At 39.3% G+C, this 71,691-nt stretch overlaps 4 protein-coding genes across 8 annotated transcripts in view; 3 read left to right on the forward strand and 1 right to left on the reverse strand.

Annotated features, from left to right (window-relative positions):
• The first annotated feature begins 34,079 nt into the window (after positions 1-34,079).
• zc3h15 (zinc finger CCCH-type containing 15) lies at positions 34,080-41,620 on the forward strand. The gene is made up of 11 exons (XM_004553518.6): positions 34,080-34,301; positions 35,994-36,095; positions 36,268-36,379; positions 36,479-36,631; positions 37,220-37,311; positions 37,653-37,835; positions 39,059-39,139; positions 39,310-39,375; positions 39,473-39,580; positions 40,390-40,525; positions 40,655-41,620. The coding sequence occupies exons 1-11, from the start codon at positions 34,227-34,229 to the stop codon at positions 40,840-40,842; spliced, it is 1,296 nt and encodes a 431-aa protein (XP_004553575.1). The 5' UTR covers positions 34,080-34,226; the 3' UTR covers positions 40,843-41,620.
• A 601-nt stretch (positions 41,621-42,221) lies between these two features.
• Positions 42,222-48,681, reverse strand: rbm45 (RNA binding motif protein 45). 4 transcript variants are annotated; one of them, XR_013101323.1, is made up of 12 exons: positions 48,193-48,680; positions 47,705-47,827; positions 47,206-47,332; positions 46,907-47,032; positions 46,626-46,796; positions 45,979-46,108; positions 44,969-45,059; positions 44,513-44,670; positions 44,166-44,241; positions 43,924-44,063; positions 43,342-43,478; positions 42,222-42,777 (listed from the first exon to the last, which is right to left on the reverse strand). XR_013101323.1 is itself a non-coding variant. In XM_076891454.1 (11 exons), exons 1-10 carry the CDS (start codon positions 48,466-48,468, stop codon positions 43,947-43,949), a joined length of 1,263 nt encoding a protein of 420 aa, XP_076747569.1. In that variant the 5' UTR covers positions 48,469-48,681; the 3' UTR covers positions 42,222-42,777; positions 43,924-43,946. The 4 variants fall into 4 exon arrangements, 3 of the variants coding, with proteins under 3 accessions (XP_076747569.1, XP_004553573.1, XP_004553574.1); XM_076891454.1 differs by lacking the exon at positions 43,342-43,478 and having other exon boundaries at positions 46,758-46,796; positions 48,193-48,681; XM_004553516.5 differs by having other exon boundaries at positions 42,222-43,478.
• Positions 48,682-51,677: 2,996 nt separating this feature from the next.
• LOC101481166 (cytochrome c) lies at positions 51,678-55,989 on the forward strand. 2 transcript variants are annotated; one of them, XM_004553515.5, is made up of 3 exons: positions 51,678-51,836; positions 53,146-53,320; positions 54,838-55,989. In XM_004553515.5, the coding sequence occupies exons 2-3, from the start codon at positions 53,152-53,154 to the stop codon at positions 54,981-54,983; spliced, it is 315 nt and encodes a 104-aa protein (XP_004553572.1). In that variant the 5' UTR covers positions 51,678-51,836; positions 53,146-53,151; the 3' UTR covers positions 54,984-55,989. The 2 variants fall into 2 exon arrangements, with proteins under 2 accessions (XP_004553572.1, XP_076747570.1); XM_076891455.1 differs by lacking the exon at positions 51,678-51,836 and adding an exon at positions 52,812-52,951.
• A 5,652-nt stretch (positions 55,990-61,641) lies between these two features.
• The window catches only part of LOC143421761 (uncharacterized), a 19,004-nt gene continuing 8,954 nt past the window's right edge, over positions 61,642-71,691 (forward strand). The window contains exon 1 of the mRNA XM_076891456.1: positions 61,642-63,172. Coding sequence (XP_076747571.1) covers positions 62,185-63,172 — 988 coding nt within the window. The 5' untranslated portion in view covers positions 61,642-62,184. The remainder of the gene's footprint in view (positions 63,173-71,691) is intronic.

Consider the following 71,691-nt stretch of genomic DNA (forward strand, 5'->3'; position numbering starts at 1 on the left):
AAGATTGGTGTCTTTTGAGAAGAAAACACATAAAGCTGCAGTGGAATAATTCTGAATGTTAGCTTCAGTATGCCATTTAAAGTTCAAAATGCATAATATCTGTATTTATTTAAAACATGAATTAAAGCATATTTAAATTAATTGTACTCGTTTCTTTTACGCATGTCTGTTTAAAATATTTCACTTTATGTGGTTCTAGCACAACTTTTGTTTCTTTGTCATTTGCTATTAGCTTCTTATGGTCAACTTTTACAGTGCTCAATCCACTTTTGTACTTGAAGTTCAAATTTTATGCTTTGTGACCATAATATCCACTTTTTTTTATAGTGCACCTCTGCAAATGTCACAGAAGATATAATAATGGGCTTACTAAGCCATAGAGGAAATGTACCGCATTGCTGCATTTGAGGGTGCAACTGTTTCAAATCAGTTAATCACTAGGGCTACGAAATTTTAGAAAGCAGTGAAAGGGGTCAATTACCTAATATTGTAAAGTGGAAGTTAAGTTTTTATACAGCTATCTTCTAAAGAGTTTAAAAACCAAATATTCAGTTTACTTTTACATAAGATAATGAAGAAGTATGGTCTGATCCTGTCACGGCGGTGGAACGGACTCAGGCGCAGACTGAGAAGGCACGGTTCAAACAGATCTTTATTAATCACACTGGTGCCCTATATATATACACATGTGAAGCAAAACAACAAACTGGCCAAACTAGGCTGGCCAGGGAGGCACAGGGACCATGATAGATCCTTTGTTGAGAAGTACTTACATGCTTCATCCATTACATTTTGATGGAACTGGTGGTAAAATTATATTAGAAATTGAAGTGGTTAAAGTGAAAGGTGGTCTTACAAAGTGCATTACTGCGAAACCAGAGCCTGAGAGGTGCACTGTAAAGTTACCCTGACACAGCAGGGTAACGTTAACCCAAGGTGTCACAATAGTGGTTCAATACTGGGCTGCCTGGTCAAGGTAACTTGATGGGCTGTGCACCTATCCCTCTCTATGCATGGCAAGAGACTGTGGAAAGAATCTGTTTAAAACCTTCTCAAAGAAAAATATTGACTAGAGCAGTGGGGGCTGCTTTTCTGTATTAAAGCACTTGTTGACCTTCTAAGATTTCTAAGGCCTCTGTCACACATGCCTAGAGAGTGGTTAGTGACAGCCTGGCAACTATGGGTTGCTAAGGAAAAATGTGTATTCCCTGGCAGCCACAAGACAGAATTGGTTGCAAAGAGGTATATTGTGCTTTGTGTTAGCAGAGCTTTGATTGCTAACAAACTGGTAGCAACAAGTTTGGATAGAAGACACCAACTTGTTGGCAAACAGTAGCCAATTACTACCTGAGCCAACATGGACTTTGCTTCATTTTGGTTGAAGTGACAAAGCTCAACTTTTCCTTTGAAGGTGAATGGGCTCCTTTTCCAGTTTCTGTTGCAATTTTTATTGTTTCTGTGGCGGGGCATGGTCTGCGGTGCTGTGCAGGGAAGGCGGACGCCCCTGTACGACACCCTCAATCATGCTCTGCCAACTTAAATATTGTACTGGGTTCTGTGTTGGGTTGTTGTTGGTGATGTGTGCAGCTGGCAGCAGGAGAGCTGCGGCCATTCGTGTGGGTTTAACAGCAATGGTGAAATAATAATAAAGTATGCTGAAAAGCATGTATGTGTCGCCAGTTCTGCCATGGTTATATGCCAGTTTCACTAAGGACTTGTGTGACTAAGACCTAAACCTCTTCAGTGGTTTCATTTTTATTTCATATTTGTTCTTTACTTGTTTCACGATCATTTAACCAAACCAGGGTCACAACTGAAACAAGAAAAGCTTGTTTGTCTCACTCAAGATGAGAAACTACCTAACATATCGATATGATATGCCTTAAAGTCATTTTGAAAAGAATCAGAATACTTTATTTATCCCCAAGGAAATTATGTGGTTACAGTTGCTCCAAGACAATAACAGTAACAAACTGAACTAAATTAAATAATTAAATATATCACAAAATTACAAAATATAAAAATTAGCTCTAATATATATAAATAGCTCAATTATTAACCCACAGTATTACAAAGATTAAATATATATGGTTGACATTTTAGTCTACACTGCAAAACTTTGTTATTTTTTCTGTAGAAGGTGTAACTATTGCATTGTGTACTGTGCATTAGTGCATTTGGGTGATGTCCTGTCTCTGGCCAGCATGTCATGGAGTGGGTGGGAGGTATTGTCCAGCATTGTCCTTATCTTGGACAACATCAGCCTCTCTGACACCACTTTAAGAGAATAGAGAAAATAGAGAGAATAGAGAGAAAAGAGAGAAAAGAGAGAATAGAGAGAATAGACACGACTGCAGCTCTTCCTGTAGAGTGCAGTGGTGTTTTTAGTGCTGTTGTTGAGCCGATATTAAAAAAGAGCAGTTTGGATCCAACTCAGCTTAGGAATTATAGGCCTATCTCTAAGCTTCCATTATTATCAAAAATTCTGGAAAAAGTAGTTGCAGATCAACTTACCACTTTTTAGAAAAACATGAAATTTATGACAAATTTCAGTCAGGTTTCCGTAAAAGTCACTCAACAGAAACCGCATTACTTAAAGTCTCTAGAGACTTTATGATGTCAGCTGACTCCGGAGCATCCTTGGTTATGGTTTTGTTGGACTTGACATCTGCCTTTGACACCATTGATCATACCATCCTGATTAAAAGGCTCCAGGACGTAGTTGGTGTGTCCGGTCTGGCTTTGAAGTGGTTTCAGTCATACCTCTCCAACAGATCTTTTAGTGTTTTTGCGAATCGGTTTATGTCACATTCTAAAGATCTGACATGTGGGGTACCGCAGGGTTCAGTCCTGGGTCCTATTCTTTTCCTTTTGTACATGTTACCTCTAGGACTTATAATTAGGCAGTTCCCTGAGGTGTCTTATCACTTCTATGCTGATGATATTCAGCTCTATTGCTCTTTTAAGCCGATGGAAGTCCATAAACTGTCCTCTTTAATTAAATGTTTAGCTTCCATTGAACAGTGGCTTGGTGACAACTACTTACGGTTGAACTCTGAGAAGTCAGGAACATTAATTATTGCCCCCGACAACCAGATATCTCTAATGAAACGGCATCTTGGTTCTCTTGGCTCATCTGTTCACCTGTGCCTCAGGTACCTTGGTGTGATGTTTGATTCTGCCATGTCCCTAGAGCAACACTCTCGCCAGTTAATTAGGAACTGCCTTTTTCAGCTAAGAAACATCTCCAAACTGCGAACTTTGCTGTCTAAGTCTGAGTTAGAAATGGTTATTCATGCTTTTATTTCTTCTCGCTTAGATTATTGTAACAGCCTTTTTCTTTGTTTGAGCAAAAGGAATCTTGACCATCTCCAGTTAGTCCAGAATGCTGCTGCAAGGCTTTTAACTAAGACACGAAAAAGAGAGCACATTACACCAGTGTTACGTTCATTACACTGGCTTCCAGTACATTTCAGAATTCATTTTAAAATTTTGGTACTGACTTTTAAAGCTTTGAATTGTGATGCCCCTGCTTACATTTCTGATCTTTTAGAACCCCACGCTCCCTCTCACAGCCTGAGATCTTCTAATCAAAGGCTGTTGGTAGTCCCTCGAACATATTTTAAAACCAGAGGTGATAGATCTTTTAGAGCGGTGGCCCCCAGGTTGTGGAATGCTCTCCCTCCATCATTACGTTGCCTTGATTGTATTTATTCTTTTAAAAAGCAACTTAAGACTCATTTATTTAGATTGGCTTTTAATTAGATTTGTGCTGTATGTTTTATTATTAATGTATTTTATGTATTTCTGTTTTATATTACTGTGAAGCACTTTATGGTTTTTATCCTGTGAAAAGTGCTATATAAATAAATTGATTTGATTTGATTTAATCCAGTACAGTTTATGTGTACTCTGAGGTAGTTACAGTCCTAAGCATGTTAAGTCTTCCACACAGTTTGCTTTTGTCAGTTTTCTCCCCTACCTGGGGCTACAGCAGCTGTGTTCCTTGTAGTCTATATTACATTTTGACTTCAAGGTACATCTTTAAGTATAGTTCATTCTTTGTGTGAAAAACATGCATATCTACACCTGTCCAATTTTGCAGCTGGTCATGTGGTGAAAACATTCCTATTTTAGGTCAGTGTAGCTGCATTCAAAATGCACAGACTTGGTCAAAAACCAAGTGAGTCAGAAGCTGTTTTCTCATAACTTCCATATGCAGTCACACAAGTCATCCCCTTCTGCTGGCTTTTAGAAGGAATGCAATAAGGCTTCACTTTTCAGACTTTTTTCATAGTCTATATACAGTCCATAGAAAACTTGGGTTGACTTAAAGAGTTCATAAACACCATCATGAGGCTGTTTAAAATAATTGTCAGGCTTAGTAAAGCCAGATATTCTGGGGATGTTAAACTTGTTTTGCAGTGTAGACTCCCTTGAGTTTCTAACCAGACTCCCATCTGTAGTTTGTTTACCTTTGAAGACAAATTCATGTGAACATTTATTTGGACAATCCTATAAAAAAGTTTTTCAATAAATTTTCAGTGACATGCATTTCTGGTGTGCTGACAGATGGTTCATCCCAATACCTGCTCGGTATCTTTCTGAAAATGACTCCCTATGAGTGTCATTTATCCACAATCTTTCTGCAACAGTCTTCCATTAATATGCTTCATGCATAGCTAAGTAACCCGAAAGCTTCTCAAACTACATCTTGTTTTTCCCCTTAGGCACTCTTGTCATTCATTGATCTGATTGGTGGAAGTCAGACCGCAGTAGACGGTGCTAGACATATGGATCATCCAATTGTGTTTTTTAATACTGCCAGCCCTTTTCTAAACAGTTTACAAGGACGCTTCCGATATGGATCTGAGTAATAAAGCTTCCAGGGCATCAGATTAGTTTAAGACAAGAAAAGCACTTTGGTTAAAGCCAGGAAAAGAACCTTATTTACATTAAATATTAATCTTGTTGCTTTTTCTTTATTAAATCAAACCATGATCTTTCTTTAACCCCAATGAGCTGCTGTCAGTGCCTCATTATAACCATGAAATCTTTAAAAACTGCAGATACTTTACTTGGAAATCACAAAATTTTTATTTCTATGATCCTCCAATGTGTTCAGCATCAATACTTGGTTTGCCAATTAACATTTTCTCTTACTGGTCCTGCTGCTTTTATATTAAAATATTTTCAAGAAAACACAACTGATTGATTGATGAGTCTAAATTGCCTCTGGTGTCAAAATGAGCCTTAACAGCTGTCTGTCAGCCATTAAGAAAATAAACTTTTCAGGTGCATCCTACCCAACAAATGCTACAAAGGAATTGGCATGGATGGACAGTTGTGGTTCTCATCTCCATAAATCCAACTAGTTCTCATCACATGCTCGACTGTTGAACACTCACTATCATAATCCTTCATGTGTAGCACAGTGTGGGGGGAAAAAATCAGAAAAGCAGGGCTGAGCAGTGCTGATAGTGTTATTAAAATGATGAAAAAAAACCAGAGGTTCAAAACATAACTCACAAACAAGAATTAAAATAACAAAGACTGCAAATGTAACTTGGCAGCATTAACAGCCCATTTATCGAGCGCTCATACACAGTGCCTGCTCTGCATCTTTGACTGATGGCTGTAGAAATGATGGTGAAAGGAATCAGAAAACTCCCAGCTCTTCTCTGCGAGGCCAAATAAATCATGCAGTCACAGTAAATGACACAAGCTTGTCATACAGTTGACTCCAGTTGGAGAGTTTGCCTCCTGTCATGTGCATTTAATCTGATTTTATTTTTATGTTGCTCTCTAATAGCAATGCAACATTGTAAGTGAGTCACCACCAAGGGAGACAATAACAATAATGCCTCCCTCTGGCTCTTGGTGTGACAGTATTGCCTCCCATCGAGCTGCACTGTTTTCACCCTGCTTAAAATTCAAACATTCTGTCTTGACATACCAGACGCTTTTATTGAAGTGTTAATAAAATTCAAATCAATTTTTTGTCTGGGTTTCTTGTGGCTGTTGTTGTTTTTATTAGAGGACTCTAAAAACTCTTTGCTAATAAAGTAAAAGAAAAAAGTGGATATATATATATATATATATATATATATATATATGAGTTGTTAAGAGTGTGAATTAAGTGAACTTGTGCCAACTGCAAGTTACTGCAGGGGTTTTTCCTTTTTGTTTTCCTTTAAATTTGGCTTTGCATGATTCACAGTTCACAATAATCCTTTTTATCTTCTGCTGGACCTTGGTGCAGCCTCTGTCTGAACCTTTTTTGATTTAAATTTCTACAGATTGGCTGCCCCTTGAGTTTGAACAGCAGGTGTGAAGCTTCTGCGCTCACAGCAAAAAACTATATGCCTGAGATCACCATACTGGGGATATCCACCCATTGACATTGCTGAGATCTAAGAGTAGAAAGAACTGAAATCTAAAATCTAAAGGGCTCACAGGGGTTCCTTGTACATTTGCTGACCTTCTTATTTGAAATTTTAAGTGAAAGCCCAACTCTTTCCAACTCAAGAATATTTTTATTTTTAAATGACAGAAGCACAAGTTCTTTCTTTTGTTATTTTTATTGCTACATCACATTGACATTGGCGCAACCGAGGTTTATGTCCTGCCCCGGGAGTACACCAGGTGTGCATCTCAGATACAGGTTTGTAACTTTTTTTTCCAAAGCTTGAAATCACGTCAGGGGTGTTTCAGAAACACAGGGCTTTTACTTCGAAAGCTGGACAGATTGTCTAACTGTTCTCGTTTCTAACTTCATGCCTACTTCTTCTACTCAGTTCAGCTTGACACTTCTACAAAACAGCCTGTGGCACATGTTGTAATTGGAGGCTCTGTCTTGAGTGGGTACAGAGATGACTTTCATATAGAGGTTATCCAAAATCCAACCTAAATGATGTGAGATCTCAGCTTCAGAAGGAACTAGGTGTCATGGCCGGGCAGCTGGTGTGTTTTCAAAGCAGACCCAAAAGCAGACACGTAGGAGAGGAAACTAAGTATAACAAAAAGCAAGCCATTTATTTAGGCTGATAAAAAAAAAATAGCAAACCAAGGCGAGACAAAACAAAGACGAAACTAAACTAAAACTAACTATGAAAATGAGGTCAAGAGACAAGAATATGAAACTGAGCAGGAACATGCAAAAACATAACTGAAAGAATCCGTGCATGAGCATCCTATGCCATCGAAAACAAGACTCTGTTAGCATGACTTGACATGAAGACAACAGACGACCTGACAAAGAACACAACGAGACAGAGGACTTAAACACACAGAAGAGTAATGAGCGAATTGGAAACACCTGGGGAGACACATCTTGGGCTAATCTGACATAATGATACAAAGGAAGCAATACAGAATACACTGACATAAGACACAGACTTTCAAAGTAAAACAGGAAACACACGAACACAGAGTCAAGGAAAAACATAGACACCTGAAACGTGAGCAGGAAAGCACAAAGTAGATCTAACATGGAGCACAGAGAAGGCACATAAACAAAACCTAAAGACTAGAAATCAAGAAATACTAGAGAACTCAAGGAGCTAGAAATACAAAATAGAAACCAAAACACTAGCAGTGATAAACCATAATGACATCAAAGATTAACAATAACACAAAACACAGGGTCTCAGACACAGCCCCTGACACCAGGCCTCAGGTACATGCGAAGGAGGGGCACTGTGCACCTTTACCCCATAACAGGTATTCACACATCGTGCAGTTGTTATATAGCCAGAAAATATTGACAGAGGCTTTTTTCTGCTGTAAAACTGGACATTTTGTCTCCGGGCATTAACTGGCTTTGAAAGCCGGCCTCAAGTGGCCACTCCAGTTATAATTATTTGTAATTTAAAATTTCACATCTCCATTTACTGTTTTAAGGACTTCTACATCCACCATGATAACACTCTTGAAACTTGATGAATCGAATTTCCCAGAGGAACCCACCCGAGGGATTAATAAAGTTCTATCTAATCTAAGTATTCCATTGTTTTAAGCCACACACGTTGTCCCCAGATGCATGTATCTTTTCCTCTCTGCGTGTTTGTGTGTGTCACGGTGAGCCTTTAGGCCCCGTCCCCTCTCCATATGAGCTGAATTTATGGTCCATATTTTATCATATTTATCACACTCATAACACTACAGCTAACCTCGGCTGACTTTGATAACTCTGCATGGTACTCGTGCCTAGGTGTGTGTTTCGCTGTGTGTGTTTGTAAGTCTGAGTTTGACTTTCAGAGCATCTGCTGGGTGCGGACATGGCAGGGGGCACAGGTGGTATATTGTTTGTACCCACACACATACACACACTCGTACACACTGATGAAGCTCACAGATGCTGACCTTGTACGAGGCCAGACTCCTGGACTGTCAGCACTTGTCACACAAATACACACACACATATATACACACACGCGCTAAGATGAGGTGCCCATTTACTCTGGGCTTGTCAGAGGCTGCCATCCTTCCCAGTGGGGGTATATGTGTGCTGCTGGTGAGGAAGAGGGGGCTCGAGGTGGGAGTATTGATGAATAATGCTGCAGGTAATGAGATGGGTGATGATGGGGACAGAAACGCAAGCAGCCAGCAACTTGTTTATATGTGCTTTGCTGTCTTATAACTTTTTGAATTATTTGTCACATTCTTGGGGAGATAAAACCTCACATTCGGGGCTTGGAGTCAAAGCAGAGACACATGAATGCATTCACACGCTATGATCCTTAAGGTGCTCTCAGATAAGCCTTACATAGCATTTCAAAGACAATCTCCATACAAACAGCAGAAAGGCAATGTCCAGGGAGAAGCTGGGGGAACGGAGAGTCTAGCATTTACCATTATTTCTCCCTCAGACTTGCACAAGTGTGCATGTACTTCTCTTCACTTCAGGAAGTGTACTAGTACATGCATCATATAATAGTGTGACTCAGAGTGCAGGTATTACATTACATATAAAAATTTGCACATGCAGCTGGATTTTCTGATTAACTCTCAGACTAAAATGTCACGATAGAGACTGAACAGAATAAGTAAAAAATTAATATTTAGGTGCTACAATTTCCAGAGTTTTAGGCGGTCAGTTGCTTCGATTTTGTGCTTTTGTACAATTATACAATGCTTTATTATTAGGAATAAATATTGGTATTATTAGCTTGCTAGTACTGGGTTAGAACCCTTTTGCTTTCAGAATTCTTTGTGGCGTAGATTAAATAAGGTGCTGGAAAGATTCCTCAGAGATTTTGTTCCATGTTGCCCTGAGAGCATAGAGGAGTTGCTGTAATTTTGCAGGATGCACATCCAAAATGCAAATCTGCCCTTCCACCACACTCCAAAGATGCTCTGTTGGACTGAAATATGATGACTGTTGAGGCCATTCAAGTACACTGAAATCCCTGTCATGCTCAAGAAAGAGCTTTATGGCAAGGCAGGTTATCCTGATAGATCCATCCTTCAGTAGATGGGTACAGTTGGTCTTCAAAGAATGGACGTGATCAGAAACAATACCGAGGTAGGCTGTGGCCAAAAGTGTGCCAAGAAAATATCCTACACACCATTGTGCCACTGCCACCAGCCTGAACTGTTGATACAAGGCAGAATGGATCCATTCTGATCTTTCCATCCAAATGTTACCAGTTTACAGTAACAATTACAGTTCTTAACTTACAGGAATGAGATTTGGTGTAGACCTCTGCTGATGTAGACCATCAACTGTTTGATGTGTTATTTTGGTTTTAAGAAGTTCTTGCTACAGTTAGTTTTCCCCTTCCTATTAGCTCAAAGTAGTCTGGCTGTTCTCCTCTGACCTCTGATATAAACAAAACATTTTTGTCCAGAGAACTGCTGCTCACTGGATTTTCAACCCTGGAGATGGCTGTGTGGGAAAATTCTTACAGATCAGCAATTTCTGAAATACTCAGACCAGCCCATCTGGCACACTCAAATTCTCTTAAATCACCTTTCATTACATTTCTGGTGCTCATTTTGAACTGAAGTAGACTAGTGACTACATGCCTAAATGCGTTGGCTTACTGCCATGTGATTGTGATTAGATATTTTAGTTAATGAACAGTTGAACAGGTGTACCTAATAAAGTGGCCCGAGTGTAGTAAGCATTTTAAGCACAAATAAAAACATTCTCTTGTTCCAGTTTCTCAGTTCATGGATTTGCTGCTTTGCATGTGTGTAATGGGATAATTGCCTTCACTGTATTCTTGTGGTGGTATTAGTTAAACACCAAATGATTTATTTTGGTTTAAAGGCATTTGGCGATTACTATTTTTTTTAGATTAGCAGTGAAAATAATTGTTAGTTGCAGCTCTATAACTGGGATAGAATTCATAATCAGCTCCAAATGAGAACCAGCTAACAGAATGTCTAATCCGCTGGAATCGTGCCACTACGGTTATCACTGCCAATGTTTTTCTGATAGTTGTATATTACAAAACAAGGACCTACAGTAAACCACCTGCATATCTTTTTTCTTCTCTTTCAGACAACGACAATAAATGTCTGGGATGAGTCTAAGAGGTTGTGTAGGTTCCTCATTTTTTCCATAGAGAAAAGTGAATTAGGAACCAATAAACAAATCAATACACAATCAGACTTTAAGCACAACTGATAATGCGATTGGTGTCAATAAAATCTTATCAGTAACAATCTGTGTCAATATCCAAGCAATCGTTTTGTCTGTGTTACAAATGAAGAAATATTGATTACGTAATCAAACAACAATTTCTGCATCCAGAAGGAAATGTAATGCTAAACAGATTACCGGTAAGTCTTCTATCAATTAACACAATGAGGAAAATTTATATATTTGTCAAGTTGCAAAATGCAATAAAGGAAATGTTGACTGGCAAGTTATTACAGCAGTTGATTGAAATGCTTTATTTTGAAATTCTACATAACTTTGTAAAAGATTTCAGTTGCACTTTTAGCAGAGAGGTATGTGCAGTGCAGAACGAAGCTGCCTCTGTGCAGAATTTCAATAAACAGAATAACTCAGACTTTGTGGGGTAAAAACTGACCTAACTGAAGCACTCAGCTCAACCCATGGCCTTGAAACAATTTTCACGTTGCCACAGTTTTTGGTCTCGTTCTCAAACGTGGTTTCTGAATTTACAATAATTTTTAGTACTAATTAAAGATGACTCAACTCTCATTTAGTCACAGTCCCAGTTTTGAGAACTTGCATAATGACCCCAATTCAACTGCAGTTTATTATTAGCACCGACTTTGAATTGTTTTCTTTGGGTTAGTAATTTACCTGAATTCTCAAGGAGACAGATGTTTAGTTTAGCAAAACAAAATGACAAAATCATCCACAAATAAAACCTGGACCACAGCGACATGTTTATGTTGTCACAATCCTGGGCTTTATATGTCCACCAGCCACTCTGACTACCACTCAAAAGTACCATCAGCTAGTGTTGTGCAATACTGCAAATGTTGGTGTCAAACCAGGTAAACACAGTGCCAGTATTGCTGATACCAACACCGATACTTTTAGCCTATATATAAAGGCAGCTTATGCAGGGAAGAACAATGTATCATGGCTTGTGAGATAATCATTACCAATTTGCAAATTCTTAACACGTAACATTGCAATTCTTACTTTTTTGGAAACCTAGAATGGAAAATTTTCTGTCTTTAAAGGACTCTGGATCAGCTTCTGCTGTTTAAATGTTCTATAGGCTATAAGTAAAATATACGTGACAGTGGAAACAAAAAGACATTTCTCATAGTGCATGTTCGAGCTGTATTTTCATTTCCCCTCAAAAATAATAATAATAATTTAACACAATTCAGTGGAATACATACTGAAATTAGAGAATAGAAACAAAGTATCAGTCCTATGATGCTAGTATTGATTGATATTGATACTATCCACCCACCTCTAGCATCAATGCCACAGCTCATGCATTCTGGTAAATTTTGCCTCTGAATCTAATTGAGTCAGAAATTACATTTTCCCCTCTCAGCGTCATTTCAAAAACATCTTATAAATATAATAACACAAATGTAAGTTCTGGGAGGCTGGGTGTGGGAGTAAAGCTCTTATCTTAAGAAAGAAGCTCAAATATAGAATCTGCATTTCATAAGCCAGCAACACTGAATAGAGATGACAGTGAACAACAAATGTGGACTGGGGTTTGAAAATGTGTTTGCGTATATTTCTCTTGCAATTGCAGCCTCGAACATAATGTGAGGCGATTGCTTTCTGCTGCCCTCTCCTTTGTACTTCATTTAACTATGTCAATCTTCCTGAACGCTGAAAGCTCTTTTATACCACAAGAGCAACTGACATTATTTTTATTATCCTCAACATAAACCAGACATGTTAATTACACTCTTGGTTACAAGCACGGTTCAAAATTACAGCACGTCAAGAGGAAAATGGCAGTAAAGTTTGTCTTTGGCAGATAAGTCCGTTAGGGTCACTGATACATTGACTGTAAAACAGAAAAGTGTCTCAAAGTCTCCATCAAATTCACACTTTCTCACTGTCAAGTCCAACAAAAGAAAATAACTATTGTTACGGATCTGAGTTATTACTTGTGTCTAATTGTTGAATAGTTGAAGGTAACTGCATAAATTTGCTATTTGGAAGCATTTATGTTGGACTTGAAAACTTCAGTTTCATTATATTTTATACTTCCACACATCACATGATGAAATAATACTTTCTAATACTTCATCTACATTTATGCTGCACAGTTAGTGGTTACCTTTAATATGAAGGTTTTAATCAGTGAATAAAATATAAAGAAGATTTTACATTACAGCACACTGTTTAATGTTATGCTAGTGTTGACACCCTGTGAGTCACATTTCAGATGTCCTCAAAGTCTAAAAGTATGTTTTTCTTATTTCCTCTGCTCTTAATTTTCTTACAACCTTTCGATTACAGCTGATGTTTCTGCATATCAACAGCATATAATATTTATAAAATATAAATTACATAAAGTCATTTAAACTAGTGTAACTCTATCAGCTACCCACTACAATGCTAATATTAAATGTGTGGTGGTTCAAACAGAATTGAACAATAAATGTTCTGTCTAGGTGCTGCGCTTTTTATTTTCACTGATTAGCTGTGATTATAGTTTTGAGTTGAGTTAAATCCTGTTTCGTGTGGTAAAAAAACAGTTAACAGGAAATATACATTAGCCAAGTTAAAGGCTGTAGCTTTTGTCTAAAAGGAAAACAAGACCCATTGTTTAGGGGTGGTAGAGGGTCAAAAGGCAGAGACCCTTGTATTCATGACTAATGACAGTGTTCAAGGCTTACACAGATAATATCTTTATGTACCTTTAGCAAGGCAGAAAGTAAGCATGTAGAGGTTGGGTGATAGATGGACGTGCAGGGCAGTTGTGGCTCAGGAGGCAGAGAAGGTCATCCACTTATTTGAAGGTTAGTGGTGTGATCTCCATCTCCTCCATTCCACATGTCAAAATTGTCCTTGGGGCAAGATGCTGAACCCCAAATTGCTCCGAATTACCCCATTACATCCATCAGTGTAAGAGTGAGAGTGTGGGATAGATAACCTACCTAAAGAGTATGGAATAAAGAACTGTGTGTGAATGAGTGAGTGTGGCTTGTAGTGTCAAAGTGCTTTGGGTACCATTTACATGCAGCACCTATCTCAGAGACCAGCAGAGTTTCACTCGTTTAACACTTACGTCACCTTACTTTGCCATGATCTATTTTGATAAATACATTGCTCATCTGACAATGGGCAATGCCACTATACATGTTCAGAGCTTCAGTTCAACTGAGGGAAAAAATAACAAAAACTGAACAAGTAAACAAAATGGGAGCCCAAGGCAAAAAAAAAGCATTGGGGGGGGGGGGCTTCTCCAGGACTTACAGACACTGTGAGTAAAGAGCAATTTAAGTATGATATGGAGAAATTAAATTTAAAAAAATATTACAAAGCATTCAGAATCAGATAATATTTCCCGAAGGACAGCAGAGGATTAAATGCAGAAAACTGGAACTGAATCACACAGATGACGCATCTCATCTCCTTATCAATTATAAACATTCGCCTTACTCATTAGATAAATGTTTAGCGTCTGCATTATCTTTCCCAAAAGTTTAGTTTTTCTTAGAACCATAACAATTTTTATCTGATATTAAGAATGGCACTCTTAATTTTTTAGCTGAGGCGAAGCGTCTTTGTTAAATCCTGACTCTACAGTATTAAAGTGGCTTCTGCAAGCTCTGCAGTTGAATTGTTAACCTGCAAAATAATGATGCAATACATGCAAAGCAACTGTTTGCAAGTTTTTAACCTTTAGGGGTTTTTTTATTGCTCTTGAAGCAAGAATGGATATTTGCATGAAACTGCTCACCACTGTACTTCTTTGATTTGTTTTCTGTTAGTTAGAAGCCAGTTCTTGTGGTTAAACTGAGCACATGGGGTGAACAAAAAAAAAATCATTTTCCAAGCTTTATTCAGCTATTAAAATATACAGTGATTGGTCCTTTCCAAGCTTTATTCAGCTATTAAAATATACAGTGATTGGTCCAGATATCGATTCTACAGATCAACTGAGGACAGAAAGCTCTCAGATCTGCCCAGTTTAACCCTGCTGGCTGTTGGTGCTCGGCAGCTCTGATTGAACAGCTGGAGGTGAAATACCTCAGTCAAGGGCAGTATGATTGTACTGTTGAGAGATGTTTCAAAAATGAAATCAAAAACAACTGGCTCTTTAAAAAAAAATAAGAAAACAACAACAACATAATGGATTCAATGTTCTGTCCTATGGAAGGAGATTTTAACCTTTCTCTGCAGGAGTGCGGGAATACTCAGCTGCTCCATTAGTTGCTCTGGGGACCCACAGTCGCCCACATTTATTTCCGAAACACAGAAAACACAACACTTCCAGGCCACCCTGTATACCACCGTGGCGGACCCATGTAATATTATTTCTCTATGTGCCCAAGGTCATACTTCTCAGGACAAATGTTTCCTTGTCTCCACTTATTGATATTGAAAGCTCCTGAAAACCCGCTGTGTGCCAACCTTGAGTTTCTGTAGGAAAAAACACTCTGAACAGAACGAAACAGATAGAAATTGATTTCATGTACTATTATGACTGCTTGCCCCCCGACTGAGAAACTTCTACTGGTATCAGAAACTCAGCTGGTGACTGAATGTGAATGAGGCTCAGACACCACAAAGCCAAGAGCTGATGGTAGATTAAGAACAGCTGGTGTGTTTCGTTGATTCGGTGATCTGTAAACATATCCTAGCCGATAAAGGCAAAACTTCACTCTCTACTTTTATGTCATTACCTTGTAGTTTGATTCAATTTCAGTGCTTTGGCTTTTTAGGTAATTTAATTTAATCCTGGTTTGCTTTCTTTAATTTAGTTTTTAAAGCTATTACTGTAAATGTCATCATACATAATACGTTGTCTTTTTAAAAGCTTATCAAGCATTATTGATTCAGTTGCTCTTAATTTACTGATATACTATTAGGTCACACTGTGAAAAATCAGTAGAAAAAAGTAACTGGCGCACACCGATTGTGCAAGTTGTCCCACAGAAAAAGATGAGAGAGGTCTGTAATTTTCAGCATAGGTTGACTTCAACTGTGAGAGACAGAATGTTGTCTGAGGCTCATCTTTTTAAGTGGGATAACTTACACACTCGGTGGCTGCCAAATACTTTTTTGCCCCACTGTATATACTGAAAAACATCCAGTATATTGACAGTAATGTAGCTATTTTTACCTTCATACTAAGAAACGTTTCCAAGTTACAGGCCCTCAAAGCACACAGAGGAGGGCTGGAATTTGGTGCTTTCCAATTTGCCAAAAAAATGACTATATTAGAAAGTAATTTTCACCCAGAAGGAAAAAGGAAACCAGAAAATGTTGGTAAAAAAGAGACCTCTCATATGTTTTTCTGTATGTGTTTTCTAACTTTTTACTTGTTTTCTTTAACAGCCATCTCACCCACATTTCGATGACATAAGATAGCCTAGTTCAACTGGGTTCAAGAAAGCTTAGAGACATGTAACTCTGAAAAGCTTTACAGTATGAAGATAAAGTTATGTAATTATAAAGAAGTTATTATACATACAAGGTGATCAAGGTTGATATGTTTATGGAATGACGCTACATATTTAAAATTTTTGCTTTATTATGTTTTCTGTTTACAATCTTTAAGTTGCTTCTCATTGTTTCCTGGATTAAACTGCACAAATAATGCTATTCAAATAAATTCTGACTAACTGAAAATGCACATCTAGTAGCTTTGCCATGTCCTTCATCCTTTTCTTAAAAGAAATTTTAATGTTCTTTATTTTTTGACAGCCTGTTCTTCAGCCACAGTCAATGAAGGCTGCATTTCAAGGGTTCTTATTCAAACCATTTTATGGTTTCTAAAATAAACTGTAAATTGGTGCTGAAAGAAATTATTCTTTATTTAATAACAAAAAATTTGTTAACCAGTTAGAGAGGTAGTCTTTGTGGAAAAGGATGCATCTACACTGCAGTTTATACCACTGAGTAACTATGATTACATGCCGTGCTTACAATGATTCTTTTACATGTAACATAAATGTAGTCTATGTAGTCTAGATATAGTTTACTAAGTATACGTAGTCGTGTATGAACTATGAAATAATTTTCAGAAAATTCTATTATATAAAACTGGAGTGTTTATTGAGTCTTTGAATTAAAGACAAATTTGTATATATGACCTTTAATTTTTATCATGTTTGTGGATTTTATTCATTCAAGTGTATTTTTATTTTGTAGGGGGGAAAATCACACTGATGATGCAGAGGTCTTATAAACTCACAAAACCCATGTATCATACATGATACATTTGGCAATGCAGGGTCTTCTTGTTATATCGCAGTAACCCAATTTGAATTTGGTACATTCCACCACTGACACAGAGTTTGTAAGGTCATATAGTTTATCTTCCACTACTGCATGTTTGTGTATCTCCCATGGTATCACTACATTGTCCCCCCTCAACCTGTTGGCATAGTCCCCCGGGGATTGTCGGATCACTGGGGTTCTTTCTCTAATGCTAAAGCATCTTTACCTTGGGTTATAAAATACATTGAGATGATTGTTAAAGTAAACTGGTGCAACCGGCTTGATTCAAGCTGATTCATGACAACTGGTATTGTGTGGAGTGTAACTGTTTGGAGCTGTCTTAATAATCCAACCAAAATGAGGACAAAAAAAATGTGTTTTTGTTCTTTTTAGCTAAAAAGTTTCAAGGACTTCCTCATTCATTTCAGTCTCTTTAAAGAGTGTTCTGAGTAACTACCACATACCTTTATAAACCATGAGAACTGTGTGACAATTCAAAATAGGGTTTCTGTCTGGCACAGAATTGGCTTCCAGGGTGGCAAATATTCAAGACAATAAGCATCACTGCATTATACCCTGAAGCAAAAACAAAAGAAAAGAAAAAAGATCAGGAAAAGTATAGGTTATTTGACAGGATATATCATTGTTTTTGTGAAAAATCAATAATGAAAAATGTATATTATGCTTGAATAGATGAATTCTTATATGATAAAACTGGTTACATTATTATAACTTTAGAAAGAGATGGTCATTTTTCTTTGGGCTCAGTAACAAAAGTTAATAGTTTTCTGTAATAATACCAATTTTGAGCTACTGTGTTCTTCACACATTTTGATAGTGATTATTTTGTATGAATTTGCACACTTGTGTCATATAGAAAGCATACACTGCATCTATAAAGCTTTCTGGCTGTATGAGAGTAGCTGAACAAGCTACACCCTGCACCCTAGGAGGTCTCTTCACTGTGCTGAGTGAGTGGTGAAAAAACATTTAGCCCCTATGGCCACTGAATGTGCGTACATAATAATGCACCGGCAGTACCGCAGCTACAGGAGGCACATGAAACATTCAATTTAACATGTCAATATTAATTACATGTAAGATCAGAGCTCACAATTCATCTCCTGTTTTTGCTGAAATAGTCTCATTAATGCTATGTGGTATCCAAATGAAAACATATCACAAATGAATATTTATTTATATCTGTTATATTGTATATATTTTTTCAATTGCCTTAAATAAAGCAAACAAACATTCCCTATTCTGCCAATAAGTCACTGTTCTCATTGTAGTCCAGCTAATTTTTTAGCAGAAATAGCTTGAGGTGATTTTTTAAAACAAACACAAGAAAAAGAAAGAAACCAAAATAAATACTGAATAAGACTGTGTCCACAACTTAGCTAAAGACTCATTAAAGCGCATAAAAGTTAAAAACGCTTTCCCACCCAAACAATTAAAGGCCACACAGAAGTTTGCAGTGAAAAAGTTGCAAATGTTCAACTGTGAGAAAAGTGCATCAGGTCAAGATGCACACTTTAGTGCACCTTTAATTTTTTACACAGCACATTAAAAATACCTTTTTTTTGTCCACACCAACACAATCGCCACCCACTACCTGCCTTACTCAACAGAGTTGGCTCCATGCAAGTTAAATAGTTACTTGGTTTTATGACAGATTACTTTTCAATCCCTGCAAAAAACTGTTTCATGTTGCTCAAAAGGTCTGTGCACACAGACTTACGTCCAGAATGCTTTTTGTAGGTGGAGCACCAGAACTTGGTGGAGCTGCAGATTCACATAATGCAACAAAAATCTGCCGTGTCAGGAACACAAGGTGAGGACTTTTGCATTTTACTGAAGGAAAGCATGTCCAGTGTCTTCAAATATTAGAATCATATCTGATATCGCTTTTGAAACGGTGCATCTGATGTGGCAATGGAAATACAGAGGTACCCATTGACTGTGATCACTCAGCAGCTGCAGCTACAAAGACGTGGGCACAGCCGCTTCTCGCTCTGAGACTGTTCAATTAGCAGAATTTGCATTTTGTACCTACGTCTAAAAGGTTTAACATCAAAACATGCTCACCATGCATTAGAAAATTTCTCAATGCTTCGATTTTTTGTGCCAATATGCCTTCTTCTTGTCACCAAAGTAATTATGCCACTTCTTACCGTGTGCTGAGAAACACATTATCAGGTTACATAAGCACCTTAGCTATCACAGCGAGTGTAAATCCTGCGCTTTAAGAGGGGGCTTTAATTATAAAGTGGCTCTTGCTAGTATTTCTATAATAACCATCTATCAAATGACAACGTGAAAACAAACGTGACGAGGTAAGGTTCGCTCATACTGATAAACATACGGAAAATGATCAGCTGAGATACTGCTCCAACATCTTTCTAGGGCTCGCATGACCTTACATGTTTCAGCAACATCTGCTGCTTGTGATCACATTGCAAGCATCACACTAGTTTCTATAATAGGATTTGAAGACTTACAGAGCTTGTAGATTTTCTTCTACAGCATCCTCACAAACACGGATCATTATTTAGCAGCACTGATTGGATCAGCTCTCCTGCACAGTGCTTATTATCATAAAGCTGACTGGTCAAAATGTCTTGGTATTTGTCTGTTTGTACAATTATTATATTACATCAGATGCTGTTTGAATGTAGTCCTTTAAAAGGCACACCAGCACAATATTTCTCTCCAAACACAACAAACACAAGCCTCATGACAGGATTACTGTGTAAAAAAATTATATTACCATTTATGCTAGCTATAACCCATTCATTTTCTACCACTGATCTTGGTCTCTTTAGACTCCTGGGACGGTGGTCTAAGCAGCAAAGCCCAGACCTCCCTCTTCTCAGACAGCTGTTTCAGCTAAGAAACATTATCTCTCCAGCATGATCTGGGTCTGCCCTAGGGTCTCCTTGTGGTAGGGCATGCATGAAACACAGCACCATGCTTTACTTTACCAATAGTATTAAAGGGTTTCATTATTAAATCGGTATCAGACAAACAAAGCAACTGCAAAGATCATTTTTGTCAATAAACCACCTTATGGGCAAGTTGGGATATTGGAGACATAATCACATCCACCTTTTGATCAGGAGACTGGAATGCTAAAATGGCTTTGTTACGTGAGGATCAAATATAAACTTGAAGCACTTTTATAATGTTAAACACGTCAGTTTTCTAACTTATCAGAGTGCTGAGCTCAGCTCCTGCTTAAAACTGATGACACCGGCACATATTTTACATATGCTTATACACCCTCAACACAATTTCACAATAAGTGATCAATGGGGTGGAGAAATCTCCTTTTTTTTAAAGTTGTTAAAAAAATATCCAGCTGATAAGTTCACATCAGCGTGCCGCATGAAATAATTAAACTATTTACAATGAGCTGATGAGGTTATTTGTCTTTTTAATATCTGTTAATTTTGGACTTACTTGCACCAGGTGTCTGGAAACATGACTCTAAATTAATAACTTGATGTTTTAATAAGCAACAGACATCAAAGAAGTTTGGTATAAAGGTGAAGAAAGGCTTATCTTGTGTTTTTATGGCCTCAAGTGGCAAAAGTATCTGTTGTGCAGCTTTAATTAATCTACTTTTCATAGTCACAGGAGATGTAAAAGAAAAAGCCTTCTTAACTTGTAAACATAATCCAAGAAGCTCCACTGGCTCCCTGTAAAATCCCTCCCCGAATTTTTTTAAAGATGTTTCTTTTCACAAGTCCTGAATGATGCCATCTGAGCACTCAGAGTGGAGGTAACCTGTGGTTCTTAGTTTCCAGCTTCCAATTTTAAAATTAAATTTGGGAAACAAAGATTATCTCTTTACCTTTAAGATTAGACTTCAAACTTGCCTTTTTAATTTAGAGCTGGATCAAGTATTGCATGTCATTAACTCTTGTCTTCTCTCCACTTTGACAGTTATTCATCATTGAAATCTATTGACTAGAAGACCTACAAACATCCCCCTCATTGTGTTTGAGGGGATTCCATAAAAGACAGCCAAAACAGCCAGTATTCAATTTCCTTTTTAAAGAAAAATCTGGATAATACATTATACATGTCCACAGTGCCTAGAGGGATTCTCAAGTTTCACAGTTCAACAGGTGACTGAACAAAAACACTAATTGCATAATTAGGGAAATCTTGAATTGACTTAGGGCCTCAACAGCAGGCTCAACTGCTGTTTGCTTTGCAAGCAAAAACATTCAAGCGTTTCAGAGAACACAGAAGAGAATTTAACCTCTATAAAACAAGCACTCAGCATGTAGTTAAATACACACATCCAGCTGAGGATGTTTAAATACCAATTAAGAAAGCTGCAAACACAGATAGGTAGACATTAGATGTTTACTGACTTACGTTAACTGATGCTGAAGCCCATTCTCTTTTCTCTTCATAGGAGCAAAGTGGTGATCTACTGAAATGGTGTGGTTGCTGTCAGAACCTGTTGTGTCCATTTAATCATACTGGCTAACTAAATTAACTAACTGAAGCCCATTAACAACACCCCCCTTTTTTTTCATTTAAATTGCTTGCTGTCTGCTTCGTTTGTTCACCCCACAGTGTTTTGTTCTGACTGTCCTGGTACAGTTTTAATTCATAGATCGTCAGCATCCTGGTTTCCCTTGAATAGACACAAAATTATCTACTATGACAGGTCAATGCTTGATTTATTTTTGGAAATTCCTGTAAATTAAATCTAACAGTGGCCAAAAATGAAGAAACAAGTCATTGGAGAGGCACTTGGATGCTTAACACAGGCATGAGGTTTACTACAAACTGGAATGCCATACAGTGTCCTGTTACTAGAAACCTATCTGTTTATCGTTTTATTAATTTTGCTCTCCAGCTGAAGAAAACCTCGATTTCCTCAACTTTTTCTCTCCTTTTGGATTATAGTCATTTGCTCTCCATGAATGCACCTGGCACAGCAGGTAAAGGCAGTAATACTGTTTACCATTGTGTTTTATGCTTTAATAGTCCATAGAAATGATCGAAATCGCCGTTTCCTGTATGCTGCTGATAAGTGCCGCCTCTCTGTGTCCACAGATTTTCTTATTGGTTATTTCTAAATAAAAATATCTGCTTGGGCTTGCACACACTTATCTGTGTACGCACATTTAAAACCCATAATCAATACGGCCTTTGCTTTCTCAATATTATACAAATGTTTGCCCTTGGAGCCAGAAGAGAACAGGTCAAAATAAAGTTTTAAATATGCTGCCCATTTTTCCTGGAAAAATCGAAAGAAGGTGCTAAATTCGTGAGAACTGGTTATCATGCGGGAGTTTAAGTCAATTCCAAAGGATTGAGAAAAAAGTTGCTGTTGAAGCTGTGCTTCTTCTCAAAATGTTGTTGCATATCATCTGGATGTGATGTTCGCTCCCTTGCATCGTGTGTCAGTTGTGTTTATTAATGCTGTTAAAGCCTCTACTGACTCCTTGTGCAGGTCTCTCTTGAACAACAGATTTTTAATGCTTGTGGTCTTAATATATACAAATGTATCCATCTATGGCCTTCATGGCAGTGAGCCACAGTCCCACTTTCCAGTATTTTATATTGCTGGTTTAGTATGAGGTCTCAAACTCAGTTACTCAGAGGCCAACTTTGAAAATGACAGTCACATCACGGTAGGCATGTATCTTTTTTTGGCATGTTTTCATTTAATATAAATGGATATCTCACATAGTCTGCTCATGTACAATTTTGCCCACATAAAACCCTCAACCAGTCAACAAAAACATGCTTGCATTATTATCGGATAAGCTGTCAATCTGTATTATTCCTAATTAGATTTTGCTCTACTCTGACCTACCCAGAATCTTATAAAGCTGCTTGTGATTTAATGCATTAGTGGTCCACTTTAGATCAATAAAATAAAAGTAAAACAACACAGACCACTTTTTTATAACACACAAGCACGTTTATGTATGAAAAACTGGAATGCATGACTGATGTGGGCATTTCTACATGTGAAATATCTGAGTAAACACTGACAGCATTGATCATGATGGGTTTATTTATTGCAAGTGAAGTTGTGGTGGGTTTTGTGTGTGTATGTGTGTGTATGTGTGTGTATGTGTGTGTGTTCAAACATGGTGTGCACTTAAATTATGTGGAATTATGTGGATTGGTGCTCTTTTCACTTAATTACTGTATATCATGCTGCTTCTAGTGGAGGTGGTCTTGGTCATGAAGTCAAATCCCAAGATATTCTAAACCTTGTGTTTCAAATTATCATCAGGTACTTTTTAGAGATGATTTAAACTCCTAATCATAACTTTTTAGTTGTTTTTTTGGGGAAGTAGCATAATAACAAGGCCTTCCAGGTTTAAAGGATAGGGTTCTAATTGAAAATGAAATTGAATGAGATTCTTAGTTTCAGTTCAATTTTGTTGATATCGTAACAATTTACAAGCATCTCGAGGGGCTTTATATTGTAAAGTAGAGACCCTATAATATTAGAATTTTTAAAAAATTCTGATTTTTATTCTTTTTTCTCCAGGATAATCAATGCTTTTAATTCATGAAAATGTGAATTATATGGACGAGGTGGACTACATGCATTTTGTATGGCTGATTTGATCTTGATCCAATTCTAAATGTTTAATTTTGTTTTAATTTGCACTAAATGTTTTCTAAATAAGTCAATGTATATACAAAACGAATCCCTGTGATCTAAAAGTTCAGGCTTCATACTGCTCTAAATGCTTTGTTTCAGGGAAGTTTTCCTCCTATTCCAGGGTCTGTATGATGTTAGTCAGAGGGAATATCCCTACTACGCTTCTCAGGCACACAACCTTGCCTGTGAGCAAAGAAGCCCTACACAATCTATTGTCCAGCCAATCAGAAGAGCTGCCCTGAGGACCAGTAAAATATTAATAAGGATTATTTTGATGCAAAGACACTCTAAAAACTTCAAGAATAAAAATATTAAGGCTAATAATAAAACAGGACTACGCAGTGTGTCCACATTTAAAGAGGCAACATCTCAAATCACCTTCACTTTCACTGCGTGTGTTTGAATTCGCAAGTATTCAGACTAGATTAATTGTTTTTAATAAAACAGGAAGTGAGAACAGAGACACATGAATAAACTTGAGGATAGACCAGTAAACAAATAAGTAAATAACATAAACTCAAATACTAAGGCAGGGATAGCTCAGTAGGTAAAGTGGTCGCCCCATGATCGGAAGGTCGGCGGTTCGAATCCACTTAACGGCTACCCTGAGGTACCCCTGAGCAAGGTACCGTCCCTACACACTGCTCCCCGGGCGCCTGCTTAGTGGGCTGCCCACTGCTTCACTGAGTGAATGGGTCAAATGCAGAGAAAAACAAGTAATTTCCCCATGGGGATCAATAAAGTATCCATTATTATTATTATTATTATTATTATTATTAAATTATAATAAAACTAAAGCTTCCAAACATGCTGAAGAAAACACGAAGGTCAAAAAGCAAAACTATAACACCAAACAAAGAATTCACCATCAGAGGTTCAAAAGCCCACAGTTGAACCTGGGATCATAACACAAAGATTTTAAACTAATAAACAAGAGAAATAAAGAACAAAGATTGGACATATGAGGGACAATATGGTGCTTTGTAGCTGTAGCTGGTTACTAATGGACATTCCAGGCTCTGATTTTGTTGGTACATGTACCTAAATATGTGAGTCAATTATGTTTTCTTTTCCAGTGGTACCTTATTAAATTGCTTGCTCTATTTATCATTCTTAGTTCACCAGTCATCGTTACAGGTCTTTGAAGTTCACTGACATGTCACTGTGGTGTCCGGTCCCATGTAGCTCTTGGTGTCTTCCTGTTTGAATGCACCTTGATGCTGTGTTCAAACTGACTGCATTAAAAGGGCCATCCTTTCAGAAAAAGAACGCACACACAGGTCAAAGGGAACAAAAGTCAAACTTTATTATTACTGAAAACCCACAGTGTAAGAAAGCAACAGCAAACTAATCTTCCAGTTAAAACAGGAAATGACCAAAAGATAAATAACAGAAACTGTGACAGAAAGACTAATATTAAAGATGACTAACAAAGGTCTGTGCCTGGAATAACAGGGAAGTAAGGAAAGTCATGATAATTGAGAAACCAACATCATGCAGCAATAGCCCTTCAACCACGTATTCCTGACCGACTTTTTTTACCAGAAAGTTGATTTTTTTATCATTTAAATCATTATTTTAACATTTAAAGATAAAATAACTGCACAACTGATAACTGTCTAGAGCTGCTGTATTTTAGCCTCTGATAAGCCTTCGAATTCACTGATCCGTTAGTCATACTGGACTTTGGTTTTCATATCTCACCTATCTCTGAAATAACACGCTTCCTCAATCAATTTTGGGGTGTCTAACTTTCAAATTTCATTTGAAATCAAAAAATAGTTTGTGGTACTGCTTAGATAAGAGTGGTTTGGACATGTGAGGACCTCTAATCTATCCAACCTTACACTGTGGAAAATTCAGAGCTAGCTTTGATATATGTCCTGTGTGCTGCGGTTAGATGGCTGTTCAGCAGGTTTTTCCCTTTAATTTTCACCTCATCGGGGAGCTTGGACAGAAAACGTCTCTTATCACCTGTTTTAATGCAACATGTGAAGTTAGACTAAAAGAGAAACTTGCCATCCAGCAGCATGAAAGTGGCACGCACACACACACACACACCTGAATGCTCACACAGGTACTAACATAACCTCACAAAGAAACAGATACATGCATTCCCACATCCATTACACAGAGAGTCAATAAAGAAGCACACACAGGCCAGGGGGGAGGGCTGGGGAGACACAGAACTGAAACACATGCACTCATGCAGTGCACCACTGGGGGTTCGATCGCCTCTCTATGTCAAATCAGTGCATTCCTTATTAAAGGTCCTTTTCTTCTCTCCCCTCTTCTTTTCTCCATCCCCTTTTTTCCTCTCCTTTTCCCTCCTGTCTTTGCATCCTCTTCCTCCCCCCTTCCCTCTCCCTCTTTCCCTTTCCATTCCTCTCTTCCCTCCCTCCCACTCCTCTGTCAGAGAGCAGATCTGCCTGAATAATTTCTTCCCCCTGGACCAGCTCTGCTCTTTAATTCATGAGCCAGAGCGCAAGAGTGTGTGTGTATATATGTGTGTGTGTGAGAGAGAGAGAGAGAGAGACCGAGAGCGAGCGAGAGCGACAGTGTTTCAGTGTTTGTGCGATTGTGTCAGAGAATGTGTGTGTTTGTGTGTCAGCAAGTGAGAGAACAAAAAAGAGAGCTAGTGACAGAAAGTGTGACACCGGCTGTGTGTGTGAGCAAGTTTCTTTTTCTTTTTTCATTTGAAATTTCACAAAATGTAATTGTGGTGTTTTGTGGTTCCCATATCTTCATTTGTGTGCATTTACATGGCGACAGCACGTGCACCAATAGCCATGCATATGTGCATGTGGGTGTGCATGCATATGTGTGCAGTGATCTTCTTCAACCGCTGAAAGTCTATTTTTAACTTCAGGATGAAGCTGGCTCAGAGTCATTTAGGACCGACTCCTTTGAATGAATCGCTTGCTTCCATTCAACATTAAGCTCCTTCCACTTCTTCCCAGATAAATCATTTACTTCTTTGCCACTCTCAGAAATTAATCTTTTAGCTCTTTCCGAACACTTCCAAATTAATTATTTGGTTTATTTCAGTTGTTCTAAATTGAGCCATTTAGCTGATTGCAAATCTTAACTGAAACGCTCAGATCATTAACACGGAGTTCATTTCAACTCTAATCAAAATAGTTGGAGTTGAGCTGCATGCTTCTCACACAAGACGTGACTGGACTCCAGAAGAGCATCGCTCCCTTTATTTATTCCAAGTTTAAACAGTTTATGCTTGTAAATTATCCTCCATGTTGTTTTAATAAAAACAAAAGAATATTAAAACGCAGGCATGCCTGCAAGGCTTGGACAAGCTGTGACTGGCAGCAGGTGAAATGTTCATCTGTATTCTTTTATTGGCAATAACAAGAGTCTCACTCATGGAACTGAAAGTGATTTACAGGTTTCATTTCAAGCTGCAATAAATTTGTCCTTACTGTCTGAATTTCATCTGTTAATATTTCAGAAACACAGTTTATTAAGTCCTTAACTTGTAACAATTCGCCGAGCGAACGTGACACGACTCCTAACTATAATAGTGCTGAGCTTTACTGCCAGCAATCATCTGCTGGTAGGTGGAAAATATATATATATATCTTTTTTTTGCCAAGTGGCAGATATCTAATTTTGGAATGAAAGTCTTCATTTTTTATTTGAAGTCTAATTATCTCTGGGAGTTTGTAATCTCTGAACATTCTGCTATAATAATCTGAGTTTTTATTGTGTGACTTCTTCTCTTGATTTTTCATATTCTTTACTAAACAGTTGCTGAGTTTTAAGCATTAACTTTATAGAAAGACATTTAGTTATCTGTTAAATAGGTTTAATCTTTGAGATGATGTACAGTATTGAGTGGTAACTGATTAAAATTAATTCCACATTATCCATTCACATGTGTGAAACATTTTGTAGTATCTTTACACCCCGTTCATTTTCAGTGCATGTCAGTGTTTTTTTTATTATTTAATCCCCATAAGGTGAATTGCGTCCAACAGAGTTTGCCCTGTTGTGGGTGTTAAATTTCCATTTCTTCCAAGTCATATCTCACCCCCGTTTTGGCTAAACATTTGGTGGGAGATGAGAAAAAGGGCTAATATCTGCGCTTGTATTACTTTTAAAAATGACGACAAAATGAAATTATTTAAATTTCACTTGAAACTGTCTTTTTTTAAGGGATTAACAAAATTTTTTAACATAGATCTTCCTGCAGTGATGGAACCAAATGCAGTCTTGAAAGCGAGTGCAAATGATTCTTGCAGGTGCCCTAAGTTTTGATGGTTATGTATGAACTTCCTGCACAGAGGCAGTGCTGAAACATACCTTGTTACTACACCCTCTGAAGCATTATTATTATGTCATCATTCTAATAATGTGTGTAATGTGTGACCAGTAAGTGGTAATGTTATCCAGAAGGATTTAAACCTCAAATGCAGAACACTGAAAAAGGTCAGTAGTTTTAATGAGCAATTCTCTGAGCAACAAGAGCGGGGAATACTTGCAGGTAAACAGTGAAACAGATTAGGTAAGTAATCTTTCTGGTAAGCTGATCATTCACAAGCTGCAGGGGACTTGGACAAGTTTCTAAATAAGCAGGTAAGTATACTTTAGGCAGGGGGCAAACACTGTTACTGCAGTTTTCCTCTCTTTCCTCAGGCTAAGGTTTCCAATATTTGAGTCCTCAGAGTAGAGATGTTACAGCAGCAAGGGCAGTGAGAGCGGGTGAGGCACACTCTCCAGGTGGGCAGACAAGTACAAGGTCCATGAGGATACAAACAAGCAGGTAAGCGCCATGCTAACGTATGCATAGGTTAAAAATCTGGCAACAGGTGGTGGTGGAAGCCAGCTTTAAACACTGGTGCGCCTGCCCTGGGTTTCCTGACACCATGCTCAGCACTGAAACAGACTGGTTAACTCACAACATTGCCTCCAGTCACATGGATAGGAGAGAGAAAGAGAAACAGACAGGCGCCACACCTGGAAGACTGTGACAGTAAGACTGTATGTGTCCCTATTTTTTTTTATCATGTGTAATTGAGGCTAATGTAGCATTTACTTAAAGACTTACAAAGACATCAAATTAAGTTTGAGGATAAAGTTTAAACTTCTAAAGTTAAACCTTTTCTTGAGATATTTCTCAGGCGGTGGAGTTCAAGCTCAGCTCCAAAACCTAAACACTATCATTTTCATTTTGTGAGCACTTTAAAAGACTTCTTATCTGATTTTTTTTCTGTTTTTTACTGATAATGTGCTACGGTTTAAAGCCATGAACACTACTCTGTCTAATCCTTTGACTTTCCCCACCAATGTTCTCACTCATTCATTCATGTTTCCAGTTATCAGGCAGTAAACCCCCACCTTCCAATCTTCCCTGAAACGACTGAGTGCGGTTCAATTCAATATTTATTGTCCCCTGAGATGAATATGGTTTGCAGATGGAGTTAACAATAAAATAATGAAATAGGAATACACAATAAAAAGGCACAGAAGGAATGCAATAAAATGTAGGAATGAGTAAAATCACAAAAACAACCAACAGTTTTATGCCACACAGGCAAGCATGAGATGATAAAACCCTGCAGGGAGTCAATAGCCGAAATGCTGAAAACCTAAAATCGGTTATCAGTGCTGCTGGTGCTTCTGCTAAAATGAATTGGTGGTAGCACTTATGACTGACAGTAATAGGTTTACAAACAACTTTATCCAATTGTGAGAAGAAGCCTGCGTATTTTTCCTGCAGTGAGTGAATAATGGGACAGCTAGTTAGAGAAAAATCCTGCTGAAAATAGTTTAACATGTTTTAAAAATAGCTACTGGTAAATATCTCAAATGTTTCGAGCCCATCTTCTTGTTTGGTGTTCTGTTTTTCCATAAATCACTCCAGATATTTCCAGTGTAGCTACACTGATATTGAAACTTAAAAGCACTACAATTGCAGTCCCACATTCTTCAGTTATCTGAAACATCAACAGTAAGCTAAACATCCTGTTTTGGTGTCAGTCCCTTGGGATTAGCGAGCAAAGCGCTCCTTTCTAGACTCTTCATTTTGCACCGACTTTCAACTCTCACACGGCGAGACAGAAATCCACCATGAGAGCAGGAATACACAGCAATCTCTCCACCGACAGTAGCCTCAAGGGACCTGAGTACAATGCATGCAGCAGACGAGTTGTGTTATCAGTAAAAGGATACGATTCTCCCCTTTTCCCAGATAAAAAAAAGCACCGTCTCTCGCTATCACTCTTGCTACTGCTATTGGTTATTACCTGAACACAGAGCATAAAGCTAAATACAACAAGTTCACATCTGTTCTCTTGGGACTGTCAGAATTGTAAGAAACCATCTTCTGAAGTAAATGTAGACAAGGCAGGTTGAGGGGAATGTGCATTACACCAAAAAGAAAAAAAAGAGAGGAACTTTAGCACTGAATAAGTCCTGGGTTGCGGGGAGCACCGCGGGATGATGGGATCTCAGCAGTGTGCAGAGAAAAAAGCCCTGAGGTGATGGGTGGTCAAGGTCTTTATGCAGCAGAACACTTTTCCCCAATCTACAGTGGAGTTACATGTTTTTGCTTTTGGAGCAGGAGGTTGCCTGGGTGGGCCTGGCTGGAGATTATCGTTCCTGCCCTTTTCTTCGCCCCTGGTGTCGTGCAGCACCTTGATGGGGAGCAGCTGACAGCCGATGACCTGCTCAGCAAGTTAGCGGTACAGACAAGGTGCTGCAGTTTGTCCTTGGAAGCAGGAGGAGGCTGAGGCAGACTGAATACCAGGATGCTTTTGATTATTGCCTCAGAAAAATGAGACGGTTACAGGTTGCGCAGTGTCAAGTTTTCTCGGCTACCATGGGAAGAAGATCGACTGTTGTGCTTTCTTAATTAGGCCAGAGATGTTTTCTTTCCATCTGCAGGCATCTCTGGATTCAAGTGCATTCGTGTGTGTGTGTGTGTGTGTGTGTGTGTGTGTGTGTGTGTGTGTGTGTGTGTGTGTGTGTGTGTGTGTGTGTGCGTGTGCGCGTGACATAATGCCCTCTGCAGAAAGGATCGATGTTTGTATGAATATGAAGAGCGAGGTTATAGGGAAAATGCTCTTCTAGCAGATATAGTGATTTATTATACTCCACTCAGAGAGACAAAGACGTTCAGAGAAAAAGAAAAAAGGAGGAGCAAGAGAAAGAAACACACAGGGAAAGTTTGCTTGAGGCAATATTACCAGCCTCTGTTGTCTTAAAATCTAGCCTTCAGCCATGCAGTCAGCGGTAGTGTCAATATAGGTTATTGTATGCACACACTCGCGCACACATAGACGCACACATATTTGCAAGGTGGAAAAGCGCCATGCATGATAAGTGTGTTAGAAATAAAAAGTCTCCGCATTGCATGGAATAAAATAAAGTTGCAGCAGAGCATGCGAGCAGAGAGAAATGTCTGGTAACACATGGCTTTATAACACATTTTCAGCCAAGGATGCTGTTACTAGAGTTAATTCATTGTCTCACTCTGGGACTCATTAAAGTGCACAACTAGTACTGCCATTATAAGAGCACCCAAACTGAGTAAATGTTGTCCCTTACCCTTGAAAACCAGGACTCATTAAAAGACATGAGCGCAAATGAGAGCCCAAAAGGAGCAGGCATGTGTGACCCATTTTGGCTCTTGTCTGTGCCTCGGTTTCTTGTGCGACACATACACACATTTGCACACACACACGTTCTGAACAGTGAAGTGGCCGATGAACCGAGGCATGATGTGGATGAAGGCCACACATTTCAAATGTGCCAAACCAAATCGCATTAGTAACTTAAGTGAAATCTAATTAAATCAAGTTAAATCAGCAGCTGAAGCGGTAAAACCCCTGCTGGTTAGTTCTCCACCTTGCAGCGATGACAAAGGGGTGCTTTTCTTTCTTTTCTTCTACAAATGCACCCAACTGTAGCTTTGTTCCTGCTCTTTCTCTTCTTTTTGTGCTTCCTATAATTTTCCTCACAGCAAACCACAGAGGGTTTGCAGATAGGGGCTGATCCATTACTCAGCCAGTAAAAGTCATACCAAAGTTGAAATTAATTGACTAGTGGTCTAATCAAACGGTGAAAAAAAAAGAGTAAAATGCTAATAAAACAGTCTTATTTTCAGTGGCCAGATGGTGGCTCTCTAATAACCTTTTTTATCTACCGCCTATGATAGAAACACACATCTCCTTTCTGCTGATTTCTCAGTACCCGTGTAATCAAATACTCCAAAGACATTCAACCAAACTCCAATTTAGGCATGTGGTCCTTCTCAAGTCTCCTGAGTTGAGCCACTTCTTGATCTTTTGGTTGCTGTTTGAGGCTGCAACATTAATCTGTCAAAAGAAACTGTAAAGTAAGTACTCTCTCATAGTGGCCTCATTATATCACCTCACCTTGCAGGCAGCATTTCAAATAATTTTGAAGATGTTTTTGTAATAACTAAATACTTGTAACACTGCAGATCTGTTTTCCTCATTATCCAGTTAGTTTTCCAAAACACAGAAAGTCCGTGCCCTCAAATAATTCTGGGCTCTCTAACAATATATGTCTGAATTTTGTTTACACTTGACCGTTAAATGAGTGAGGTCCTCTTTTCTTAATGTACAACTTCTTGAAGCGTCTTGCTTCAGCTGACATATATTGCAATACTGACACCAGATGGTTAAATCTTATAACTGCAATCAAATGGCTTCAAACCCGGTATCATAGTCTGCAGTATATGCACACTGAAACTTGTGAGTAGGAGCCAGATGCAGACACTCAGGTCCTGAGCCTGTTCTTGTTTCTGATGGTGAGACACGGCTGAAATGAACTGCATAAGACGAGACACAGGAAGTGAAACCAAAGGTAAAGCATGAGTAACAGTAAACTCACAAAATAAAGCAGGAGGTGAAAAGAAAACATACTGGGAAAGTAAAGACTTAATACAAATTGATACAAAAGAAATGACACGAGGACCAGTGTTGGTCAAGTTACTTGAAAAAAGTAATCAGTAACTAATTACTGATTACTTCCCCAAAAAAGTAATCCCGTTACTTTACTGATTACATATTTTAAAAAGTAATTAATTACTTAGTTACTTTTAAAAAACACGATTTACAACCTGAATAGGTGATAAAGCAATAGATCTTTTAGCCCAATTTTACTTTTTCTGCATAATCCATCATACAAAATGTAATCAAATGGAAAAGTCTCTTTTTAAAACTTGTTTTATTAGTTTTAATCTTTTAACTTTATGCATCAACCAAAAATTTAATTATATGCAACATTCTCTGACTGGAAGAAATTTGTTTAACATTTAAACTTATTTTCTGCACATTCCAGCACATAAAATATACATTTTTGTGTGTTTACACTCACTCTTTCAAATAGATGCAAGTAAAACACAGCAGAAAATAAATAACATCAAAGACTAGCGGTCCTGTTGCTCTATTTTCACCTGTAAAGCAGGAGTGGGGTAGGCGGAGGTTTACCCTGGTGCAGGTGTGCCGCAGCGGTCAGTTGAAGAATCCGCGAGTTTCTCTGTGAGTTTCCCATTACGTGGTAGCGCACTCCCGGTGCTTGCTTGGAAGTTTAGGGGTGGGGGTGGGGGGGGTGGGGGGGGGTTTTCGCTGTAAAAAGAAGTTTTCTTCCCACGCACAACGTACACTAATGCTTTTGTCACTTTTTATGGAATCAAACTCAAAGTAAGGTCAGTACTTCCAAGCTTTAAATGCTGCACGCTCATACTCTCTCCTGCACTCGATATATGATCCACTGTTGATCTGCACACAGCTGTTGTCACGAACGGCGCACTCGCTTACATCACTGTCATGAGACATTCTTGCAAAAAAAATCATGGTTTTAGTAACGCAGTAACGCAGCGTTCCTACGGGAAAGTAACGGTAATCTAATTACCGTTTTTGTAATAGTAATCCCTTACTTTACTCATTACCTGAAAAAAGCAATCAGATTACAGTAACCATCTCTGCTGAGGACAAGCAACTAGTTTGTGAACACTCTGGGAACTTTGCTCTGGATGGTTCACCCCAGGTATTTAAACTCTACCTTCACTGCATCTGCTCTCTGCAGCTTCACTGTTACACCTGTCTTCCTGTCATCCACACACATCTTTTACAGACTTTCATTCCTCTTCTCTCCAAAGCATACCTCCCCCTCTCCAGACTCTTCAGCCTGCTACCTTATATCACTATAGATCACAGTGTTGTCTGCAAACATTGCAGCCCATGGACACTCGTGCCTGACCGCAACTGTAAACCTGTCCATCATCACTGCAAACAAGAATGGGCTCAGAGCTGATCCCTAAATTAATCCTACCCGCACCTTAAATACATCTTACCATCTCACCATGTCTTCATACATGTCCTGCACCACCACTGTAAGAAGAAGAAGAAGAAGAGGAAGAAGAGCCTTATGTTTGACACCCCTGAACTAGACGTGTTTTGCAATTTCCTTAGGGATTACATAATTTCCTTAGGGATTAATAAAGTATTCTGAGTCTGATTTTTCTACAGACTACAGTACCCATCCTGCCTCTCGGGGTGCGTGTTGACGTCACAGAACATCAACAACTCACATGTGGCCTAGAAGGCGCTGTTGCGGTGCTAGCAACAAGCGGGTAATGTGGAGCTGACTCCCCTGCAAAATCACCATATTAATAAAGATATTGAACAGCTTCACGCATTTTGAGAGAGCTGTACCTGAGCCGGCATGCCTCCGAAGAAACCCGCCCAGCCCGGGGGAAATAAAAAAACTCAGGAGAAGAAAAAGGAAAAGATTATTGAGGTAAAAGTTACACGAGTTAGCGTGTCGTTGATTAACCCTAGCTGATAAGCTAGCATACGGCTAACCCAGGCTATCGCAAGTGCTGACAGGTGAATCGTAAAGTTGTTCTGGCCTCTGGGCAGTTGTCAGTGCCTTCTAATTGTTCGGTCCATATTTCCATAGTTAGTAGTATTCTACTAAAGGCCCCTTCGGGTATAGTTAAACCTAAAGCTAGCTGACTCTCGACGAAGGCATGCAGCTAACCGATAAAGCTAAGCTGCTATCAGGGCCGTCCCGCCGCATGAGCAAGTGTCCACAGTTATTGCTTTAAGGTTAATATCCCCTGTTGAAGACGCATGTAAGAATTACAAACATTATGTTAAAGCTTATGTAGTGTTTTATGAGGTTTTATTCATGGTTTTAAACACAAACGGGCACGAAGGCGCAGAGTGAAAGGCCTGTTTTCTGACCGGCCTCAGGACTGCTCAGGAAACACATTTCAGTCTGTTTCAGTGATGTAAACGGGCTAGAAATGAGTAATTTCAAGCTCAATTTGTGTGTATTTAGTTTTTTACTGAAACAACACTTAATGTTATCAGCGTCTTCCGGTCGCTTACATGTTTTCTGTTGTGGTTAAGTTTAGCAGCGGGAATTTCAAGTAAATTTTGAAAGGGGCGCAGTTTGTGCTCGAAGTTTTTAACATGCAACTTCATAATTCAGTTTCCTTAACACCAGACAAGCAACTCTTGCTTTCAGTTGCAAAGTTTTTAATTTTACAACAGAAAATGGTGTTGAGCCAGGCTGTAGGTGTGACTTTTGTTGTTGGTAAAATAACTATTTAAACACATAGATGAGCCACATATTGCACTCTTGGTTCAAGACCACCTGTTAAAATCAAAGCCTACTGTTATGGTGGATGATAAATTGGGCCTGTGGGTTTTTAATAAAGAATGAACGTGAACTAAATAAAGATGAAACTTGGGATGAGTGCTGCAGGCAAGGTAGTGCCTAAATAAAACATTTAGACAGAGCGATACAGTGCCGCAGAAGGCCAACCATAGCCTTCAGTTCTAATCGCTGTGAAAATTACCCTGAGTAATGATGTTTAGTGAGCTAATTTTTTATCATAGCTGTATGTCAGATTTTGAACAAGTGTGTCAGTATTTGTTGAATTAGACATGCATTTATGATCTGTTCCTTGTCGATAGTCTAACTTTTCACAGACTTGGTCTGCTGAGACAAATTTTGGTTTCTCTGAAATCCCTGACCACTGGCCTCATGTTGCTGTTAGTCAAACGAAAGAGAACAGATGCATCAGCATTATTTTAAAGGATCTATGCAATAAAAGCAAACTTGGAGGTTATGCTTTGCATAATGAGCCTAACAAGACTGAACCAAGACTACAATCTCGGTTTTGGTTGTGTGATCATTTTTGCTGTGATATGTGCAAAAGAAAATCAATTCACTCATTCTTTAAGCGATCTTAAAACTTTAGAGTTTTCACCTGACTAGCACACTTCAACTAGGTATGGATGGAAAAGTGAACCATGGCCTGATATTGCAGATGTGTCAAGTGGATTTCACTGTACTCCTTGTTGTTGTGATGTAACACTCACTCAGGCTTTGTGTTTGGAATTGTATTATAAAAGTGACAATTAATAAAGATTTGTTTGGGCTCTTGTGTTTGTTTGTTTGTTTGTTTGTGTTTTGTAGGATAAGACATTTGGCTTAAAGAACAAAAAAGGGGCCAAGCAGCAGAAGTACATCAAGAATGTTACTCAGCAAGTCAAATATGGACAACAAAGTGCCAGACAGGTTGGCGAACTGTTCTTGCCTTCTGTATTTCTTTCTGCCTTCATCCTTGTGTATCTTCTTAATCCTTAAGCCAAACATTCTTCTCTTACTTTTGCTCACTCTACTTGCTGTCTTCCTTAAATCTTTTGTAAGTAAGATAATCTTTAAATGTGGCTGAATTTGTCGTGTTTAGATTGCCCAGGCTGAGGCAGAAAAGACCACCAAGAAGAATGATAAGAAGAAAGAGCTGGATGAACTCAATGAGCTTTTTAAACCCGTAGTTGTTGCTCAGAAAGTCAGCAAAGGTAACACACAGCATGTGACACACAGGAGATGAATCATTTGATGTGTTAAATTTGATAAGAAAAGATGATTGATCTTTTTTCTCTCTTTATTTCCTGCAGGTGTTGATCCAAAATCAGTGTTGTGTGCATTCTTTAAGCAGGGTCAGTGTACTAAAGGAGACAAGTGCAAGTTCAGCCATGATCTATCCATGGAGAGGAAATGTGAAAAGAGAAGCGTCTATGTAGACGAAAGAGATGAAGACCTGGAGAAAGGTTGGTAGACATCACAGTTAACCTGTACATATTGAAAGGGGGGTTATTGCTGCATGATATCAACATCTGCATCATGATTTCTCTTAGCAAATCTGTTTATCATTTTATATTATTCAGATAAATTAAGAAGACAACCATCTGCTAAATATGTAAACAGCTTGATTTGATATTTAGTTATGATTACATGGGTCTTAAGCCTACTTTATGGCAGCTTTGTTTATTTTTCCTGAATAAAATAGTCAATATTTTCCCCTGTAATGCAAATAAACCTCATTCTGAGTTTATTTCAACTACTGATATCTGGACTTAAAATTCAATGATGAACACTTCATTAAATTAACCAGGCCTTTGCCTTATCTCCTTTATTGACTTTACCTGGACGGGTGGTCCATCATGCCTACCATGTTTGTTTGTTTTTCCTTTGAAAATTAACTGAAAGTTCTGCTACGTCTTACTATCTTAGAGCCCCATCCTTGTACAAAAAAGGCCAATGTGAGCTATTTTTATGAGCTACAGGAGAGGGTGTTGGGCATTTTAGTGATTTGAATTCATACCCCATGCTGAAAGACTGTGATGTGCTGCTTTCAGACACTATGGAGAACTGGGATGAGAAGAAACTAGAGGAAGTCGTCAACAAAAAACACGGAGAAGCTGAGAAGAAGAAAGCCAAAACACAAATCGTAAGTCTGTTAATTAGTGAATGAAGACAAGGAGCTAGATATTTGCTGGTCGTCTGTGTTTTCATCAGGTGGTTTAATGAGAGTGTGGGAAACGGACTTGTTTGTGTGGTAAGGTGAAATGCAGGGAGTTCAGGATGTTTGCTGGATAAAGAAGAAGCAGAGAAAACCAAATCTAGGGAAAAAAATGTGCTTTTTTCCTCTCAGTTTGTTCCCAAGAGTCTTTTGGCTCTAAACAAAATTCCTCAAAGACAGTCCATCTAACAGTTCAGTCAACTAATACCAATAATAATACACGATTTTGTCTGCTTTACTGTTGCTAACTCACACTTGTTTGTCTGCAGGTGTGTAAGTACTTCTTGGAGGCCATAGAAAACAATAAGTACGGCTGGTTCTGGGTGTGTCCCGCAGGGGGCGACAATTGTATGTACCGGCATGCTCTGCCTCCCGGTTTTGTACTGAAAAAAGACAAGAAGAAGGAGGAGACAGAGGAAGAGATCTCGTTGGAGGAACTTATAGAGAGTGAGGTAAGGATAACTACAACGGCGTGCTTTAGGGAACCTTTGAGGTGAGTAACAGCAGCACAGAGTTCAACTATTGAATGAGATGGACTGGAAGGTGTAAAAGTGAGGCTGCTGTCTTGGGTATTGCTGATATGCAAACCGTTTTTACCATAGACAACTTTGCACTTTTCTCCTTTAACTTCAAAAGGCTGGCTCAGCCTGGTGTGGAGGTTCACGTACCAAACCAAACAGAAGCTGTGAAACCTTTATGTGGGTGCTGAATGATTAAATGCCTCAACTAATGCTCCAAGTAGGCAGGTCAATAGGAGAGCGGTAGTCCCAGGGTCCACTGGTCAGTTGTTGCTCGATATGGTCCCATTAGACCAAATTGTCATTGGTTATACAATTACTAGTGTTACTTACAATATAAGAAACAAATCGTCTGGGATTGAGCCATTGTATTTTTTGCAGCTAGAGGAACAGACTGGAACCACTTTGATCCAGACTGATTGACACCATGTTGAAGAAGTCACTGCATTTTGTTAAAACTTTATAGCAGTTTCTGTTGAAATCATGTTGGACAGTTTAACTATTAAAAAAATGCCATCTGAAACAGAAAGCTAAGTTGTCTGTGTTTAGAGCTTCTGCAAACATTCACGTCTCCAGCTTAAAGCTTTACGTGTGAATGTTATCACTACTGGTGTTTCTGTAATGGCACACACATCACAACCAATAGCAGCAGCCTCACCTAGTCCAAGCTGAGTGCAAACATGTATCTGAATCGGTTATGATTTCTTAAGAAAAGTACATTTCAAATAGTTTAGTCCAGACAGATGAGATTACGTATCATTGCAGACATCTAGACATTTAGTGACAGCAGTGCTAATAAATGTGAGCAAACTATGTGACCTCTGCAGGGTAGTGGAACGATGTTTAAACATGAATACAAAACTGCTTAATATAAATTGGTGTCGCGGTCAGTGCTGCTGTTTTGGATTATTTTTGAATGTGTTACTTAGGATGTTTGCTAACAATTCAACATATGTAATTATGAAAGTAAACTATTTCTACTCAGTATTGAAAAACAGCAAAACTTGCTGTCAAGAGAGGACATAAGCTAAGACTGAGATATTATAATTGAATGCTAAGAAATGTCTCTGTCTTCAGATGTTGTGGCCTCATGCTGTTACCTCAAATTAATTAATTTAAGTGCGGAAACTGAGATTTCTTTCTTTGTCTCTCTCCAGCGTGCAGCTCTGGGTCCAAATGTCACTCGGATAACTCTGGAGACTTTCCTGGCTTGGAAGAAAAGGAAAAGGCAGGAGAAGGTTGGACACATTCAAACACTGTAGTAGCATCAGGTTGTCAGAGCCAAGTCCCCACTTTTTCCCTGATATTATTAAAGACTTGATTCCTCGGGGGGTTTTCAATGACTGAAATCATTAAAGCTTTTTCAAATATTTTTGTCAAGATATACTTGATGCTTTTGTTTTATCAGGTGGACAAAGCAAGGGAGGAAATGGAGAAGAAGAAGGCTGACTTTAAGGCTGGCAAATCTCTGGTGGTGAGTGCAGTGGTTGTGAAATTTCACCTTGGCAGCGGTGCCGAAGCAAAAATGTCCAAACGCAATTTGTATTATTATCTGTATTAATTATCTGCAGGTGAGCGGCCGTGAGGTGTTCGAATTCCGCCCAGAGCTGGTTGATGATGACGATGATGAAGCTGACGACACTAGATATGCCGACGAAGAAGAAGAGGAGGAGGAAGAGGTAATTGTGAAATTTCCAGCAATTGCATAATGCAATAAACTCACAGATTTGGTTGGAGGCAGTTTGAAAGAAGCTCTGTGTTTTAGAATAGACAAAAACCTCCCACAGTCTTGTTTTTCTGTAGTCTGTGAGTTTATATTGATTTCAGCTCTGTGGCTCTCACACTTGAAATGAGATGTCCCCGCACAATAACCTGTGTTTGGTGTCTAATATAGTTTGCGTTGTTGGTATGAAATATAAATGTTTTGATGTTGGCATGCAGTGTGTTGGTGTTACCACTTCAAGCGATTTATTTTAGTTTCTCTGTGAGGTCAGTGTAGTCAGGCAGATATGTTAAGGTACTGATTTATACTGGAGAACAAGCATTCAAATATGAAGCCAGTATTTCAGTATTTTATAGCTGGTGAAAAAAGACTTATAGGTGAATTAATATTACTGATAGTATTAATGATAGTTGAACCTTCTTACCAGTGATTGGTTGAGCCATGCACATCTGTACCACATATCGAGACAATGTCAGTGTTTTCTTTAGTTAAATCCACACATGCAAGTCTCCCAAAATTCCCTTTTTGACAGTTGTCTTATTGTTGCTTTTCCAATGTAGTCACAATGGTTTATGCTTCCTAGCTAGACTAGTATTCAGATATTTTCTAATTTTATGGAAAAGGAAAAATGTATACATCAAAGATAAGAATTTTAATATTACTTTTTTTTCTTGCAATTTTATTTGGACACTAGAGTTTTTTAAAATTCACATTTCCAGCCCTTCCACGTTTTTTCTTTTCTTTCTTTCTTCTTTTAAATTTCAGATTGATACTACAGACATCCAGGACATAGACTTATCTCGCTTTGTTCCACAAGAGGTCGACAACACAGGTATTACTGTAGCATCCATGGACCGGTTCACCTCTAGGAATAAGACAGAGACGACGGAATCAGACGACGGTGAGAGAAAAAACACACTGGTCAAAGTTTATCCCTTTTTTGTAAGAGAACAAACACAGTACTTCTGAGTACTTCTGATGAACAAACGTCAGCTGTGTGAGTAGCATTTTTTTCCCCTCCTGCTTGCAGAGGAACAGCTGAACGGAGCTTGTGGTGGCGCCGAGGCCAACGGGCTCTCAGAGGAAGAGGGCGGAGGGGATGATGGAGGAGGGGAGGATGAAGAGGAAGAGGAAGTACCGGTAGATGAAAACCTGTTCACGGGAGAAGATCTGGAGGAGCTCGATGAAGAACTCAACACACTGGCGCTGGAAGACTGATGAGGAGGGAGCAGGAGGTAGAAGTCAGATGGACTAAGTGGCAAAGGGATGGACTGATGGATGCATGGAGCTAAACATCAAAGAGACCAGACGTTTGAATGATTTTAAGTTTCAGAGACTCCAGTAATAAAGCCTGATTATATCTTGACATCACTGCCTGTCTCTGCCCTCTGTTTTCACCGTACATCATTCTGTCCTCTGGGTGTCCAAATTTCCACGGCAGGGCCAACTCCACGCATCTCTGCCGAGGAGAACTTTGCTGTGGTTGCACACTTTTTGTTGCTTTACAAACTTGATGGCTTACACTGACATTTGGTAAATTAGGCTTCAAGTGTTTCTCTACTTGATCAGTAAAATATTGAATATATTGATTTAAGGGAAGTGTATCAGATTTAAAATTAAAGAGCTATACCTGTTAGACTGTATTATTAAACCAGACTTCAGTGGCGAAGAAGTTATACAAGTGGAAGGTGAACACAACTCACCTGCTCTCATGCCAAAAAGCTTTAGTTAGGAGATGCACTTTTGTGATTAAAGTAGATTCAAGATTTCAAGATTGTTTTCCCTTCAACAGATCCACTATTTCATTTAGCTGAGGTCACAGCTCTGCTGAAAAAATCTCTTATTTTTAGTAAAAAAAAATGTTTGAAGGAAAGGTCCAAACTGAGCTTCTTAAATGTCAGCTCCCTGATCTGAGACCAGATTTGTTCCCAGTGCCAGCCTGGTATTGTAAATAATGTTCTCATGAGTTGCCTAAAAATAAAATAAAATTACTGTACATCCAGTGTCCGTCTCTTTTTGGATGCCATTGCTAAATAGCTTGATGCTGTCCCTTTTCTGTTTAACACCCATATTTCAGTGATTGTTGTCTGCTCCCCTCCTGTTGTGTACCATAAAATAAAAGCAGTGTATTTTCAGTGATTCAGGGTTATACTTTATGCCAAACCCACTCAGTTATTTATAATATCTATATGTTGAAATCCAAGATTGCTCTTAAGCCAGAACAGGAGACTAGATAAAGCGCTAATTAAGAAAACATGTATTTCTGAAAATGCAACCTAAGTAAAAATCCACCCAGGTTTTTAGTGTCAGATATATGCACATGGGTGAATAGCCAAGTCAAACAGGGCTTCCCCCTTTAGAGCATCAGAGGGACACTGCAGGACAAAGACAAGTACAACAGAAGGAAATGAAGACCCGGTATCCAGATGGTCTCTGGGTCATCATCACATATTTTTTTAAAAACTACAAACTGAATGCATGACCTTTTAATTTAGCAAGCTTCTTAGCATAACAGGAGAAATGATGGTTTTATAATTTATTTTTTATTAGCTGTTCAGTTAATATGTTGTAAAAGAAGAAATGAGACAGACAATGTGTTCAACTATATTTTTATTGACAAAAAAAAAAAAAGTTTCACAGTCATTCAAATCACCACCTTTTAACCGAGACCTGCACAGGCTACAGAGCGTACCATCAGACAAATAAGGAGGACCAGATGTGAACTACAAACTGTCCACATCCAGCTTTATAAAGCCTGTTTTTCACAGCTTATCAGTAAACTGCAGCCTCCTGCCTGCAGATTTTCATAAAGTAAAATGCTGCACACTGCCCGAACCATGAGACTTCTCACGTCAGCGTTTCTTAAATAATCTGTTAAATCAAAGAGCAGTGTCGAGGCTGACATTTTTGCACTTAGAAAGCACGAAAGTATGACACTGACCACAAACTACACAATTGCTATTCACAGACTGTTTACGATTAAGACTTCAGTTTATTAGTGTTATAACACTGGAGCGTCCTATCAGTGAGTCGCTGCAAGGTCACTGACCGGGAGTAAGGTCAGACAGGTGTCAAAGGTCGTGTCAGAGGTCGGGAGAAGGTCTTGATATCGGTCTGTCAGGTCAGGTGTCATTGTGTCATGGCAACAGTCGCCTGGGGAACAAGAAGCTGCAGTGTTATTCACAGGAAGAGAAACGACTGTCATCAGAAACTTCTTGACATCTTGTTAGAGTGTCGCTTTTGTGACTCATGAGGAGAGAGCTTCACAGGAGTGCACAGGTGGGTGACGTGAAGGAGCTCTCACACAGTTTAAGTTGCAAATAAATCATAAAGGGCCTTCGCTGTGGGTAACATCGAGGTTAAATATTCTAAACTAATAACCTGCAATGGAAGCAGAGTAGGGGTGCAAAGCTTGATGTATAATGATAGAACTTTCTAATGATATGATTAATAAATACTCTTTTACTACTTTGAATTCTTTTAGCTTATAATCAGGCTTTGAAAGCCTTCAACACAATTTGAAGACTCTGATCTGTGTTTTTTTGCTTTACTGACCAGACTTAGTATTGCAAGAACACTTATGTACAACACATGCTGTGACATTGCTAATATATCAGGAAAAATCCAGAAAGTTGGTGTTTCCTAGTGTTTTATTTCATAAATACTTTGTTGTCTGTGTAGTGCTTCCTAACGTTTTCTTTTTGCACGTCTACCTGCCTCCATGATACCACCTGTTGGATCAGACATCACAGCACTGCAGAACTTTCTTCCTTGTGAACTGATGAAGTAGCACTGGTCCTTTGTAGTTGGTTAGCCTGCCTACACACTGAGCCTTTCTTGTCGCTGAACAGACCCTGACAGGTGATGTAGAAAGCCAAGAGTTACGCTTGTTTCCCACTATTACGCAGCTGAGATTTGAACTCCCAGATTACTTCAAGCCGTCACCTCACACTGTCCCTGATCCTTTCCCTTTTTGTACTTATTGTGTTTATATGCTTCATTTTTGATCTTTTGTCGACGTTTGTTAAGAGCGTCTTTACTTTGTGGTCAGTCAACACATATACCCGAAGCATCTGACACTAGAGCACACACACACACACACACACACACGTGTTGGATTAAATAAATCAGAATTCCTAATCAAAAATATAAGAAATTATTCTCGTTGGCAGTGTGTCTGATATTTTCTTAAACAAACATGTAAACAGACAAATTACGTGTACAGTGTATATATTTTGTTTCCAAAATACTTCCAATTGCACATACTGGTGAGCCTGCAGTAGAAGACTGCACACTTACCACTGGTTCGTGTCATGTAGGCTTCAGTAGGTACGAGGACGTTTATGAGATTCCTCTCTGGGAGGATCAGCCAGCATCACCTTCATCTTTACCCCGTTAACAACGCGTCCGTGGAGCGCTGCCATGGCCTCGTCCGCACACTGACAGAGATGAACACAGTGATGAAGAAGAGTTTGAAGTTTACTTACATTCTATTCCTTCATTAATAAAACCCACAAGTTTATCCTCAATCTGAGCTTTACCTGTTTATCTGCATACTTCATGTATCCAACTTTCCTCCCTGGAACCAAGTGGACTTCAATGAGGGAGCCAAAGCGACTAGACAGACAGACACAGGGAGGCACAGACGAACAAATAACATTTAATTGTAAAGCAGGAACATTTGCTAATTCTGTCTGTTTGGTTTAATAGCAGCTTTACTCTGTTATTTAAGAGCACTTAGCCTGATGTTATCATCCACAGCAGTTTGCACTGATTGAGCCAAGAGTCGTGATCAAGCAGACCTTTAACCGTCCCGGTAATGCACTGGTTTTTTTTGTTTTGTTTGTTTTTTACTTTTAGTGATTGAGTCAGACCACAGGGCACTTACCAAAAAACATCCTCCAACACATCGGGGGGCAGCGGGGAGGGGCTGAACACGACAAACAGCCGCTCCTTGGTTTTGCTCTCAGGCGGAGCAAGCTTCTTCAGCGACGGCAGGTTGGCGTCGGTCTGAATTCGAGAAACTGACGAGACAACAGAGAAGCCCTGGTACATACCAACACAGAGAACACAGGATCAGTAATTTAAATGTCACATACTGTTCACACACTGCATATCCCTCAGAAAAGGAGATTCTAGGTTTGATCTGTTGAACTACTTTTAATCTTTATGTGAGCACAGATTTTTAAAAGATCAGCTAATAAGAATTAAAATATAGCTTTTTTAGAAATTTTCTTATTATCATTGCTAAAAAAAACCATCTGAAATGTAAATAAAATGTGCAGAGTAACAAGACGATGACCTGACACAATTTTGTAAATCAGATGTTGAATTAATGACTCACAGGTTTCATCACTTGGCTGCTGGATGGTCCGTTCCAGACCGCTGACATCATCTGTGCTGCAACAAACTGCATGGCCATCCGACCTACAGGACTACACACAACAGCAAACATACAGGCTGTTTCCAGCTGTGGACACGATGGGAAAATTAAGTCTGCCTCAAGCACCCAGCACAGAGGTCGCTTGTAGGGCTTCGTCTACATGTTATAGCTAAATATAATCACAAGGGGGCAGTGTTAAAACTCTGTGCAGCAACTATAATGAGAGCGACTCTTTTTCATGTTTGTGATGTTAAAGACAGAAGGTGTTTAGAAGAAGAGTGTTTAAAACACTGTGTACTGTGTAGTAGTGCATGCTACTTTAATCTCTGATGGCTTTTTGTGCTTCTTCCTGTGTTGCGCTGTATTCTACTGATGTGTAATTTTCATGTTCAAGCCAACTTGAACAGGAAAGGAAACACTGGTCCTACATTGCATAGTTAGAGATGCTGAGGCATAGCATATTGAGAAACAGCAGGGGGAATGACAGCTGTGCATCTCAGCCCCAGTTCACTGTCACTATATAGTCCACAAGCACCAAATTTAATATCCTGGCCAAGTTAACTAGATCCATATTGTTCAGGATCGTCTTCTGCCTGTTCTTCTGATGTCTTTTACTAGAGAGAGTGTGAAGTTCATGAATAATGCGAGTGTGTATCGCTAACAGCTTTGAGATCACGTAATATTTAAAAAGGCAGTCACGACACTCTGAAAAAACACTGCCCGGTCACTACAACCCACAGGGGACAACTTTCACCTGTGAATATTTAACAACAAATAAAATGTGGCCAAGAAGGCATGCAGACAAGGTCACAGTTAATTATCAGTGGCATTTTCGTTCCTATCTTTTAATTTATGGATATATTAACTTTAAAGGGTTTTTCTTCTCTGAGGCTCCAGTAATTTGTGACCCTTCTGCAGGCTCAAAGTTAAACATATACTGTTGTGTAGTTATGTGTGCATTGTGTGTATACCTGCCGCGGTCCTCGCCGTCGTCAACAAAATTTACAACCAGTCTGTTTCCAGGTGGATATTCAAAGCCATTTAGCTTTTCTCTGGCATAAAGTGCTGACCCAAGATTGCTGTAGCGAATCAAAGCATGGCCTGGAGGCAGGTGACACACAGCAAAGAAAAGGTCAGAGTGGAATATTTTACAGTCATCAAAAAAGAATGGACCACATCAACATCCACAGAGAACCGATACTGCAAACTAGAGTAAAGCTGATGTAGTGTGTAAAATAACCATCAGCTCCATCCAGTTTTTCAAATGTGAGGGTTTGCTCCTTTTAGCCATCTCATATAATCACAAATACAATATTTTTAGTCACTCTGTCACACTAAGAAAACATTCATGATTAAAATCTTGTCACATCTGTAGAGGATTAAATTGATAACATTGGTGGCTCTATGTTCTGTAAGAGCTTACTTTGAGGTTACTGTTCCCAACAATCTGCTCAGTGTTTAGTGATTCCTTGGCCCAACAGGTGAAGTTGGACAGTTACCGTCCCTGAGCCTCATTCTGCAGATGGTTCGTGTTAAAAGGGGTTTTTTTCTCCTCAATGCAACAGATTCTGACTGGTGTAACATGTTGGAGGTATATAAATAACATTGAACTGTTAACCTTTGTTCATTCCATAGGCATCCCTCTGCAGCTCGCAGTACTCCATGCCAGGTATAATGTCAAAAAGAGAAAAAATCTGCTCTTGATTGAGTGCAATGCGCGTGGACACAATGAGACAGCGTGTGAAATCACCGTGGCGGTAATCTATGACTGTGTAGTTCCCAGGGTCGCCTATACAGAGAAGAAGGACACCAGGGTCAGTACCAAGACAGAGGATAATACTAAGACCTTTACCCTTTCCTTCCTATGGTAGTAAATTCTGATGACAAAGAAACTCATACCCAACGTGTACTGGTTCATGGATTCAGAGCCGCCAGCATAATCATTTCTGGCTGCTGCTCCTCCAGAGCTGTAATCTTCTGTTGCTGTCGATTTGCTTCGAGGCTCAGCCAGAATGGCCCTGTAGGCTAATAACATCATTTCCACAGTTTTAAATCATAAACATAACCTTTACTAAGTGTTAACAGAAGTGAGAAGTCACCACAGCTGTAACCGTTCACCAACCATTCTGTATATTTGATGTTCATACAGCTGCTTCTACCAGGATTAATGAACAAGTAAATGAGTTTGGCAGACCTACCTTTGTCGCAGTTCTCTATGGCGAGGGCAGCTTGGGAGGGTTTGTAGTACCTTACGTAGCCGAGGCCTTTACTTTCTCCTGTAAACTTGTTTTTGATGATCACACAATACTCAATATCCCCATACTCCTGCAAAACAGAAAACAGAAAGAATCTAAATGAGCATTTAGGGGTGTCAGTGAGTTCTAGAGAGCCTCAATTAAGATGGCCTAAAAGAACACACTATATACGCTAAGCATAAGTGGTCTGTATACAGTTAAAGCATGTTTTTTGTTCTTACTTAACAGAAGTTTATGCATTTTTAGGCCATTTGATAGACAAATATAAATATATTTAGCTTAGAGCAAAATACTTTAATCACAGTCCTGGTGTAGGTTCTTTGGTAGATGGCCAAAACCTCTGTGCGTGAGCACAAAAATATTTTTCATAAAGGAAACACAATACTGACATTAAAACACAGGCAAACATAGAGCTGCAGAACCACAAAAGAAGAAGTATTACTTTGAATGTTTCTTTGAGGTCCTCTTCTGAGAAGGATTTGGGGATCATGACAAAAATCCTGGTCAGCTCCTCATCCTCAACATCTCTGTGTCTCGTTGATGACCGTGACTGGGCTATAAACACCTAAAGAGCCAACATTTGCAAACAAAGAGACACAAATTATGCATTAAAATAGCGGACGATACACGTTAATTGTATATTTTCGAAGAAGAATCGCAACTATGATATTTTCTTATGTAAAGTTAAGAATAAGATTTATCCCTCGCCAATAAATATTCCATGTTTTGTCTTCTCAGTTCCAAATATTTAAAATTTAAACAGCATTTTGCACAGAAGAGTGAGATTGTAGATAATTAAGGTTCCGTGAACTGAAAGCAGCTAACGATCACGCCCCTTTAGCTTGCTAGCTATACGCATATTATAAATCGACCGTCTGAACTGAAGCAGACAAAATATAATCTTTTTGGAGACCTAACCATTGACATTACCTTCACAGGTTTAGTCCCTTCCACCAGGACTTTTCCGTGCATTTCTTCCATGGCCAAGCAGGCCTGAGAAGACTTGGCAAACTTTATGTAGGCAATGCCTTTGGACTCCTTTGTCTGCTTGTCTTTGACAACCCAGACCCCCTGAATGTCCCCAAACACGTAGAAGCTTTCCCGCAGCTCATCTTCAGTGATGGACCGACTCGTCACCACGAACAGTCGGCTGTTGGGAGGATCGTCGAGGTTTTCGGGCACCTGTTTGGAGGGATACTCCTCCATCTTCGCTTCCCTGTAAACACTAGTGATGTGTCGGTCGCGAACGAAATGGCTCTTAGATCCGAATCTTTGACGTGAATGACGCGAGACGGCTCCTTATCGCGAGCCATGTTTTTTTTTTCCTTCTCTCATCCTCTCTGGAATTTTTTTCCGCTTCACTCCACATGCCAGCCTTGTGTTTTGCGCTGGGAAGAGGGGGGAGGGGCGGTAGTTACACAGTAGCACAGGAACAGAGCTTGAGGGAGAGACAGAGAAAGAAAGCCAGGGACAACAACTCACATTAGAAAGGTATAGTAGTCATCCACAACTATTTTCAGTTGCGGATGATAAAGGATTCAGAAGGTTTATTCATGCAGGCCTATATGACAGAGAATGTGCATCTTCTTTTTGTTTTCATATTTTAATTTATATTTAATTGTGTTGTGGTTTGCAGTGTTTTGTGTTGTTTCATTTTACATTTGTTTGAAAGGAAAGGGCTGAAAATTTAAATAGTTAAAAGTTGAACTGTGACTAGTTGGTTTTTGTATTATATGATTTATTTATTACATTTTATGTAATAAAAAAGTATATTTATAAAAGTATATTTACGTTGGCCCCTAGAGACAAAGCATGTACAAACTTCAAAACACGTACAAACCCTGAAGCACGTACAAACTCCAAAACACGTAAAAACTCAGAAGCACGTAAAAGCTCCAAAACACATAAAAACTCAGAAGCACGTAAAAACTCCAAAACACGTACAAAACACAACAGAAGTGCTCCAGAATGCTAGGCGCAGTGTTGAGCTTTTGTTACTTAGAGGCTACACAAGCCAGCAAGTACTAACGACCGGATTTGGTGTGTGGTAGTAACAGGTTAATGAACTTTTTTTTTTTTAATTATTTGAATGTATATGAGTGCTTGTGTATAAATACACAAACAATACACATATGCTTTTAATTGTGTAATTTAAGTGATCTAGGTAGCTCTGTTTTGGAAGTTCAGTTAACGCTAGAAATGTGTTTTGGAGTTTGTACGTGTTTTGTCTCTAGGGGCCACTGTATATATTTATATATAAACATATATAAATAAAAACCACTTCTTTTACATTAGTAATTCTTTTTGTGCATAATTTTATATTATTGTTAATAATAAATTAATTAAAGCAACAAAACAACCTGAAGAGGCGGTTGGGAGCCGAAAGAGCCGACTCTTTTTAGTGAGGCGAGCCGAAAGAGCCGGTTCTCTAAAATGATCCGGAAATCCCATCACTGATAAACACAGCAGCGTTGCTTGCAGTTGTTAATGCTGCCTTCATGTGCTCCGCGGCAATTTTTTAAGTAAAATATAACGCTCTCGTTATCTACGTGTTTTGAAAGAAAAAGCTTTTGGAAAAGTAAATTCCTTCATTAACATTATTTAGATTGAGACTTAAAAATTCACGACTTACCGCTTGTAGTAGCCATTTGCAAGCATTTGAAAAAGTTATGAATCAGAGAAGCAATGAAATTGAATCGTGCATAGAGAATGTTTATAAGGCATGAGATTAAATCTTGTTTTAGTACTTTTGTTTTAAATCTTTAGAAAGTGAATTGCTTTGTTCGCTGTCAAATGAGAACTTTAGAGAATTAATTGTAGAAATTCCGACAGTTTTAAATGCATCCGCGGCGCTGATGACACGTATTTGCGTTTACTGCCCTCTGCAGCACGGGAAGGAGAAATGCAGGTGTTACAAAATACCCTGGTGTTACGAAAAGATGCTGCAGAGAGGTTTTGTAACTAACACGTTAATTAACATGAGTAATGGGACTTATCACCAAACGAGAAGCCCTGATGGTTTATTAATCCTATTAATCGTGTTCTATAAATACTTGACACAGGATTACACTCATCAGGGATCAGCTGTGAAATAGTTACCTGAGCTCTTTCTGTCTGCCTCTGTGTGTGTTTAGTTAAAGAAATAAGAGGGAGCTAGCCCTTCGTTACAGATGATAGAGTTAGTCACATTCGTGCTGGGGACAGGCGACCAGAAAAGTTGTGGGGTTATATCTATAATGTCAGACCATGATATTTAAATAAAACACGTGCTGTTAAAATATGATGTGCTGTACAGGAGGTAGAATATTATTTTTGAAAGCATCCTAGTTTTCATGTTCGTGCGCGCGCGCGCGCGATCGCTGGTGTCTAGGTGTATTTTTAGGCGCTTACGGGTCACGTGCTGAATGACCCTTCTGAGCACAAACGTTTAGATTTTATAGCCACTTTCTGTCATAGTATTCCAGTTTCACATGTTGTGAATGTTGATCGCTATATTTCCTTGTGTTTAATAAAACAAGTCTTTTTTACTATCCTGGGGACACATAGGGTTACCTTGAGAAAACACTCAAGGGTTATCACTTAACCTTTTTATTTATTTATTTATTTATTCATTTTCTTTTGTCTTTCATGTTTAATATAAATATCATTTAGGCACATAAATTTAACTTCGCGAGTGAGGGTTCATTTTGGGATAAGGATGTAGAGTGCAAAAGGCAATGTAAGAAACTACAAGTAGAAGACATAAAAAGAAGAAAATATAATTTATTTAATAATTTGTAAACATTATGCGCACATTTTCTATTCGTAATTGGTTTGTGGAGAGTAAATGTACCTAAGTGTGTACGATCATTGAGTGACTTATTAAATTACGTGTCAGTTTTGTTAAATTAAAAGGCTATCTTTGGTTACCAAGTTAAACGTGGAGTACTTTCGGTTGCCAAAATCCTTCACGAAACTTCTCCAGAAAAGCAGGTTCAGTTTTCCCCATAAAGGCTCTGGAGGAAATGCGACAAGATTCTTGGGACCTGTGCTAAAACTCCCTTTCGTGTTCTTGCTCTCAGCCTCGTCGCCTTGCGTGTACACACATAACAAGACTTAGTAAAACCTTACATATAGACACGAAATTAGTGTTTCTGTGTTTAAATTGTATTTTTTTCATAAAAAGTAAACGACTTCTTTATACAAAATTAAAGCTATGACATGGATGAGGATACATATTGATATTTTGCTCTTTTCTATTTATTTTTTTTAATTTATTTTTCTTCTACTGTACCTTTCTGCTGAGTGACTGTCTTCTGCTCGTCAAATACATTTCATTGCGATGTTGACTTTGTGCTAACTTGCATATGACAAATAAAACTGAAAACAAAAAAACATAAAAATGATACTACACGACACGTAATGGTTAAGCGGTAATCTCGCGGCACGTGATTGGCTGTGATGACGTCGAAAGCCGGTGCCTTTAAAGTGAAATGACCTTCTTTGCGACCGTCACAAACTGCTTGTCGGCCGAGGCTGAGACGGTTACTTACCTACAGTAGAGTATTTTTAACCCGACATCTTCTCATAAAAAGGTAACATTTCATAATTTATAAATGTATTTACAGGGGAATGGAGGTTATATTATAAGTAACAGGATATGAGTCGCAACAGTAGTATGTAGCGGGAGTTAGCGCCCACGTTGGTGAATAGCCGGTTGTGTTCTCATTGCGTAGTCCGCTATGGGGGAATAATAAGGTAATTTAAACGTTATAGACATTTTACTTGGGCTCTTGTGTGATTTGGGAAAATATTTGGGCAACACAGCAGCTTTGAAGTGCAATTTCCGTACGCCGACATTGAAGCATCCTTGACAGCCCCGGTGGGCGACCCATACCCGGCTTATCGTACTACTAGCACGATGGTCGGCCCAAGCTGAGTTCAGGCTGAGCTTGAGTCAGCGATTCGAAGCGTCAAAATCAGGCGAAAATGCCACGTAGACCGCGAATACACGTTGATACTTGTTGTAAAGGGTGTATGCCCTTGATATTACGTGAGGGGGATGTCATTCAGCCGGCTGCCGCCATGTTGGAGGCTACGCGGCAAACGATGTGGTGCGGTTCGTCTCTTAAGAACTAGAATGAGAAAATTAGCCGCTATGTTATGTAATTACTAAAATACTGGCCGTTTAATGATAGCTGATAACTAAAATGTTGATTTGTAGGTAGTTTTAATGAAAAGGGGGCGGTAGAAGGATTTTGGGGGACCGGGGGTCATGTTAGTGGTGTTGCACTAAAATGTTTCCCCCAGTGATGATAGACCATTATTTTTAACCTCGAAACTCAAAGTAGAAGCGACTTTATGGCAGAAACACCGGTCGGATCTCTGCCACTGGTGCTCTAGTAATTACAGCACGTTTTCCGCTAAGCACATTAACCTTGGCTCCCCTCGGTAAACCTTTTGCCTCATGGCGCAATATCATTAAAAAGGTCCTCCTTTACTCGCCAAACCTGGCAACCTGTCCCCCCTGGAGTAACTCGAGCTGAGGCCCTTCGTGGCTAGCCCAACGTGTTTTAAGGGCGGTGTAGTTTCGGCTTCCTGCGCTGCTTCTGTCAGCTTTCCGGGTAATCTCGGCGTCGTGCCAGCGCACAGGGCAATGCGATCACTTACCTGAATGCATTGTAAAGTTAGAGCCAACGATAAAGAAATGGTAAAAGTTATGGAGTTGTGACCTTCACAAAATGGCGCTGGGGTCAAATTAGAGCTTTAAGCTTCCTAACTGGGCTATGGATAGAAGACTGTCTGGTGTATTTAAAGAGCCCTTCATAATTCTGTATACTTTTACTTTTTAAACTCCTTTTTCATCTCATTCTGTTCTTTTTCCTGTTGGCTTTGTTTCTCCAGTCAACTATGGGAGACGCTGAAAAGGGAAAAAAGGTTTTTGTCCAGAAGTGTGCTCAGTGCCACACAGTAGAGCAGGGTGGCAAGCATAAGGTGGGCCCCAACCTCTGGGGTCTGTTCGGAAGGAAGACCGGACAGGCAGAAGGCTTCACTTACACAGACGCCAACAAGAGCAAAGGTGAGTTCACTGGGTCTCTGAGTAGATTATAAATACATTTGTATGCTAGATATAGAAGGGAGACTGACATTGTCTGAAATCTAAGTTATTTTAAAGGTTTTTAAATTGATTTTCGGGGACTTTCTCTGGAAACTGCCTCGCTTGACTAAGTGTGTAGACAGAGGACAATGACTTGCATCTAAACCTCTATGTTCACAAATGTTTTTGTTTTTTTTATTCAGAAGTCTTTAAAGGGCTATTTCGTGTTTATATGTTGTCTCAGTAGCTTACAAGCTAAAGATTTTTTTCTGTCTTTTTTTTAAAACCATTTTATTAATTTTAATAAGGCAAAGGATTCCCATTTAAGCATCTATATTAAAAGTAGTCAAGCTTTTTTTTTCTTTTTTTTCTTTAGGGCTTTAAAAGTCTCATATCATCCTCCGTTTTCACATTTTGAGGCTTGCACGTTTTCAGCTCAAATCACACACAGTTTGTACCTGAAGGTGTATCTCTGGTCTTTCTCACTCTTGAAGTAAAGTTAATAAAATGATCTCCTGTGGCCCTTTTTGGAAGAGTGCCACATCTTTCTTGCCACTGCCTTGGATGCTCTGATGGAAAAAAAAAACCCAAAACAACATAACAACCTGCTGAGGTCGTTATGTTATGCAGTGCACATTGACTATAATGGTGTTGGATTACTTGAACATTTCTTTCACATTTTGCAAATGACAAAGCCATTTTAGGTTTCATAAAAGGTCTCATGACACTCTTTCACTGTGCACACAGGCCTAAAGATCCCTGCGATTTTTAGCACCCTCGCCATTTGTTTTCTCTATAAATCCTGCTGAAGCTGGGGGCCAACACGCTCAAAGTCCTTTGTGTAAAACTGCCCCTCTGTGGTGCTTTCCTTCCTTCTGTAACTTTCCCCTCCCAACTTCAAACTCAAGAAGGGGCAGGTGTGTGATATCAGTCAAGATAATGGTAGATGCGATAAAGACGTGTTCTCGTAGCTTAGCAACAGTAAGCGCTTGAGAGACGTACTCTTAAAGGTTATGGGTGTTTAAGGACAAAAGGACGGATCTTTAAAATTTCCGCTATTGTCTCAGTGTGACTGTTTTGGCATCGCAGGCTGCTGACACTAACAGATATCCTGTATTTGTGGTGAAGCAGTATGTCATCTGACAAGCCATGAGATACTTAAATATTTGGAGTACACAAACAGTTTGTACAATAAACTATTCAATTGCTACAAGACTGTTTAGAGTTGTAACAAGTCTCTAGTGAGATTCATTCAGAAGAAGCAAGCAAATGAGTGGGAAGTGTTAGGTGACATTTATTTTCACCTCAGTTAATTCGTTTTGAGTCTAAACTAGACTTATATAAATGGCAGCTTTAATTCCTTTTTTTTTCTTAAAGATTGTATACAAGCTAAATGCTTTTTATTAATGTGGCCTCTTTAAAGCCACACATTAAACTGGTCACTGATACTTGGTGTCACCTGCTTGCTACTTGACTCATTGATAACCATTTTCCCTCAGGTATCATTTGGGGTGAGGACACTTTGATGGAGTACCTGGAGAACCCCAAGAAGTACATTCCTGGAACCAAAATGATCTTTGCTGGCATCAAAAAGAAGGGAGAGCGCCAAGACCTCATTGCATACCTCAAGTCAGCAACGTCATGAAAAGATCACTGAGATCACAATATTTAATGTAATTTTAATGTTTTTTTTCTGCCATTACACATTAAATATGATTTTATGTTTAGCCATTTGGACAGACTGTTAATGTATGTTCTCAGACTGGTGTTTGCTGTAATTTTCACTTCCTGTTAAGGTCAGATGAGTTTTGAGCAGCTGTTCAAGTGACCAAACATAAAACCAGAGTCCTGTTTTCGTTGAGTCTGTACGAGTACATACTAATCACATTATTTAAAAAATCTCTTGGGAGGATGGGTCTTCTCTCATTCTTTTCCATGACAACATGTGTCTGGTATTTTGACTAACAGAGCTATCACCATATACTTTATTTTCAAAACGATGAATAATAAAATTCATCTAATATCAGCTACATGAAAGTGAAACGGCAATGAAGCCTGTGTGGAGTTTTGGTGGAAACTGGTGCTGATTTTGAATCTGCCCTCAGCATTCATATTCAAGTTGTGAGTGTCTGACCTTTGCACAAATATGATTAAAGACTTCTACCTGCTGTGAATGCTCTTAGTTTGTTGTGGACTGAATTTGGGAAATACCGCTTTTGTTAACACTCCTGAAACTGCCCCTCTGAGCTCCTGTTTTTACCCCCTGCCTGTCATCAGGCTCCTTTGAAGTTTTTAAAGATTTCTTGCTAAAGGTGATGTATTTATCTGCCTCCTTACAGCCAAGAATTGTGGGGTTGTATAAATATTACATTGATGCCTTGAAACCCACCACCATGCGGAGGTACAGTGAAATCAGCTGGCATACAAGCATCACGAGCTAATATTGTGGTGTGACTTTATAATGTAGGGTAACTATTGTGGGAACCATCTGGACTGAAGGAAGATGTTATTTACCTGGTTTCACAGGCAGGACAGAGTTGGTTTAATTTCTTTTACTGTAATTGGTGTTTGACTGTAATGTGGTAGCTGAATGTTGTTACAGATAAGATGGTTAAGGATCAATTAAAAGAAAACGTACAGACATGTAAAAACGACTCTTCATTTCATGGTGTTTGTCAGGAGCTGACAGCTTGTCCCTGCAGCCGGGTGATGTTCTGCTCTTTTAAAAATCCCTCCAGAGTAAAGGCAATAAACATCACTGGTCTTATCAAACCAGTAATTTTTATTAAAGATAAGACCAGACTAATTTTACAGTTGCCTCAGCCGATTTGTTAAACAAATATGAAGCCAAGCATGACCCTAAATGTGGATTTGACATTTTTGTGTTCAGTTCATCTTAAAGCGAATTAAAGACGCCGTGGTGAGCAAATATATGTAAATCTTATATTATCAGTGTAGTAAGTTACATCTGCTACTGTAATAACACTATTTGGAGTCTTGTTTCCTGTATGTATATGTATATATATATGTATGTGTATATATATATTTATATATATTTATTTATATATATATATATATTTATATATATATATTTATTTATATATATATAAATAAATAGCAGATTAGACATTGAATATATCCACTTAAAGTAACATTTTGTGGTGCACTCCCTGTCTCTTTAAAGAGAGTTGAACTCTCAGTCATACCCAGAGGGCCGCTCTTGCTGGTAAGGTGTCAGTTTACTGCTCATGAAGTCATTCTAGAAAGACAGTCAGCTGATGGCAGCCCAGGCCTTGCTTTACCTCTGGATCAAAGATCAAGTAAGAGCAGAGACGTGACTGGATTTGTCTTCAAACAATGTCTCTGTATGCTGCCTGGAGACAGAAGGCTGAGTAAATTTAGTGTTTGAACTCTTAGGCTGTAAACTCATTACATTATTTAAGGATCTAGTTTATGGAAAATCTAATTAGAAGAGCCCTTTTCTTTGCCCATATTACACCTCTCCATAAACTATGTTGGTTTTGAAAGAGAAGCTGGGACGCCCAGAACAAGTTGATGAGGATTTGGAGACACCTGCTGGCCCATGAAGATAATACACAACAAAATGCCTTTTATGATACTTCATTGTTGAAAGATAGAGGGGCATAATGTTCTGAACCTCAGATGGAAATAAGGTAAGGCAGAAAATACCAAGCCTCTGAGAGGCTGATAGGTTCAATTTAATGTCACAATAAACCTACACATACAAATACATCTTTAAAAAACAAATAAATGAAAAGCACAAAAGTGATAAAAAATACACTAATTCATCATCAATTCAGGACAGTCATGCTGATAAAAGACAGCATCATTGTAAGGAAGCAGTGATGTGTGAGGGGCAGAGTAGGCAAAGGACTAACAGGGACGTGTACTGTTCAAAACGTGGTTTTTATTTTATCTACAAATATGAAAACAATCATATCAAAAACACAGCAAAGAAAATAAGTTGTTCTAAGAAATAAGTATAAAGGAGTTAGCAAAAAAACCAAAAACCACAACGCATAATAGACTGTAAAAGAAACAGCCATAATAATAGAATAGTATGTAGCTCAATAAAATAGAATTGTTCATCAATATACTTTGAGGTTGTATTATATTTTACAGTGTCCACCAGGGGAGGGTCCAACACTCAATTAAATTCTGTTTCCATGGCACCAACATAACGCCACAACAGCCACCTCAAGTTTCTTTGTGTTGTAATGCAAAGATCCTGAAATATTAGATAATGAGACAATCCTTTATGAGCAGCACTCGCCATGGTGGGAAGGGAAAACAATTCTTTACTAGGAAGAAACCTCTGGCAGAACCAGGCTCAGGGAGGGAGCAGCCATCTTCACAACTAGTTGGGGGCCGAGGGGGAAGAAAATACAAAAAACAAGACACAGAGAGACAAGGACACAATGCAAACTGTGAGGCAGAGTGGATAACATGCAGTACTAGCACATAAAGACATGGGGAGTAGAGAAGAAGTGCATAGTACGTGATGGAAAGTCCTCCAGCAGCCTATCTAATCGGTGGTCGGAGTCACTTAATTCAGCTGTAACTATAAATTTTATCAAAAGGAAACCTAAGGAATCTGGTTCCACAGAAGAAATGAAGATTCTTGCTTTTGGAAACTCTAGGAAGCACAAAGTAAGCCCACAGTCTGAGAGCAATGTGCTCCATTGGAATAATGTAGTACAGTGAGATGGTTAAGATAGATGAAATACAGTAATGGGGTCTAATACTGAGGTCAGTAGAAGAGAAGCAGTCTTAAGTATTTTTTTTCTCTAGTTGTTATAATTTTATTAGCAAGAAATTCAACAACTGTTTTTAAACTGGTCAATGAAAATACACTAACCTTTTGGCCTTTGAGCCATTCCAGATATACTCCACTGCTCTTTAGATGCTCTCCACTTTGAAATGATTGGCTGGATTTTCTTGTAAACCATATTGAGACACGCCCCTCTTCTTCTCTTTGTAGTTTCACTTCATATTTAATGTTGAGAAACATTCTTTTACAAGATATGTGTTGTTGTGCCTCTGCAAATATTTCTGTGCAACTTTTAGAGTAATTGAGACACCTTTCTATTCAGGTTAGCTGACAGTGTGACAACTTAGTACTACATCAGTGCATATCAATGCTTCCTGTGACAATACCCCATCAGCCTTTCAAGGCTGAGGGACAAAAATGACGGTTCACTATTCTTCTTATGACCAGCAGGGGGCGACTCATGATTGTAAAATGAAGTCCTCTTGTGGTGAAGTCCATGGTCTCCTTGGCTCTATGACCTCAGTAAACATTTTGCTCTGTTGCCAGTTCATATCTCATTTAATCATTTTGTTAATTTGTTTTAATTTCAGCCCCTGTTATAGTCAAAAGGAATCTTTAATATGTAGTCTATAAGTTTAAGTCTGTCATGACCTATGAGAGTATAAGATTGCAACAAGATAGAAGTTGAGGGAACTGTAGGATGAAGGTGGCCTGAATTAGAGTTTTAAGATTTTACATATTTATGAAGTCTTTTGTTTTTTTTTTTCAATTATGCACTCTAGACTCTTTATCAGTTGCTCCTTTTGCAATGCTCTGTTATATGGTTATATATTATATGGCAAAAGATTAAAAGTACAAATAACCTGCTCTTTTAAAAAGAGGATCAGATTTGACAAATGTGATTTTTCAAATCTCTGAATTCTCATCTCTATTTAGATTATCGGATCAAACGACCATCATACATGTTCTAAGAAAGATGAAATACAGTTTCAATAACCTGTCAAGGCGTTCATTCCAAATTTGCTCCAAGACTGGTTTCAGGTGCTCTCAAATGGAAATCCTGACATAACCAACTGGTTTTGTCAGGATTTCCATTTGAGAGCACTTGTGTGGATGTGGAATTTCAAATCCATATTAAGACTCCAACCCTCTTCCTGTGCTTGAAGTTTCACATCAATCAGCATTTCATTTCACAGTCTGATGCATTCTTCTCAAGTCTGGAATTAAGATAGCAAGATGGTGATGGGAATCCACTAAGCTCAAGGATTCAAATTAGGACTTTAGTTACTTAGTCTGTCTTTGTCCTAGCACCAGTGAAACATGGAAATGAGTGGTTCAGACTCCTCTTTATTTAATTCAAATCACTATTTTGTTTTGTTTTTACAATATTCAAATGTCCTTCTTCCATTTCTAGTATCCGTGTGTTCTGAGGGTGTAATAAACAACTCAAGGAAACACACGAATCACTCAAGTCAAAAAAAATATAAGTTTGTTTCAGCTGCAGTTTCTGACAATTTACAATTTATCATGTACTACAACAGGACAGACTACCAAAGGGTGCACTAAGCCTTACTCCTAATAATCAGAAACAGTGATAGCATTGACATGACAGATGGCAGTGACCTGGTTTAAATATTTAGTCCTGCATTATTAAAAATCTTTGTTTTGGTGGTACACTCTAAAAATTAAAGCTGACATTTACTTAAAATTTTTGATGCAATATTTTTATACTCAAAAATATTGAGAAGATTGGAAACCAGTCAAATCTCTTAAATATACTTGATCGATTGAATAACTAAAGCTTAAACAAATTAATTTGAAATGAATAATTGTAATTGGTACAGTAACATAAAAATAAGTAAATATAACTGAAAAAAATGAGTAGATAATACTGAAATGCTTGGTAAATGTAACTGAAAACAAGATGGTCATTTAATATAAACATTTTTTTCCATTTACTTAACTGAACTTAATCAAAATTGGAATAAAATTAAATATGAATTTTATTGTATTTCACTGGTAGTTCTAAGTGTGTGTTTCATAATACATGTATGAAAAATGACCACGTGTTCTGTCCTCGCTAGACGTGGGCTTGACTTATATTATCCTGTTTGACAGACAGTGAACAGAATGAGAAGAAAATGCTTACTCAGATTCTTCTTTACTTTGATTTGCATCTCCAGTTTACAATGCCATGTTACTTTGAGTTTCATATACATGGTATCCTTTATCCATTTTCTTTATCTCTCCTTTCTCTTTTTGTAAAACTAAATAAGCACAAAGCAGATAATTATCTTCTCAATCAGTGAACACACATAATGTACTAATTGAGACTTAGTTTTAATGACAACCAGCAACAACATAAATCTTAATGTTGCCTAATTTAAACATAAACGTCAACTTTAGTAAACTAGCATTATTGCTCATAGCAAGTTTGCAAACACATGCTAATATATAGTTGCTAGCACACAAATAGCTATACAAATGAGTAATAGGCACACAGCTGAAACAGTTACTCAGTATACTCACATTACACATACATCTCAATTTAAATAGGTAAGATTATGATACGTAACGGAAACTTACAGGTATGCGTGTGTAACATAGTTAAATAGAGTTTAAGTTAAATCCCGCTAAATGGGACATTGGCGCCACCTACTGTCGAAAAAGTGACCCTGCAATATTCACAAAGGGCAAGGGATTCTGGGTAATCCTCAGAATAATGGAGGATTCCTGCGAGGTAAGGAATGCGCAAATGTCGTGGGGAGGAAAAATCATATCGCAGGCTGTTAAAGTAATACAGTCTGACCCGATTATTTTTGTTGTTTATATATCATTTGTTGCGGGTCATTTCTCCAGTCTTTATGTTGAACTGAGTGCACGTTTATGTGAGATTTCTTTATTGGGAGGAGAGGAAACAAAATGAGAGCATAGTTAGCTAACTCTGTTGTTGCTTTCCCGTTTAGATTTTGTGCTGATTGCCCACGACATTAAAAAGAGAGCATTCTAACCATTGCCTTTTTGTTGTGAATGCAGGTATGTGACTGTGCCACACTGTTTAGAGAATTTACATTGTTTCATGTACAGCTTTAAAATATATTTCTATATTCCTTTCATTTGGGAAATTTAACATGCAATGTTAATGGTGTCGAAGTTTTTCTATTTTGGTTGTATAAATTTACCACTATACGATCACACTGCAAGTGGAAATGTAATCCTCAGAATAATGGAGGATTCCTGCGAGATTTTGTGCTGATTGCCCACGACATTAAAAAGAGAGCATTCTAACCATTGCCTTTTTGTTGTGAATGCAGACCAGAGAAGACACTACACAGAGGTCACATTGGTGCCGTGACTCGTTCGTGACGCTGCTGAATCGGGCTGGTGTCCTCTCGTCGCAGCATCATCGTGGAGCATCAGCTTCCTTATTGTTTAGTCTGTCGGGTAACGGAATCAAACTTTGGGGACTGTTGGACATACTTTTATATTGGCTTTGTATATTGCCATATTGTATTAAGTCCACCTTAGCTGTGAGTCAGGATGGCTCTGCTATTGAGAGGTTGATCAGCATGCTAGAGAAGGTGCTGCTTCAAGGCCCAGGCTATGCTCGAGCTAATGCCAGGCGACAGAGTGCCCGACTGCCGAGAATACCGGGCTTAGATGACACACCATGTTCCATCTGCAGAGATAGCTCCCACTCCACACTCACGCACTGTCGGGAAAACAGATTGTGCTTCATGTGTCACCTACCTGGTCATTCGAGACGTAACTGCCCAGAGGGCAAGTGTACTCCTTCCAGTGGTCATCAGGGAAACTGAACGATCTGCGTGGAGGGGAGGACAGCGCAGATCCAGCAAGTAAGCCTCCCATCTTGGATGTGACTGATATTAATGATTATGACACTTTGTATTCTACTTACAGTGGCATTGTCCCGCCAAATAAAACACTGATTGCACAGGGCTTGCATAGGCTCTCAAACACTGATAGTTTATTCTACTCTGCAGTGACTACTAGTGGTGGACAAGTTCTTAAAGCATTAGTGGACAGTGGCTCTATGGCGTGCACCATAAGTGAGACAGTTGATGAGAAACTTTCACAATCGATACCTGATATTGAGAGACGTTCAGCTGAAGACGTTGTCATTGTTGGTTGTGGGGGTCACCTCGTTACGCCTTCTGCTATGTATGATCTTACAGTGTCAATATATGGCTTTAAGGTGGTGATTCCTGTTCTGGTGGTTCCGGGCCAGGCTGATGACATGATTCTGGGCAGCAATGCGATAAAGTGGCTTATTTCACAGTTAAAAATGACTGTTGGTACCCAGGATGATGCTTTCCCTCATTTGGCAACTTTGCTGTCCTATTCTGATGACTGTGGTGGCAGAGCAATGCCTCCAAGTTTCGGCACTGCAAAGCTTAAGAGACGCATCACCTTGCAGCCCTTGTCTGAACATTTAGTGTGGGCTAAGCTGCCTGCTCCTGATGCCTCAGCGGTGGGAAGTGCTGTCATTATTGAACCCACTCAGTCTCGATCCAAACCTGCACAGATCCTAGTGGGGCGAGTTGTCACTTCCTTGTTTGGGGATGGTTGGGTCCCTGTTAAAGTGGTGAATCCCTCCGACAAGCCCCTCACTCTCAGGAGAAATGCTAAGGTTGCTGATGTGTCCCCCTGTCTTTCTGTGCAGGACTTACCTGAACCTGTTCAAATTCGATCCAGTACACAATACACACAGAACTCGTCGCCCGCACCGAGATCAGAAGCGGAGATGTCACAGCGCTTGTGTGATTTGGGCCTGCAGGACCTGGACCTCTCGTCCTGTGAAGTTTCCCCAGAATGGAGAGATAGGCTGCTGCGACTCATTGAGCAGTATGAGTCCATCTTTTCAAGGCACAAAATGGACTGCGGTGAGGCTGCTGACTTTGTCCACAGAATCCGCCTGGTGGATGACAAGCCCTTCAGACTGCCATACAGACGGGTCCCACCATGCCATTACGAGAAGCTTCGCACTGCCCTAGATGAGATGGAGGAGTCAGGGATAATCCGTAAGTCCCAGAGTGAATTCTCATCCCCCCTTGTCTTAGTTGTGTTGAAAACACGCAGTTCTTTGAATCTTTGGGCTGAAGGAAGGACAATACTCGGTGTATAAATGCTCAATCAACAATCATTTATTTCCATACAATTCAACAATAAGAGCATTACAACGTCCGGACGGGAGAGATGCTACCAGAGGGTCAGGCACATGTCTCAAAATGGTGACGGGTTGCTCAGCTTTTTATAGTCTCTAGTGGCCCCCAGCTAGTCGTAAAAGCCAAAACATCACATTTTTTCTCTGTTACAGCGCCTAAGTTATGACCTCGGCAGTTGTTTCTCTGCTTTCTGTAAGGTGGGGGTGTGGAATGTGGTCTGTCTATCTCCCCTGTCTTTAGACACAGAGTCTCCTGCTTACAACCTTCTCTTCATGATTCAACAATTAAGCATGTCAAGAAAACAGTGTAACACATTCCCAGCAGATCAAGGATACAGAGTGATGCACATTTATCTAATGAACTAATATGTGAATATGTTCTGTTAACTCAAAAGTATAATGAGAACTAAACTACATACAGATCACACACTCTATTTTAAAGGGTATAATATGATCTACAGCAGTATTCTAATTCAACTATTTTGATTACATATATAAGGTAACATATAATAACAGAATAATATCACAATACCCTCTTTTGATCTCTCATTAAAGAGATCACTAATAACAAGCACTTCAGCGTTGCAAGGTCCAGGTTTTCTTGATCCTGAGGCCCTCTGTCCCCCTTTAACGGGTGGACCATATGGGGGATGACCTCTGTGTTCACGCAGTTCAGATGCAAGCAAAGTTAGATTTACAACCATAACAGCAGTTACAGATGACACTCCCATCACTCCCCATTTTCCCACAGCTTTATTTTGGTGCTCCAGTTTTCCACTCCCATTTTAATGCCACCTTATACCTTTCAAATGTACTTAGACTAGAACCTCTGTCTAAGGAGCTTTTAACCTTTATTTTTATTGCTGCAGCTACCAGTGTCTTCCAGTTGGGTGATTCTCAGCTTCTTTCTTCGACCTCCGGGGTTAGACCACCCTTTAGTCATTGCACAGTTCTGGGGATTATTCTGCCCCGATTTCAAACAAAGATCTGTGTGTTTTGGGTTCACCGGCGTGTCCCCCTTTTTGCCAAGAGCCTCTCGAACCTCGTTGGTCTGGTGTTCCTGGTTTTCGCCAACCCCTTCATGGTTATCGCTGTGTCTGTGGGATCCATCTTCTCCAGGAGCCCAAACGTCATGACACTTGACCCCAGTTGCTGTCTCGGCTGTCCCTACATCTGTCTCTGCTGTGAAGGGTCCTCACATCTCCGTGTCCCCGTCTGGTGTCTGTTCCTTTCTCTGCAAGAGACAGAAAACCAAAACACCTCTCTCCCTAGCCTTGATAATCTAATATTGTTATCCATTGTTGTTCTAATGATTCAAATTTGGTTTAAAATATTATGTTCAGGACCTATTCTAATCATAATCTATGTGTGTGTAAAAGAAATCAAAAATTAGTGAACCCTTTCTAAGTCTAACACATTATAAGCTTAAGTTTTACCATAGCTAATTTATTAAACACCAAAATAAACTCATAGAAATTTTCATATCACCATTGTTTGATGTTCGGACTCAACTTCCCCCTTTTTGACACACTCCCATGTGTCAATTCATTGGAGCGTTGCTCCAGCCTTGTCATCCCTGAGGATCTTCGATCCCGAAAATGTCCCTTCTCCTCATGTAATAAAGTCCGTCATCCTTCCATGCCCTGGTAACTGGTCCATCCAGAGCTGTAACATTTTGAAATGTACATACAACAAGCCAAACCACACCTTGGTCACACCAACCCCTTTCTGCCCTGAAGATGTCCAACACCATCTTAGTCTGGACCAGGGTTGTAATAGTTTTGCAATTTTCATCAGTTTTAATCAGTTTTTACCAATTGTTTGCTAGTTTAGTTTAGTTTTTATTTTCTGAAAATCCTTAGTTTCAATTTAGTTTTATTTGTGTTTTGCAAAAATTAAGTGTAACAAAATCCCAGTTCCATCATATCAGTCATGCTCTTCTGGTTATCCTTGGGTGTTGAGACTAATAACTATTAACTCTTGCCGCACCGTGTGGTCCTAATTTTGGTTCAAGTGAATTGATAACCTTTTGAAGGCGATTGTTTCACACCTTTATTTAGATGTCCCAGTCCTGTTGTCTCGGGATACATCACGCTGCCTTATCTGGGGTTAGCTGTTTTCTGGGGATGCGGGTTGAGTGGGTGAGCTCTTCAAGGAGGGGGAGTGTGCTCCCCCTGATGAGGTCTTCTAGGTAAGCTAGGTTAACCTTCTTGTGTGGGCTTTTCAAGTGCACTTTAAGGTTAGTGGGACTTTTAGTTTCATAAATGTCCCTCATGACCCCCTGATGACCCAGTATTTCATTTTTGCACACTGTAGTACACATTTTAGTTTTTGCTTGTAGCTCGCATACTCTACTTGCCACTCCTCTAAGTCCTGATGTTTCTTAGAGAGGGCAACAGTACCTTTAAAATTATATCACACGTGTGGGGGTGTGGCCTTGCCAATTGTTTTGCCCACCTTTTCAAAATGGCTGGCGTGCCCACAAGCACATTTCATGGAAAAAGAAAGGTAAGCTTGATATTTACATTTAAAATGTTTTGTTAAACTCAGATTTTTATTTTATTCTTTTTGCAAGTACCCCTCCTCGGTGGCGAGAAACTGTTGGTGTGGTCAAGTGGGTGCTCTGGAAACAAACGCTCAGGACAGAACAGTTATCAGTCATGTACTTCTTATGTGAAGCTAGAGTCTCCTCCTCCAGTCTCTCTTATCCTCCTGCTCCTGAAAAAACAAAACAAAACAAAGCGAAGCATCCACCCTTCTCTTGTCGGCTGGGTGAATTGTTTATGAATTGTTTATTGGCATTTACTAATCCTAAAGTTGGTGCAGTCATTGTCTCAGTATCAAGTCAGTCAAAACTTTTAGTCGTCAGTCCATCACAGTCCATTCACATGCATACCTCCATACACATTCATACCAGATGTTGCTGATAATGGAGTCTCCCGCGCAACCTATTCGAGCCTCCATCACCAGCAAGATGACGTCATCATTTTAAAGGAAAACAATTCCTTGTTGTTTTTTGGGCCGGATTGACTCGGTGCAATCCTTTTAGATCAGTGTTCCCTATAAGTGAATTTCTCCCAAGCCAATTACAATCATGGAGAAGCACACTTTGCAACTGTTTACAGTAATAATATTTTATAGCGCTTTAAATTTCAATCTTTCAGGCCTTGTTTAAAGAGCTGATTGTTAAATCATGAACTCACAAAATATCAACATATCACCACTGGTGGATCACACCTCTCAGATGTTTTTTCTCCAGTGCACTGTAACAAAAACGAAAACAGACATAACCAACAAAATACTACTAAAATAACACAAACTAGGGCCCGTTGCAGACATGTCCAAGCATAAAACTATCCCTCTCTCGCTTACGAGAAAGAACACAAGCCAAAGCTCACTGATAAAATCAAGCTAGCGCTAAACAAAACCAAACAATCAACCAGAAATTCACAGGAACATTTTGCTTCCTGCCGGGACAATATTGTGTGGGAATGAGAACCTCAGGTGCCGTAACACCTTTTGTTCCTCCTTGAATTAAAACTCAATCACAGAAAATGCCGTACTCCAACCTAACCTTACACTATTAATTCATCAATTTCACTCTGTGCCACTGTTCCTCATCAGGGCTGTGTGAAGCACAGCAAAGAATTCAGTCAAGGCCTTGAGCCATAAACAGACATCACGCACAGACATTGTTTTCATAACCAAACTTTTTAGACCTTATTCCTAAAATCTACATAAATGCCCTCTGGGTGACATATAACACATTCTAAGTAATCAATGGCTCCTCATAAAAATTATGCATTGGGATGTTTGTGTGCAGCATTTTGCATATCAGCATAAGCAAAGCATTCTTCATTGCATCAGCGTGTGTGTGTGTGTGTGTGTGTGTGTATATGTGTGTGTGTGTCATTTCTCACTCACTCAACGAGTGCGCGTGTTCATGTGTGTATTTCACTTCATTCTGAATCTGTGTGTTTGGAGACGTGTGTGTGTGTGTGTGTGTGTGTGTGTGTGTGTGTGTGTGTGTGTGTGTGTGTGTGTGTGTTCATCACTTTCCTGTTCTGGTGTTCTGGGTAAACCACGGCCTGAAGCGTGCCCTGGGGTCCTGCCCCCCTCCTTTTTCAGTTTGTTTGCGACCATTGCTGCTGCTGCTGCTCAAAATTCAGTCCATCCTGGTTCTGACCCCAATTGGGGCAGTCCTTTCTCCAGTGTCGATGTTCACCGCAGGTGAAACCTGCATCTTCTTCTGTGTTTTTGTCCATTCTGAGGTGCCTTCTGTCCTCAGTTACTCCTCTTGTCTCGGTCACGCCCTTTTTCGCCACCCGATCATCCGTGTTGGTCCATCACTGTCCTGCACAGTGTGAATGCAAAGTTATCAAGGTCAGCATTCTTTCGCTCGGCCTTACTTTTCATTCGGGCTTGGCGGGCGTCTCGTCACAGCTCTGTCAGCTGACGCAGTCTGGGAATTTTCCCCCGTGTAGTGAAACGGGCCTTAGGTTTAGTGCTCTCCGTCTCGGCTGCCTGAGATCACATTCCTGCAGGTCTGTTGACATTCTCAGGTCGTTGTTGTGGGTCCAGCTGTTGCAGCATTTGGTCAGTGTCACGTATGGGGGAGAGCAGGAGTCCAGTCAGCCTCGGCTTTCAGGGCCGGCAAAGCAGCCTGTAATTAAATATGTATAGAAAAAACAAAAACAAAACAAAACAAAAACAAACGAAAAACAAAAACAAACGAACAGGAAAATGATGTTGTGTTGGCTGTGTTATTCAGAGGGGAGACAACGGGGCCAGGCCCTGTGTCAGCCTTCTCTCCCCCTTTTTTTTTTGTTTTTTCTCTCCCGATATAATCAACTCCTAACCCACCAAGTTGACAGGACAACACCGGTATATGTTAAAATTCTTAAGATCATGTTTAAAAGCCCAAAAAAGGAATTTTCTTTCATTCAGTAATCACTTTTATTAATCAATCAACAGAAAACATGTCACAATTTGAATCTTTTAACCACTAAATTTGTTGTGTCTTGCCTGGTTGGTTAGACCAGTGTTCCTTTTTTTTTTTTTTTTTTTTTTTTTTTAGTTAAATTGTTGTCCTGCAACCCAGAGGGTTTCTTTGTCAGTAATGTATAGACTTCATCATTTAAGTATGTTAATTTTTCTTTAACCTTGCTGGAAAATCTTCACGTGTTCATGAGTGTAAGCTGTTTCTTCATTGCGTGTATGTGCATTTGTATAAAAGCAGGTTAATTTTATCTTTTCTCAAACTAGGCGTTACCTTAACAGGAGCCTTTCTCTCAGATTTCTCTGCTTGTGTGTGTTTTTGTTTCACCTTTTTGTTGTGATGCTCCGGACGCCTTCCCAACCTCCACAAGTCCGTTGGCCCCAATTTTATGTGTTAAAACTTCTCTTAATTTCTCCTCTAATTCTCTCCTCGCTGCTGTCTTTTTCACAGCTGCTGATTCGTGCTGGGTGTGGTTCCCATTACCTATAATTTTGCTTCGGCCGCTGTGCTTGTGGGGGCAGTTGGTCCAGGTCCGCAGCTTCCTGTATTAACACACTAAGAGATTTATTTAATTTCATTTTCATCACTGTTAAACAGATAAGCAGGCAACACGCCTACCTTGACAGCGTAAACTGTACGCCAGTCTCCCAATACATTCCTCTCTCTACTCCTCCATAATTCTCCACTGCACACCTCTTACTATCTCTCCTTTTTATTTTTATTACACCACAGAGTAATACACCCAATTATGCCCGTCTATCTCTATGTGGCTCCAAATTCCCTCTTTATTCTAATTTCACACTCGTCAGGGGACAGGCACACAACAATTTCAACCACTGAAACGAGGAATTCAACCTTTTTATATTTCTTTACTAATCTAGACTCAACGTTTGTTCGCAAAATGTGTCTTGTTCTAGTCCGGAATAAATGTGAACCCGTGATTACACGGCCGTTCCAGTGTTATTTCCGTAGCTATGCGGGGGCCCTCACCTCCCCAAGTCACCACCTCAGCACCCGGACAACGCCGGTCCTGGCCACGCGTCCACGGACAGGAGGGTCGCTACTCCATAGGCAAATGTTCCACAGGTACACTAGGCATCAACCTTTGATCCTAAAATGTGTATTTGCTCTAATGTCCTCCTAATCAAACACATCAACCGTCACTGTCACTGTGTTCACGCTTCACACTCCACATAAAAACACACTCAGAGCGCGCCTCACTCACACTCTCACTCAGTGCGCGCTTTACCCACAAGACAGCACCCAGAGCGCGCCTCGCAGCTTCACACACACTCTCTCACCCAGAGCGCGCTTTCACACTCACACACACACAACACTTTTCCTCAGCGGGAATTTTACACAGAAACCTCTGAGCTCAACTATTAGATCTTCTGAAAGCACACTGCACCATAGACCAAAATACCCTTTTCTCTGCGCTTATGACCGCCACCACGGGGCAAAGTCGCATCATAAAAGTGATGCTTGCATCCCCGAAGTTATACCTGACATCATAAACCAGGTGTTGCTATGTACTTAAATTTTTACTTTGTATTATGACCGCAGCCCTTTATACTCGACTGACGCCACAAACCACCGTCAAAACCTCTATCAAATGTACTAAAACTAGCACCAACCACTACTGCACTTCACGGCCGCACCACCGGAACACGCCGTATCATAAACCAAACCTACGGACGTGTTTCGCTCTCGCGTTGCCAGCGTCCAACTGCACCGTGAAGCCAGCATCTGCTTGTCCTTAAATCAACTTCTATTTCATAGCCGGCAAAAGCCAGGACGTCACTGACACCATAAACAAAATAAACAAACCTCGACTTCAATGTACTGAACTAATGGCCGCGTCTTCAGAATAAATTCTAATGTATTATTGCTACAGAAGCCAGTATTAGACAAAATTAAATGTGGAAGGTAAAGTGGCTGCATCTAGTCCAACGTAGTATGTTATTAGTATCTCGGTAGAAGCAGATTACTGCAACTAGACCAACGTAGTATGTTATTAGTATCTCGGTAGAAGCAGTTTATTTAACACACTGGAATTCAGCCTCAACTTATGTTGTTAGTATCTTGCGCCAAAGACCAGACACCGACAAATTTACTGTGAAAATACGTGTAACTCAGTGAACAGATTAATTTGGAAAGCCCAATATGCACATTTGGTATTTATAATACAACAGGCTGTGCTTACCTTTTTTTATTTTTGGACCGGTCCTCTGTTCACCTCGCCTCACGATCTCACCAAAGGTCAAATCTGCACCTCCTCAGCACACCAAAGATCCGGGTCACACGGCACCAAGTTGTTGAAAACACGCAGTTCTTTGAATCTTTGGGCTGAAGGAAGGACAATACTCGGTGTATAAATGCTCAATCAACAATCATTTATTTCCATACAATTCAACAATAAGAGCATTACAACGTCCGGACGGGAGAGATGCTACCAGAGGGTCAGGCACATGTCTCAAAATGGTGACGGGTTGCTCAGCTTTTTATAGTCTCTAGTGGCCCCCAGCTAGTCGTAAAAGCCAAAACATCACATTTTTTCTCTGTTACAGCGCCTAAGTTATGACCTCGGCAGTTGTTTCTCTGCTTTCTGTAAGGTGGGGGTGTGGAATGTGGTCTGTCTATCTCCCCTGTCTTTAGACACAGAGTCTCCTGCTTACAACCTTCTCTTCATGATTCAACAATTAAGCATGTCAAGAAAACAGTGTAACACATTCCCAGCAGATCAAGGATACAGAGTGATGCACATTTATCTAATGAACTAATATGTGAATATGTTCTGTTAACTCAAAAGTATAATGAGAACTAAACTACATACAGATCACACACTCTATTTTAAAGGGTATAATATGATCTACAGCAGTATTCTAATTCAACTATTTTGATTACATATATAAGGTAACATATAATAACAGAATAATATCACAGTTGTTAAGCCAAATGGTGACCTGCGCATATGCAATGACTTTAGATGGTTAAATGCAAGAACAGTTAAAGATGCACATCCATTGCCTCATCAGTCAGACGCCCTCGCAGCACTTGGTGGGAATGTTTTTTTTTCTACAATGGATCTCACATCGGGGTTTTACAATGTCAGACTCCACGAGGACGACAAAAAATACACGGCATTCTCCTCCCCATTTGGCCTTCATGAATATAACAGGATGCCTCAAGGCCTGACAAATAGTCCTGCTACTTTTATGCGGATGATGATGTCCATTTTTGGTGATGAGAACTTCACAAGTTTGTTGTGTTATCTGGATGACCTTATGGTCTATGCCCCATCCGAACAGGTGGCTCTTGAACGTCTGCAGATGGTTTTCTCACGACTTTCTGCCAACAACCTGAAGCTCGCACCAAAG

This window comes from Maylandia zebra, linkage group LG13 (genome assembly GCF_041146795.1).
Source record: "Maylandia zebra isolate NMK-2024a linkage group LG13, Mzebra_GT3a, whole genome shotgun sequence".
NCBI lineage: Eukaryota > Metazoa > Chordata > Actinopteri > Cichliformes > Cichlidae > Maylandia > Maylandia zebra.

Coding starts and splice junctions, on each gene's coding strand:
- LOC101481166 (XM_076891455.1), top strand. CDS start 52,916: ATGCATTGTAAAGTTAGAGCCAACGATAAAGAAATG. Junction 52,952..53,145: donor GAGCCAACGATAAAGAAATG/GTAAAAGTTATG, acceptor TTGTTTCTCCAG/TCAACTATGGGAGACGCTGA. Junction 53,321..54,837: donor AGACGCCAACAAGAGCAAAG/GTGAGTTCACTG, acceptor ATTTTCCCTCAG/GTATCATTTGGGGTGAGGAC.
- zc3h15 (XM_004553518.6), top strand. CDS start 34,227: ATGCCTCCGAAGAAACCCGCCCAGCCCGGGGGAAATAAAAAAACTCAG. Junction 34,302..35,993: donor AAAAGGAAAAGATTATTGAG/GTAAAAGTTACA, acceptor TGTGTTTTGTAG/GATAAGACATTTGGCTTAAA. Junction 39,581..40,389: donor AAGAAGAGGAGGAGGAAGAG/GTAATTGTGAAA, acceptor TTTAAATTTCAG/ATTGATACTACAGACATCCA.
- rbm45 (XM_004553516.5), bottom strand. CDS start 48,468: ATGGAGGAGTATCCCTCCAAACAGGTGCCCGAAAACCTCGACGATCCT. Junction 46,797..46,906: donor CATGAACCAGTACACGTTGG/GTATGAGTTTCT, acceptor TTCTCTGTATAG/GCGACCCTGGGAACTACACA. Junction 46,109..46,625: donor TGCCTATGGAATGAACAAAG/GTTAACAGTTCA, acceptor ACCTGCCTCCAG/GCCATGCTTTGATTCGCTAC.